This window comes from Ascaphus truei, chromosome 3 (genome assembly GCF_040206685.1).
Source record: "Ascaphus truei isolate aAscTru1 chromosome 3, aAscTru1.hap1, whole genome shotgun sequence".
NCBI classification, from domain to species: Eukaryota; Metazoa; Chordata; class Amphibia; order Anura; family Ascaphidae; genus Ascaphus; species Ascaphus truei.
Genome location: NC_134485.1, coordinates 17386173 through 17457500, shown reverse-complemented (window position 1 = coordinate 17457500; position 71328 = coordinate 17386173). Strand labels below are relative to the sequence as shown.

The 71328-nt window shown below is 42.2% G+C and overlaps 2 protein-coding genes across 2 annotated transcripts in view; both read left to right on the top strand.

The window, feature by feature from the left end:
* The first annotated feature begins 32509 nt into the window (after positions 1-32509).
* On the top strand, positions 32510-45064 carry LOC142490619 (indolethylamine N-methyltransferase-like). Its single transcript, XM_075593036.1, has 4 exons — positions 32510-32651; positions 33593-33800; positions 37188-37329; positions 44648-45064. The coding sequence occupies exons 1-4, from the start codon at positions 32510-32512 to the stop codon at positions 45062-45064; spliced, it is 909 nt and encodes a 302-aa protein (XP_075449151.1).
* Positions 45065-70315: 25251 nt separating this feature from the next.
* LOC142490618 (nicotinamide N-methyltransferase-like) overlaps positions 70316-71328 on the top strand; it is a 27652-nt gene continuing 26639 nt past the window's right edge. Inside the window, exon 1 of the mRNA XM_075593035.1 lies at positions 70316-70475. Within this exon, the coding sequence (XP_075449150.1) occupies positions 70334-70475 (142 nt within the window). The 5' untranslated portion in view covers positions 70316-70333. The remainder of the gene's footprint in view (positions 70476-71328) is intronic.

The window sequence follows — 71328 nt, the reverse complement described above, 5'->3', positions numbered from 1 at the left end:
TATAGATATGTTTCCAGAGCAAGTGCTGATGAAGGTGGGAGGCTAGATGTTGTGTCCAGGGGACTCTGGCACACCATAACTGGGGCCCACCTTCCCCGCCACGGAACTGCAGCCTGGGCTGACCTAATGGGCAAGCTGTGAGGAGACAAAGGTCTCCTTTGGTATTGCTGTTCTTAGTCACCCTGATGCCTGACATTGTAGGGCGTCTGGAGGGGATCTAGTTGCCAGGGGCCAGGATCACCTGAAGGAGACTACAGTAGTGCTTGTCTGGAACCGATGGGGTTGTGTTAAGGTACTGCAAAGGAGTGTCTTAGGAGGGGTGCTTGCCGTATTGAGGTGCCTATACCCCTCTGCTGGAAGAGCTTCTGCAGATACTACTAGTCGTCTACACACAGTGAGCCACAGAGTCCTTGTAATGGACTGGGACCAAGTGCAGCGTATCAGAAGGATCTTCCCTAGCCTGGGGTACATACAACATAAAGAGAAAGAACCCTCGATGAGCACTCATCCTCCAATATTTGAAAAATAATAAATTGTTTAATACATATACATATACTTTGACAAAGTCCACTGTGGGATGAAACGGTCAGAGGTTTCTAGCTTTGTGATGTTTGTCCATTTTTTCAATAAATAGTTGTTTTTGTTAGAGCTGCATTTGGTTTACCTACTTACCTCAGTGCACCACTCCTTGCTCTCGTTAATACATACGTAGTAAACAATTTATTATTTTTCAATTATTGGAGGAAGAGTGCTCGCTCAAGGGTTCTTTATGTTGTATGCTCTACTCAGTCCTCAGCACCCCTCTTATCACACATTGTGTGGTTGAGCATCACAATAGGTAGTGCGGTCTCCAACCTTCCCCTCCCCTCCTTATTTCATTCTAGCCTGGGGAACACCTACGCTTGGTAGACAGTTAAACCATGTGCTGTAAGGGAATACAGAGAACGGATTCTGGTCGGAATTGTGTGGAACACATGGTTCTGTACAACAGTGAACTTAAAATGTTGTTTCTTCTGTTCGAGAACACACCACGTGAAATTGGTCAGTCAAGATGGCGTCTTCCGCCAAGACTGGAGAGTGCGTGTGCTGCCAGCAAAAAGTTTGCTTGCTCAATTATTGCACAATTATTCAAGGGTGTGGTGCGAAAGCCAGAACCGCACCCAAACAATGTGACTGGTTCAGGAAGGAATCCGAGTCTTGCCCTGTCACTGTAGGCCACTACTCTAATCTCCACCAGCGGGAGGGGGCCCTGTGACAGCCAATGCCGAAAGACTATCTCAACTAAGGAAGGAGCCAGATATGGCCGGCTACACCCTCAGTTATTTGGAGCCAGAATAGAGAGAAGAGGTACAATACCTGTTTTCCTACTCCCACACACTTTATCAGAGCACGAGATGGCAACCAGCGAATTCTCCCAATACTGTCTGCCAGGAGGCCTCCTGGTGGTGAAGGTAGATGGGACACAATACCTAAAGTGCCTGTGCCCCAAGTGTGACTTCCCGGGTGGAGACCTTGTCTGGGGAACTACTTGTCAAAGGTGCAGAGCATGCTATCTTAAGCCAACACTGCTAAGGCCTACGGCCTTCTCTTCCAAAGACCCGGCTGACTCCAATACCTGGCCGGACGATGATGAAACTACCTCAGCAATGAAGGTTCTCAAGAGCCCGTGTGCTTCAGAGGGTGCTTCAGGGTGTTCGTGTACCCCGATGATTGAAACAAGTTCCGAGATGGTTCCAGACCCGGTCCCCGAAAAGGTGCCAGAGATTGTCCGTAAGTGGGAACCAACCCAAACGCAATCGGGTAAGGTGACTGCCTGGGGTGAGGAGGAGCCACAGTCGGTCACGCACAGGAGCTGGAATGCTGCCTGTTTATTGCTATAGTCGATGGTGCAATGCTCCGGTGCCTATCCCCCCGGAGGTGTACCTGCACCCATCAAGTTAGAGCAGCGGTCGGGCGTCTGTGGTGCTTTGCCAGCCGGGTATACCCCTACATGTACTGCCAAGGTGAAACCGGTACCTACGACATCTAATTGCGATGCAGTCCAGTCCCGATGACAGCGACGGTGCAGCATGAGCGGCAGAGGAGTGTTCCATTTGTGGCATCTCCTAGCGGCCTAGTCAGCGTACCAGCATCCCGAGCAGCGAGTCCCAGAGTTTCAGCAAGTCAGCAGAGCAGTGAGAGTCCACCTCCTCCTTACTCTCAGCAGGAACCGATAGAGACTTCAGGTGAGAAGGTATACAAAGCAACAGCGATCCCTACGCGGAGGACGACGATGACACACCCATTCAAAGACCTGATGTCAACGTACTTCCGGTGCGGGGCATCGATCTCTATCAGGATCCGGTGAGACACTCCAGTGATGATGTCACTGCCAAGGTGACCACCGGGGCGGATGAGGAACGGCCGATTCCCGCTCCAGTGAGTACGGCTTCAACTACCGTTATGAGTCATTTTATGTCTGTAAGATCGGACACATCTGGGTTTTTCGTCCAAAACCACTTCAGTTTCTGAGCACACTAAGGCGGCTCCAGTTCCTTCACTTCCATGGTGGCACCCTAAGTTTCAGGGATATGTCCCCTACATGCATCGCACACGGTTTCTGCTAGAGGCCAGGATATAGTAGACTACTGGTGGGTTGAGGGAGAGTTCAGCCCTGAGGAATCTGCCGAAGCCTTAAGGTGCAGGGAATATGAGATACTGTACACCTGGGAATAGTACAACCTAAGGGTGTAATCTACAGGTACTGCAATCCCCCAGAGCAGGAACCCTTGTTCTGGGTACTGATATGTCAGGCAGAAGTCCGTAGTTTAACTAAAATCAGTAGGGCAGAGCAACATGTAGTGCAACATTATAGACAGTCACATGGCTTCGAGTACCCGTACGTTCCAGAGCCTATCATGAGGGAGATAGATGAGAACAGGAAACAGTGGCTGGAAGATGTTATCAGGGACTACATCAAAGTACACAGCAAGAGTACCTTCTACCAATTAGAGGAGCAGGTACAATACCTTATAGGGGGTGAGGAAGGTAGGCCGATCCATCTATATGGACCGAGTCGAGTAAGTGTCAGAATGGCACCCAAAGAGAGTGTTTCCAGTTACTGTGCCAGATAGTACTGGAGCAGTAGTTAGGAAGCCAGACCCTGAGGAATACTATTGAGTAACTATGTTCTCCATGTTGGGAGGGACCTGGGTTCTGTCTAAATAGTGATGTAATTGTTAGTTCACATTCATCTGAAATGTACTGTGTTGGAGGATATGTTATCATGTGCATAATACTGTAATAAACACTGTGTGATGTTACTGTGTTTCAGGTTATCAAATGGAAGATGGTGCACCAAATTTGACTCCAAGTGAGGGACCATTGGATTCCACGAGAGGGAGAGAGTAGCCATTGATGGGTGTGGCTACTATTCTACTCTGTACTGACATATCCGTCCTGGTAACAGCAGGCAGTGTTGGGATCAATCATGGGTTTTCCCCAATCAGGCAGTACCCTTGAATGACAGGGGAGGAGGTGGGATTAGGCCTGAGGTTGCCCAATTCTGGGTTCAGACCTGGTACCCTCCCCCTTCTGTACTCAAGGTGGTTGCATCTCCAAATTGTTATTTGGTCTCTACAATTGAGAGAGACATGGTGTCACAACCAGGCTGCTGTGTACTGGCAGGCCCAGGTTCCCTTCCCTTCGGGGGAGTGAGTGACTACCTATACCTCTGGTCTTGCTAGAAGACCATGGAAGATCTAGGACTGCTGCGGGGGCCCTTGACACGTAGTGAAGGTCCAGGGACCATCTGAAGTTTGAGACCAGAGCTGTGACTGCCTGGGACAGAGTTGCCAAGTGACAGCGCTGGGAGCAGAAGAGAATAAAGCAGTTCCTGTTATTATACCTCCAGCCTGGTGTGTAATCTTTCCAGGGGGAGAGGAGCCTGCTTCTACTGTGGGATATTACCTTCATACATCTAGAGCCTACAGCAGATGGAGGTGCTGAGTACCATGGCGTAAATGTCGGGTATGTACCCCAGAAGTCTGTTCTGCAGGCCCCACAATTATCGGCGGACACCTCAGCCTCTTGTGAGCCAACAGGTAACATGCACCAAACACCTGGTAACAGGGGAATCTCCCATAGGGTGGGGGAAACACAGTTACATATGTATATAAAATAAATCCGCAGGATTACTGTATTGCTGGAATGCAAATGCTTTTTAAGCTGTCTGTATTTTATTTAAACTATTAGATTTCCCTTGAATTATTTTCATTAATTCCTGTTGATTTATTTTTACTATCAATATTAAATAGGAAAACAAAGGTGTGTGTGTATATATATATATATATATATATATATATATATATATATATATATATGTATATGTAAAATAAAAAAGGAAAAAGTAGGGTCAAAAAGGTGCACTCAAACACCGTATAATGAAAAATAGAAAAGAGTGGACTTTATTAGCAAAAAGTATAAAAACACATAAAACAGACCCACACAGATCATATAACATATCGCTATGTGACACAGCGTAGAAACACCAAAGAAGTACAATAGGTCTGGTAAGAACCAAAACAAGGTAACAATGTATTATTACAAATATACCATAACAAAACCAGGGGAAAAAATTGTTTTTCCCCCAGTAGTGTGACTAAGATTGGCCAATCCAATGGAATAAATAAAAATTAATATGAATGGTAAATAGGTCCAGACCACAGAAAAAATATATAATAATTATACATAAACCTCTTAATAATGGTGAGAGATGGTAAGACACATAGCTGAAAATGAATAAAAATTAGACCCTATAATGTGCTGCAAGTCAGCTCTGTATACTGATGCCCGGACTAAGCTGCACCTATGGAATAAGCAGCAGGAGAGAAAAGTCCAAATAGTGCACTAATAGCACTCATGTAAAATCCCCAGAGATGCAGAACTCAAAGGTAATGAGCAAAAATTCAATGAGAATAGCCCAGGGACATAGAGCACTTCAGATAGATTGTATACAGGGCACTGAGGAAGTCCTGTGATTAAGACCAGCGTCTCACAGTAAGGCAGCAGGAAAGTCCTGTAATACAGACCAAAGTCTCATGTTATGGCTTCTCCGGAAGAAGCCTTTTAGGCGAAACGGCCGTCGGAGCAGAGCTGTGACAGCACCCCCACCACCCTGTGACCCGTATGCAACACTAGAATGCTTGAGATCCTCCTCTGTGATGTCGCTGATGCCATAACATGAGACTTTTATGTGTTTTTTTTATACTTTTTGCTAATAAAGTCCATTCTTTTCTATTTTTCATTATACAGTGTTTGAGTGCACCTTTTTGACCCTACTTTTTCCTTTTTTATGTTATATATTTCCTTTGGGTCGGTAGCATCACCAGAGGGTATATATATATATATATATATATATATATATATATATATATATATATATATATACAATATGTAGGTTATGGTGGTGAAAAGGTGACTAAAAACCCTCCACCATAAAGAATTTAGCATATAAAAATATTACTTGTGAGCAGAATCACATGTATTAGACAGGTCTGCAACCCTGCTTTTCGCCACTATCGCCTAGCATACAGTGCTTCCACTGCAGCAAGGGATTCTGGAAATGACATGCAAATTAGCACACAATGTGTCACCTTTTGTCTTAAACCCATTCTTACATGGAACCCTAATTCCAATGCTTGCAGTTTTAAACACAGATTTTAAACATTGCCTGGGATGACCATAGCCTGGAAGACCTACCCAAGTCAAAGCAATTATCACCAATCAAACACTGAGGAGACCCACAGGGGTTCCATGTAATAACGGATTTAAGACAAAAGGTGGCACTGTGTGCTCTTTTGCATGTCATTTCCCAGAATCCCTTGCTGCAGTGGGTGATAATGGAAAAAAACAGGGTGGCAGACCTGTTCATGTGAATGTGCTCACAAGTAATACTCTTAAATTAACCCTGGCTGTGCTCAAAGCTGTGACCATGCAGCAAGCGTAAGCTTATAGGGAACCATGTTAAAAATGGTTATTGAGGCAAAAAGTGACACTGTGTGCTCATTTGCATGTCATTTCCCAGAATCCCTTGCTGCAGTGGAAGTGCTGTATGCTGGGTGATAATGGGGAAAGGCGGGGTTGCAGACCTGCCTAAGACATGCAGATGAGCATACAGTTATATTTGCATATATATATATATATATATATATATATATATATATATATATATATATATATATATATATACACACACAAACACACACACACACACACCTGGTTAAGTGCAGCAGGCAATTAACCAGACTCCACCTGGTCAATTAAGACTGTAAAGAAAAGCCTCCTGTTTCCAACAGGAAAGCGATTTTCCTCAGTACACAAGGGTGCTGACAGAAGAAAGAGGTCTTGAGCAGAAAGGCTGTGCTGAGATCAAGACACACAGACACTCAGAGATCTATATTTCCTGAGCACAGTAAGGACAGAACAGAGATTCCCTAGTCCACAACTGGGCTGACCTGGGGAACAACAGATGTCTTGAGCTGCAGAGGGACTTCAGGCTGACAGCAAGACAAAGGGGACAAGACTTCTAAACTGGATCCTGATATTGCCATAGCACACAAGGGTGCGGACCCAGGAGAGCAGAGTGGCATTTCCCTACTACAAGAAACTGATAAGACTTTCTTATGGGACTTTTGCATATCTGTATACTGCACCGACACACTTTATTCGAGCAAATGCCCAGTATGTACCTGGCAGATACCTGGAATGCTCCGCTCCTCACCTCTGACAAGCCCCGTTGCATTTGCCTTCCCAGCCTGGGTTCATGCCTGGCTGACGGGCGGCTGATCTGTTAAATGATAATGATTAGGATTTAATAGGCTGCAATGCTTCGCGTGTCTACCAGATGGCATAAATTCATGAATTGTAATGCAGTATATATATATATATACTGTGCAGTATTGCAGCCAGCGGGAATAAAATGCTTCAATCCCTGCCTGGAAAATACCTCAATGCACTCGGGCAGAAAACAGTCACAAACCTCAATACACCCGGGTATACCCGAATTCGTGGGACTAGCCGAGCTCGAATAAAGTGTGTCGCCAGTGTATGCATATATATATGTCATATAGAAGTACTGCTGCGACACACTTTATTCGAGCAAATACCCAGTATGTACCTGGCAGATACCTGGAATGCGTCGCTCCTCACCTCAGACAAGCCCCGTTGTGTTTGCCTTCCCAGCCATGGTTCATGCCTGGCTGACGGGCGGCTGATCTGTTAAATGATAATGATTAGGATTTAATAGGCTGCAATGCTTCGCGTGTCTACCAGATGGCATAAATTTATGAATTGTAATGCAGTATATATATATATACTGTGCAGTATTGCAGCCAGCGGGAATAAAATGCTTCAATCCCTGCCTGGAAAATAACGCAATGCACTCGGGCAGAAAACAGTCACAAACCTCAATACACCCGAGTATACCCGAATTCGTGGGACTAGCCGAGCTCGAATAAAGTGTGTCGCCAGTGTATATGAAAAAGGGGGTCCGATATGCCCTGCAGCCTAGAAAAAATGGAGAATTCATCCCGCGGATGACAGAATATCCAGAGGGCACAAGGCAGAAGTCATGTACCCCAAAGAAGTGTCTGCCCGGTACTAATAGTGAGAAACTCTCAACTAACCATACCAGGAAAGCGGAGTGAGTGACGATCCCTTGACAAGCCCTGAAGATGAACGAAGAGAAAAAAAGGGGGAGCAAAGGATTAGAGGAGATTGACCTATATTAACAGTACTAAGATGACTTCATAGCATATCTAGCTGTTTAATAAAGGTGTGGTGATGAAATGACAGTAGTTTGTAGTCAAATACTCACACGGCCCTGTGTGAGCACATATGTGTAAAGGTATCTTGCTTCTGGTAGCTACTTCTTAGCCCAAAAGACTGATAATGTTCAGATGGAAATGGAGGGGGGGGGGGGGTTAGAATAATACTCATAAATAACTTACACGGCCATGTGTAAGCTCAATCCTGGGAGAGAATAATATGGGGTTGCCTCTGATGGACCCGTCCGTGGTGCTTCCCGTGGCAACGTGTAATCAGCTGCTGGCGGGCAGAGTATTGGCTGGCGGTTCCCCTTCCCTCACACGCTCCAATCCTCCCCCCCTCCCCGATTCAGGAAACGAGGATGTGTGGGGTGAAAGGACGTCAGTGACAGTCTTCAGTCAAGATGAAAGTTTTATTGAACATATAAACAGAAAAAAACTCACAAAATGAAGTTTAAAACACCCCGTGGCACTCCTATCAGCGTGGCTGCAGGTCGCCTTCCAGCTACGCTGTCTTCCGTGTCCAGATTCAGAAGTGATGGGTACTTCTGACGCGGCTGTGCTTCCACTTGCTACGGAGGCCTCCAATGTCCAAAATGATGTGATGAATTAGAGCAACGCGTTTCGCCGTTCTGGACGGCTTCCTCAGGCTCAAAATGTCCTGAAGATGCACTGCAAGTTGCCAGGCATAACTGTGATCTGCTCGGTGAAGAAGTGAAACTGGAGAGAGAAAATAATGCTGAGCTACAGAAGACTGTGCTCACAATTTACTCGGCGTCCAAGACCGAATTGGAGGATTTCAAACTGAGCAAGATACTGCAAATGCTACTAATGCCACTATGGAGTAAAAACAGAGCAAATCTGACAAAATGATTGCTAACCTGAAACAGAAGTATGAGGAGTCATTAAAAGAAATCAGTCTCTCTCACCCTTCTAAATGTCACCCAGCTACCTACCTGCTCCTTACTAATAGTGCCACCATCTGCACCACTAGTTGAAGCAAGGGCCTGCTCATTGAGCTCTAAACCGCTTTAAAGATTGCCAATGTCCCTCAATATTGCAAGTTGCCTCTTAAGATCAGCAATCTCTGACTCTAAAGAGACCATCCGCTCATACTTCTCATAGCGGTATGCTCCATGGAACAGCTGCTCCAAGTGCACATACATGTGGCATTTTCAATCCTGCTCATTCTAGCAACTATGAAGTTTATAAGTACTAACAGTAAACTGTACTTCAATATACTATACCTTGTTTAACCGCTTCCTTGTTCAAACTGCTTCTGTTTCTAACTGCACACTTTAAACAACCAGCACTTCAAATCAACCACACAGATCAATATGCACAAGCTCAGGATTCGTTAGAAGCCTCTGTTTAAATAGGGACACCCACCAGGTGTGTTAGGTTAGCAATTAACAAACCACACCCACTGCAGGTGTGTTTTGTTTGCAAATTACCCAGCCACACCCACTCTGCCTCAGGCTGGAGAAAGGGGGGGGAAAAGTTCAGGCTTTAATTACCACACACTTTAAAAATAAAATAACCCACTGCACACTCCCTTAAATCAGCCACCCCTGCTTATATACACTAGTATACACAGCACTTCCCTTTCCTTCTGTTTCTAACTGCACACTTTAAACAACCAGCATTTCAAATCAACCACACAGATTCCTTATTAGGGAAGGGGAATATGTAAAACACGAAACAGGTCAGATTTTTGATATACATTAAACCCATGGATTTCAGGGGTTACAAGTCGGGTTTCACATTTATTATGAAGACTACCCCCTACCATCACAGATCCCCAACCTTTTTTTGAACAAATCTATTGTATCTGCCATCACAGTCTCCATGTGTAATGAATTCCACATTTTTACTGCCTGTGACAGGAGGGGTTAGCCAGGCTGCACAATAAAGGTTTAAGCCCATCTGGTTACCCCTGAAACTATGGGGTACCTGGCAGCTACATAGCACCGTAAACCAGGGGCCAGGGATTATATATGTAAAAATAACGTGACCCCTGCTTTTCCTGTTTACATGTTGCCTTTGCACTGGAAACGTGAAACGTCTTGTGAGTACGTTTTATGTGTTATATATTTGGGTCGGGATACTTTTTGGCAGGAGTTCTGGGGCCAAAGTTACCGGTAGTCCCCTAAATCTCCCTGACGTGCAGGCACCATTTGCTGGTACGTGGGTGGAATTACACTGGGGCTGCCCGGTGTCCCCCAGACTCCTGGTTTTCGGGCAAAGATATCCCTGATCCATTTTAAGTGCACAGATATGGGTCTCCCCAAGTTATAATATGTAATAAAGTATGTTTTATTTATTTCATTTGGACTTTTACTATAAATGTCTATTCAATCAGCCCGGGCGTCCATATAGGTGCTCTGAAGTCGGGATAGACATCGGAGTTCAAAAAGGAGATGGGATGTTAAGAGGTGTCGGGTGCTAAGTGGCCAGTGCAGGGCGGAGTACTGGGTCCAGAAAACAGACCCCCCCCCCCTGCGGTGAGGACCATCCGGTTTGCCAGACTCAGTGGAGCCTGCCCAGTAGGTGGCAATGGGTTGACTGGGGAAACAGCAGAATGTTGGCGTGTTACCCATTGGTCAATTCATATGTCCCGCCCACGGGGCATACCGAGCCAGTTTGGCACACCCCCTCCTCTGACACCAGCCAAAGGACGAGCCCCTATTCCTATTGGCTGGTGGGGAGGAATTCCAACGTTCTGATTGGTCGCTCCTCCTACCTCCATGCTGCACATAGTGGAAGGCATATAAGGAGAAGCCCCAGTCAGAGAACCAGATGATCCTGTGTCTTGGACCGGTGATGCAAAGGCAGGCTTTTCAAAGTTGCTCTGTTGCAGAGCAACCGGCTACATTTTTGGACCTAAGGCTGCTCTTATAGTGCCGGCAAAAGTGACGCGACATTGCATCAAAACAAATGTATTGAAGCCGTCGCATGCGCTTATTGTAGGAGCGGCACGACGGGGCACTGGATTGGTCGCGATCACTGGAAATCACTTCAATTTGATTTTTCCAGCGACTGCAGAGTGACATCAGCGTCGCCGTCGCATCACCGGCACTATAAGCGCAGCCTAAGAAAGCCTGCCTAGCTTTGGCTAAGTCAGCCGCGAGGTCCAAGTTCTTGTTTTAGAACATAACGGTCGCGGCTATGTTTTTTTTGCTGAAAAGAGACCAGGAGAGCCAGGTGGATTTCCTGGTCAGGGTAAGCCTTCTGAAGCAGGTGCCCTGCACCTATTTAAACCCAGATTTCACCCCAGCGCCCCAGTATGTGTGTATATTTCTTGTATCTTTGTATTTAGCTGTGTGTATGCAGGTTTACTGAAATAAACCTCATTTTATTCCACAACTGTGTTGTGCTTAGTGAATGATCCCAGTATAAATTTGTTAAAAGTCCTGGTCTCCCGTGACACTGACCTTACTGTAAAGAACCCTTTCCTATGTTGCTGGTGTAATCTCTTTTCCTCTAACCTTAAGGGATTACCCGGAGTCCTTTGTACTGCCCTTGGAATGAATAGTTCCTTTGAAAACTCCTTGTACTGTCCCCGGATATATTTGTATAAAGTTATCATATCCCCTCTTAGACACCTCTTTTATAATGTAAATAAATGTTATTTCGCTAGGCTCTTCTCATAAGTTAGATTGTCTATCCCCTTTATTAATGTGGTGGCTCTTCTCTGCACTTTCTCTAATTCCATTATGTCTTAACACTACGTTATATGTAGCAGCACAACATTGATGTATTACACCATAAAAATAACGCCCTTTTTCCCCGACAATACCTAATTTCTGGCTTACTGGTGGTTGATGTAACCAGGCCTATGTGTGCTATGTGTGATCTTCAGTGTAGTTAACACTGGTTAAATCCAGAAGTATCCTAATAAATGTAGTGGTACAAAATCGAACAAATAATGTACAAGAAAACAAATATATACTTCCCACGCATATTGTTGCAGCAATAGAAATACAAAGGACACCGTATAGAATTGGTAGTGTAGGAAACTGCTGAAAGGGCCTATCTTGACATGGCTGCAGGCTTGACATTTTGGTCAAAAGATTGAACTAAATGACAAAACATATACAAATGAACCAAATAATTTGTTTTATTGGATGTTCATTTGGGCTTCTTTATTTATTCTTTATATTTGTAGTTACTTTCCCAGTAGTACTCCAGTTGACACAGTGAAATATATAATATGGTGGGTCTGGGTTTTCAGCTTGCTTAGATTGCATTTGTCTAACTGCAAATATGATGTCCAGTCACTTAGATGTAGAGAATGTTTTGTAAGTTATGTAACAAAGTATTCAGTGCACGACCTTCCAAAATATTGATCAAAAATTGGTCAGAATGTAAAATAAACAACATAAGACCCATCCTAACCTACATCTCCAGTGCATTGTGTTCTCTCAGAGGGACGCTCATATCTTGGCTCTGCTCAATAGTTCAGAATAATCTACATATTTAGAAATTTAGAATGCAACATTCTGTTAGGAGACCGAGTAGAGAATTTCTCCCCGACTTTGCAAACATGGACGAATATAGAGGAGTATTCATTAAACTATAATAATGCAGTTAGGAAAATATAAGAGCTTAATGAGTAACCCTCCTAGGCCCCTATATACTAAGTAGGGCTATTCTATGGGACGTCTTCCGATGTCAGAAGACACTTTGCTGCCCATTCCTGTGCTGAAAGGTAGCTTATGAAATAGCACTGCTCAGTAAGTATGTATTTTATTATCTCTAATATATGGAAATATCCGTCCTTAATATATTTTAATAATAGCAATACATTCCTGGTGATGTGAGCAAATGCACATTGAGGTTCACCAGCACATGATTTGTTATGGACTATATTTACTAAGCGCGACTATACCATAAAGTACCTTCCAGATCTGAAAGAAATCTTTTAGCGCATTCCCTTATCTGGGAAATAAAGTTTCTCACCGATATCTTATAGTATTGCTGCTTAGTAAATATTTGCCTGTATCTGTTAACAAGTCCTGTAATACGCATACCCCAGAAACAGTAAAAAAAAATGGACGCAGCTTTAGCAACAATTACTCAAACTGTAGTTGAGCTGACAAATGCATGAACATTAGTGTACACACCAGCATGTACTGTAGATATGTTCTGTAGTAATGAGCTTTTTCTTTTCAAGTGCGATGTGGCAGGAAAAAGAAGAACAATTAAGAAGAACAATCAAGCGTATTCTAATATGCGACTTCACCAAAGAAAACCCTCTACACCCAGTCATTCTACCAAAGGTGGATTGTCTCATAACCGTCGCCTACTTGGAGGTTGTGAGCAAAGATCTTGATGCTTATCGCAGCAACCTGAAAAAAGTATCCTCTCTGATAAAAGTTGGAGGGCATCTGGTACTATTTGTGTTTATTTCTATGACTTATTACATGATTGGTGAGCACAAGTTTTATATGCTGAAATATGATGAAGAATTTGTAAGAAAGGCCCTTACTGATACAGGGTTTGTTATTAAAAGTGTTGATCTTCAGGCTCGTAAAAAAACACACATTTGACAGATTATGAGCACATAGGATTTATTTGGGCTCAAAAGGAAAGAGAGGTTTAATAAAATGTTTTTTTGTAATAAGAGGGGGGAAAAATACTAGGATTCCATCATTATGCTTTAGAGTGGATAAATTAACTTAGATATGTTTGTAGCCTGGAGCTCCCGCAGCTCCTTGAGACCCCCCTCCCCTTGGGCAGCTCGATCGCGGGTGCCGAAAGACCCGACGGCTGCTTCAAAGGGTGGGGGCTGGAGCAGGGAGCAGCGCGGCTTCCCCTGCCTGCGGCCGGTTGCCGGGGACGCGATCGGGCCGTTGCTAAGGCCGCGATCGCGTCTCTAAAGTCCCGGCGGCCGCAGAGCAGGGCGCCGCCATTGAGGACCGTCTCGCACATGCGCAGTGGACGCGTAGGCGCAGGGAAAGCCCCAGAGCTAGGGATAGCTCGCGCGAGCATAGGGACAGCTCAGGGAGAAGAGAGAAAGCCCGGGAAAGATTGCACACGCGCAGTGGAGGGTAAGGAAAGCCCGCGAACCCCTAGCCTATCAGGGAAGGCTCTGAGCAGGGACTACGAGTCTCATGAGTCTCTGTATGCCCCATGTGACACCAGGGAGCCAATAGGGCTTAGGAAGGCCAGGCAGGCAAAGTGGATACATTGTTTGGGCTTGAGCACGTTTGTCAGTTGGAGCTGGGGAGCTGTGAGGGAAGGAAGGGTGCAGAGAGCATATGCAGCTCCTGCATCGAGTAAGGTCCCCACATCCCAAGTAAGGCCCCAACTCCCCACCAGGTTAGTGGGTAAGTGTTGAGGGACGGCCCACATAGGGACGCTGCCCTTAGTGCGTGTGTGTGCTGTCTTGTCAGGATCACGGCTGGCAGTGCTGTGAGGCCTGACAAGAAGGCATAGTGCTAGTGTGCAGCAAGTTGCTGTACGCGTTCCAGAAGTTTGCAGTGCGTAGCTGTTAGTGTTAGTGTTAGGGTTCCAGGTTGCTGTGTGGAGTGTTGCATGTGACGCTGCCTGTACTGAGTGCAGTGTGTGTGCAGCGTGTGTTACTGTCTGCCGGCTGACTGAGAGCTGTGTGTCGGCTGCAGGCGCGTTAGGATAAGTGAGTTAGGAGCTAGTTGTTCAGTGTGTGTATATCACCAGTGCCAGTTGCACGTGGTGAGCTGCCAGAGTCTGGGATCCGACAGAAGTTACAGGGAGAGTTATTCTGCATGCAGGGACTAGGGTAGAGGTATACCCCAGGGCCCAGTTAGTCCCCTATGACACCAGAGGAAGCTGTATGATATAGGGTTGGCCTTAGGACAGGGACTCCTTCACCATATTTAGAGCAGCAAGAGGGATGCTGTCTGACGGCCTCTGACTGTCTGACAGCGTGTTCAGAGACTGTGTTAAAGGAGCATTCCGGCTGGAGATTCCTTTCCTGTGGATGCAGCGTGTGCACCCATTCCTGCAGAGAGCAGCGCAGCACGCCGTGGGATCACTGTGCGGTGCTGCTGAGTTCCAAGGATTTTCCTGACCAGGACTGGTCAGGGAGGTAGTATATATTAAGTGCACCACCGGGCCCCAACACAGGGAAGCGCTATCCCTCACACTCACACTGGTCTTTATTGTTGGGGACACTCAAGAGACTGCGGGGAATGTGATGATGGACATGTGGGTGGGGGAATGGTATGCATTCAGAGTGATGCACTGTTATTGATATATTGTTTTGATGTTATGCAAAGAGGTGTTATTGGAGTTACAGGTTATGCTCAGTAAATACTGTTTATTCACACGGTGTGTATTTACTGTATGGTTGTTCTGGTGAGGGCACACTCTCACTCCGTTGAGATCCCTCATCAGTGGAGGCGCTGCACCGAGTGTAAGTACATACCCCAGGTTCCCCGTGGCGGAAGCTCAGCTCTCCTGGTTGCCAAACAGGTATAGCACCACACTGATAAGTAGTCAGACACACCTACCCACCTCAATCTCACATAAGGGGGGGGGGAAAGAGGGCTACATGTTTATGGGGACGGCTGGTACGAGCAAAAAAACCTAAACCCCATCCACAAATCTTCCAAAATACATACATAAAATCAGAGCCACAGCATCATCAAAGGATTCTGGGACTTTTGTCTATGCTGTCATTGTGTGTTTGGTAGTATTCATCAGAGAACCATCACTGCCGGATAAATAGATCAGTGTAGATTATATACACATTTGCCGCTTAGGATACTGTAATGACCGAAACTATTCAATATATCATGAAACACATATTATCTGATTACTATAAAGAAGCAGTTTTGTTCCTCACATTTCATTTGTTGGCACAATTTTGATTTAAAAATTGTGCCCATATTTACTAGGATGTTATAATCCATAAGAGACCTTGGGGCTTGTGTATCCAAGCAAAAGGGGTGCAATTCTAGGGGTGCACAACCGTCACCATCTGTATCAAAGAAAAATATATATTTTCAAAGTGAAAGGATTTTTTTCTTTGATACATCTGGTGCAATCTTTTTGCTCCAAAATTGCACCACCTTTGACTTGATACATAAACCCCATTCTGTTCGGAAAGACACCTTACCTCAGTAATTACTGTATATTAATAGACAGCTTAGTAAATGGATATATTTATTAGGCGTGTTACTCCACACGACTCCACCCATGCCGGAAGACTCCTTACAGGTCATTCACTTGAATGGGCTCTGAGAAATCACATTTACTAAGCTGTGCTGAAGGTGTCCAATGGAGGAGCCCAGTAAATATGGCCTTTGTGCTTTCCGTAACCCCCAATATTACTATTAGGTTTACATTTATTTTAGGGGTATGCTTATCTTTACATGTTGTGCTTTTACCTAGTGATCTTATTACAGTTATTATTATCGATGTTATTATTATTATTATATATTATTCTTCCATTTATTATTCAATATAAACTATTCGAAAAAGTTTCCCTTTGCTGTCTGCTTGCTATTCTGGACAAATGTATCACTTATCTTCATTTTCTCAACTGAGAGCAAGAACCGCATACTGTATACACACTAGGCCAGGGGTGCACAAAATGGGGGGCGTGGCTGTTACAAAAGCTCTGCGCTTCCCCAAAAGCATTTAAAATAAATGCCGGGGATCACGTGAGGCCTCTGTATCTTTTACTTATCTTCCCATCCAGCGACGCGTCTCCATGGACACCCGGCGTGAAATGATGCCACTGGGTCATGTGATGTCATTTGATGCCGGAGCCGTGCAGGGAGGGGGCAAGAGCCAGTGGGGAGAGGAGACAGGGGAGTGCCTGTCAGAAACTTTGCCGCACTAGGCTATGAAGTAGATAGTGCATTGTAGTACTACAATCAGCAATCGGAGGAGTCAGACGGAGAGCATTTCTTGCAGCTTCAGAGATATATGGAGGAATCAGACTGAGATATTTTTTGCTATCACAAAACTGTACATTGGAACCAAGGGAGATACCACATTTAATTTTGAATATTTGGGATGTCAAAATGGATTTGAAGAAGGGCCATTGTGCCTCGAAACATTGTTCCCCTAATAATGTGACCATTACCATGAAATATTCGCCTTTTATTTACCATACAGATTTCACATTTTCCATAGTCTTCGTATTCATAACAAAGCTCTTTCCTGGATCTCCTCTTACCTCTCCCATCATACTTTCAGTGTCTCGTTTGCTAACACCTCCTCTCGATCTCTTTGTGGGGTACCCCAGGACTCTGCCCTTGTCTCTTTACACACTCTCTGTAGGTGACTTTATCACAACTCTTGGATTCAAATATCACCTCTATGCTAATGACACACAAATTAACTTTTCGAAACCCTGACCATGTAAATCTGCTGTACAGACCAAATTTTCGGAATGTCTCTCCGCTACAGTATATCATCCTGGATGGCCCTCCGCCCACTTAAACTTAACATGGCAAACACGGAACTCCTTATATTTCCTCCCACACCTGGCCCTCTTACCTCCTTCCACATTCTGTTTGAAGCACTATAATACACACAGTAGCACAAACACGCTGCCTAGGCATCACACTCGACAGCTCTTTCACATTCTCCTCTCACATTCAAAATGTTGCTAAAATCTGTTGTTGTTTTTTCTTCCACAATATTACAAAGATACGCCCTTTCCGCTCAACAGCTAAAACTCTGACTCAGGCCCTCATTCTCTCCCGTCTACTGTAACCTCCTGCTGTACAGCTTTCCTGCCTCTCACTTGTCTCCCCTACAATCTATCTTTAAGGCTGCTGCCAGAATCATTCTACTCTTTCCTAAATCTGTCTTGGCGTCTACCCTGCTGAAATCCCTCTCCTGGCTTCCTATAAAATCGAGTATCACATACTCAATTCTGCTCTTCACTTTAAACCTTAACACTCTTCTGCTCCTCCTTACATCTCAGACATAATTTCTCGCTAAGCACCATCCCGACTCTTGCATTCTGCAAAAGGATGTCTTCTCTCTACCCCTTTTGTGTCTAAAGCCCCCTCGTGCCTTAAACCTTTCTCACTTAAGACCCATCTTAAAACACACCTCCTTAAGGCTGCGCTTATAGAGCCGGTGACAGGGACGAGACTGATGACATCACCCGTCGCCGTTGCGATAGTTGTATTTGAAGTTTTGGCGACATCGCTGGCTGCAAGGCCAGTGACGTCATAAAAGGGGAGGGCAGAGGCACGGAGAAGCTCCCGAATGACTGCAAGGGGAGACCGGCACAGGAAAAAAATCAAAAATACCAGATTTCTTTTGCACGGTCGCTTTGTCGCCGTCGCGTTACAATGCATTTGTTTTACCAAGACGTGACAGCACTATCGCATCGCCGGCACTGTAAGAGCAGCCTAACAAAGCATATGATTAGCTCCGTGGCTACACCTCATACATAAACCTTGGCCCCTTGCAGATGCACTTACCAGAACGCTCTCCTCTTTGTTTCTTCTGCCAATTGTTTGGGGACAAGAAAAAGTCCCCTTTAGGGTTCGAGCAGTGGGCAGTGGACCTGAGAGACATGCACGAGAATTGTGTCTCACGTAGGGTTTCCTGGTGATGGTAATATTTTTATTATACTACTACAATTATATATAGAGAGAGCGCCCAGGTAATTTTCGTATTCAATGGATTTATGAAAGATAGATCATGCCAAACTAACCTTATTTGTTTCTTTGAGGAGGTAAGTAGGAATTTAGATGATGGGAATGCAGTTGATGTTGTCTACTTAGATTTTGCAAAGGCTTTTGATACGGTTTCACACAAGAGGTTGGTGTACAAAATACAGAAAATTGGACTCGGAAAAATATATGCACCTGGATTGAAAACTGGCTAAAGGACAGACATCAGAGGGTTGTCATAAATGGAGCTTTTTCAGGTTGGGCTAAAGTCGTGAGTGGAGTACCTCAGGGATCAGTACAGGGACATCTGCTTTTTAACTTGTTTATTAATGACCTTGAGGTTGAGATCGAGAGCAAAATCTCCATCTTTGCTGATGATACTAAATTGTGTAAGGTAGTAGAATCAGAGCAGGATGTAATTTCTCTTCAGAAGGACTTGGAGAGAATGGAAACGTAGGCAGGTAAATGGCAGATGAGGTTAAATAGAGATAAATGTAAGGTTATGCATTTGAGACGCAAGAATGAAAAGGCAAATTACAAATTAAATGGGGATAAATTGCAGGAATTCTTGATGGAGAAAGATTTAAAAGTGCTTGTAGACAGCAGACTTAGCATTAGTGCCCAAAGTCATGCAGTAGCTGCAAAGGCAAACAAGATCTTATCGTGCATCAAACGGGCAATGGATGAAAGGGAAGTTAACATAATTATGCCCCTTTATAAAGCACTAGTAAGACCACACCTTGAATATGGAGAACAATTTTGGGCACAAATCCTAAGAAAAGACATTATGGAACTAGAGAGAGTGCAGAGAAGAGCCACCAAATTAATAAAAGGGATGACAATCTAACTTATGAGAAGAGGAAAAAAACTTTAGAAGGAGGAGCCCCCCAAAATGACCCGTGATTCTGAGTATGCAATCCAGAAGCAAATAACAAATGCTGAATTCTTGCAAACAAATTCGGGTAGTTGGGAGGCAAAGCAGTAGTAAGAGCATGTGATGCAAGCCAAGTCACACAAGTGACTTAACCCCTAGTACCGGGAACAGCCTAGCGGTAAAAGAGGGTTGACCGGAGACGGTCTCTCGACTGGCAGCGGAACCCTTAGATATATATACTCCGCATATATGGCTGATACATCTGGGGCGGCTTGGTAAAAATAAATAAATGAAGTTGAACTTACTGCATATTCTTGCTCCGCCCGGTTCGGCGTGCTCCAGGCTGTTGAAATGAGTAGACGAAACCTCTCAATGAAGAGAGAAAATCAGCGGGCACTGCCAGCACAAAAACGTAGAGCTGGACTGGGCTGACAAATAATTGTTCCTTTATTTAACCATAAAAAAAAATGAAAAAATAGGGAATAGACCCCCTGTACACTCTAACGCGTTTCACCCCTACGGGCTTTGTCAAAGAGTAACATTACTACACACACACAACAATACCTTAAGTAATGGGCTGAGCCGGATGTGACATCACACCACCCTCCGAGTGGACCCGCCTCCCTGATGAAATTTGAGCAGCCCCCTCAGCCGGTGGATAGATGCCCGCTAAAGGCAGATCCGTTCAACACCACTACACATGCGCAATGACTGCACGTATAAAGTGGAGCCTAAATTCAAGAAAAACACATAAGTGAAGAAAATATATACAAAGGTATATACATATATACTACTTGGGAGGAAGTGTTACTACTGAAATTGCTGTTCTCTTATTGAAACTCAACCTCTACCATGGAATCATATATGATTAAAACATAGATGTATACAAAGGAAATACATCCAAAAAGCTATAAAAATAAAAGCAAGTAAAGTCACGGGGAATACACAAAAATCAATACTGGGTATCAGAACATAAAGGTCTTGATTAACTTAAATGATCTGAAGTGAAACAACCTAAGCAATAAACATAAGATAATATAATTAATAAATACAATGTATTAGTATATGTGGGTATATACCTCTATATATATTTATACATAAATATATGACAATAATTGTCACGAAAACGAAGATCAATGGTGAATGAACACATTTGAACAACAATCTCAAAATGTAATTAATTATTCATCAACCATAATCTGTCAATCCTTGATCTCGAATGAAATGGACATAATTGGAAATTATTGGACGTAATAACAGATAATAATACATTATGTTATTAAACTATTGCAAAAAAAATTAAATTAATTAATACCATATTAAATCTGTAAAATAGTAATGTGGAAGGAGGTAGTAAGGCCAGGTTTGGGAGGAAGTATTAGGTGCTCTGTTTTTGTCATGTTACGTTTAAGTCGGCAGAGGGCCATCCAGGATGAAATCGCAGAGAGACATTCCAATTTTTTGGTCTGTACGTCAGGTGTATGATTAGGGGTTGAAAAGTAAATTTGTGTGTCGTCAGCATAGAGGTATTTCTTAAACCCAAGGGATGTGATTAGGTCACTATGGAAAGTGTGTAAAGGGAAAAGAGAAGAGGTCCCAGGACAGAGCCCTGGGGTACCCCCACAGAGAGATCGATAGAGGAGGAGGAGGCATTAGCAGAAGAGACACTGAAAGTACGATGGGAGAGGTACTGTAAGAGGTGATCCAGGAGAGAGCTTTGTTACGATTACCAAGAGTATGTCAAATGCTGCAGAGAGGTCGAGTAATATGAGCAGAGTGTAATGACCTCTGTCTTTGGCAGCATGGAGATCATTAGTTATTTTAGTGAGGGCTGTTTCCGTCGAGTGAGCAGTGTCGAAGCCAGATTGTAGAGGGTCTAGGAGAGAATGGGTGTTGAGAAGGTGGAGCAAGCGAGAGAATAAATTATGTTCAAGGAGTTTAGAGGCAAAAGGCAGGAGGGAGACAGGTCGATAGTTGAAAAGGCAGGTAGGGTCAAGCTTGCTGTTTTTGAGTAATGGTATGACAGTTGCATGCTTGAAGGAGGAGGGAAAGGTACCAGAGTAGAGGATGGTGTTAAATATCTGTGTGAGCGTAGGGGTTATAGTTGGAACAAGATGTTTTAGGAGATGGAAGGGAATGGGGTCAAAAGGGAAGTGGTAGAGGGAGAAGAGGAGATCAGCAGTGACAGATCCTCCTCTTTGACAGTGGGAAAAAAGTCAAGGAAGGCAGGAGGAGAGTTAGGAAGCAGTGTTGGATGAAAGGAGAAAACAGAGAAGATGTTCTGACGAATGGATTCCACCTTTTCCTTGAAATAGTCAGCAAAGTCCTGAGGTGAAATGGAGGAAGAAGAAGAGGCAGCTGAGGGTGGTTTGAGTAGAGAGTCAAAGACAGAGAAGAGTCGGCGTGGGTTAGATTTGTGTGTGTTGATTAGGGAATAAAAGTAAAAATTCACTAGCAGGGATCCCTTTAACTGGGTGAGATGGATGAAAGCTACTCGCATGAAGAAGTGAATTGGTGGCATTCTCTTTCCTTGAAATATCTGTATTCAGGCGGCCTTCAGTTCCAATATGGATTCTCAGATCTAGAAAAAAAAAACATTTCTACAAAAAAGAGGCACAGCTATAGGGCAACTTGCACACCCACCTATGCAATGTATTCCTAGGATAGTATTCTGAGAGCAAAACCAGAGCTACACACAGGACATCTCGTTGTGGTTGAGATACATCGACGATATCCTCATCCTCTGGCAGGGTACCCCCCGGAGATTTGCGGAGTTCGTCGATGTTCTCAACCACAAAAAAGCCTTTTTGTATTCAAGTCATCCTCCATTTTGGTAGTGCATCGCAATCTCTTCATTTTTGTTCAAAAACCAGTATTAGCCACATTTGGCTAATAGGGACTATTGGCTAATAACATTAGTCTTGCGGTGGAGGGAGGCCAATGGTAACAGGTATGGGTGATGGGTATTTGCTCTGGGGAGGGTTGTTAACCCTCCTTGGGAAGACGTGGGTCGGGTTAACTCCTTGGTTACCTTTAGCGGTTAGAAAAGCATTGCATATGGATGCTTTACTAGCAATTAGGGGGGCAACAGGATTATGTTGTGTGTTTTTATTATGTATTAACCCCTTTGGTTCCTGTGGTATACATCGGTAACCGCCAGCATGAAACAGATTCATGTTATTTCTATCATAGGCTTCTGTAATAATATTTATTACAGAAGTCTATCATGGAAATATGATCGCGGTGCTGTATTTGTCACGGTTTGCTCGCCACAAACCTGGGTCGGACCACGTGGCTGAGGTGGGGTTGTAAAATCACCGACCTTAGACCGCGCAGGCTGATCCGGATTGCGCAGTTCGTAGTCGTATGTAGCAGGGTCGGGTCTGGAGAAGGTAGCGTCATCAGTGGACAAGCCATGGTGAGGACTGGAGAGATCAGGGTAAACGTTATCCAAGCAGGAGTTCGGCAACAGGTAGTCAGGAGTTCCCCGCTTCAGCTTAGGAGCGTGAGCGCAGGCGTGTGCGTGGGTTCTGCGTGTGCGGTGACCATGGCCAATGGTACTGGTCTAAGGAAGGTATAGGCAGACCGGAGTGGGCACACCGCCAGGCAGCACTGGTAAACCAGTGCTTCAGCGCAAGAGTCCAGAGTGGGCCTGTGCAAGGAAAGAGAGAGAGACAGACAGACCTCAAGACTCATAGACTGGCCTCTGCTAAGGGTAGGGCAGCAGACCACAGGAAACTGGGAGCTGAAGTATATTCTGGAGGTGCTCCGCTTCAGCACAGGAACCTGGACACGGCCTCTGCAATAGAGAGAGCGCAGCATGCCCCAGGAACCGGTAGACAGGCCACTGCTATTGAAGGACAGGAGGCCTCAGGAAACAGGGAGCTGAAGTACACACTGGAGTCCTCTGCTTCAGCACAGGAGTCAGGAACAGGCCTCTGCGTGAGACTAGCAGCAGGTCTCAGGAATAGTGGATATGCCTCTGCTATGGAAGCACAGCCGGCCTCAGGAAACAGGGAGCTGAAGTCAACATGGGAAGTACTCCGCTTCAGCACAGGAGACAGGAACAGACCTCTGCGTGAACTAGGGAATAGAACTTTGAGAGATTAGTACAAAACAGAGCCAAGCCTTAGGGCTTGTGGCAGAACACTTGTGACAACCAGGAAGGGTTATGCTCGGCAGGGAAGCATTGTGGGAAAGGTGTCTATAAAGGTCAGTGAACCAATAGCACAAGGGGCGTCTGACAGCATTACTATAATGAGTGAACCCAGGGTGGAGCTGCAGTAAATATCAGGAGCAGTGTTCCAGGGCTGCACAGGTCTGTAAGGCAAGGCAAACAGTGAAGGTGTAGATGAAGTTCCAGGGGAGCGTCGCCGTATGCACATAAAAAGAAAAAAACAGTGGATAGTGTAATATTGTAAAAAACAATATAAAGTGTAAGTGAATAACGAGTTCCTACTCACAAAAGTAGCAGGAATATAGGCATGTGAGTGAATAATACTCTGTGATGCAGCTCGTTCCGGAGGTTTGGTATATGGGTCAGCACATCTTGGAAAAATAGAAAACAGCCATAGTGTAGATGGAAATAAACTTTATCTAATAAGTAAGACAATTGGAGGCTTACGGCTTTAGAAGGAAATACAGCATTGGGGATATTATCTCAGATGCAGCATAGGTCGTCTCGTCTGCTTCAACCCGCTGGCGGCGTCCGCGAACGTCACTTCCGGATCGTGACGTCACTTCCTGCCGGAGCTAAGGATCTTGAGAGTTCCCTTGCTTCTTTCCCTCCTCTACCAAGATGGCGGCGAAAGCCCGACTCGACGCGTTTCGACGTGATGACGTCTTCTTCAGGAGTGGCTTATGGGTACTGACAGCTCGGTATATATACCTACTACCTTGCTGTGATTGGTGCTTTACTCATTGACGGCGCGATTTTAAATAACGTTATCTAATCCATACAATAAACAGACTAATACATGTGCACGCTATAAGTTAAGACAATAGCAATAAAATAGCTTATGTGTCACAATAAGCGAACTAATGAATATATGCACGCTATAAGTTAATATCAATAAAATAGCTTATAGGTCACATGGTCTAATATTAAATATCTAATTCTAAAATCAACAAACTAATGTATATACACACTGTTGGTTAATACAATACTAATGAAATAACTAATTGTATAACAATTAAAAAAGTATAAAAACGTGTTGATGCTGCCCCCAAACAGCATGAACACTCAAGGATCTAATGTGTATTACAAATCCAATAGGTAAAAATAGCAAATTCGACGATTGATGCACTCTGGTGGTGATAAGATGAGAAAGAAACATATTAAGAGATGAACATAATAGAATACAATCAATATAATAAAATTAATTTAATAAAATCATCTAAAAATATCTATAGTTTTAAAGCAGCTAAAAACCAATTTACAAAAATGCTTTAAAATCAAATTCAGCATTCAAACCATTTGGAACCAATGTTTTTAATGTGTAAATCCAAAAGGATTCCTTTTTAGTTAATTCCAATTCTCTGTCACCCCCTCTCCAGTGGGGGAGGACCTTTTCAATTGAACTGAATTTAAAACTTGTAAGATCACAATTATGTTGTTTAATGAAATGCTCAGATAAAAGATGTGTTAAAACATTACGTCTGATATTACCAATATGTTCAAGAATTCTAATGTTTATTTGTCTTTTTGTTTTCCCAACATATTGTAACCCACATGGGCATTCTATGAGGTAGATGATATGGTTACTCCTACATGTAATGTGTTTCTTTATAGAAAACTTCTTTTTAGTATTATTAGAGACAAATTCATATTTATCTGTAGCTCTATATCTACACGCTTTACACGTAGTACAACCAAAAAAAACATTTATAGTTGGTAACCATCTATTACTAGAAAAATATTTTTTGGGAGAGCACTTGGAGCAAGCTTGTCTTTAAGTGTCCTCGCTCTTTTGAAGATGATTACTGGTTTGTCTGGAACACTGTCACCAATGATACCATCATTTTTTACAATATGCCAGTACTTATTTACAATATTGATGATTTTCCCGGCTTGCCTATTGTAGTTTGTAATAAAAGAAAAATTTAAACCTTTCATGATTTTTTTGTCATTATTTTTATTACTTCCATCATTCAACAGATCTTCCCTTTTAATATTGTTAACCTTTTCTAAAGCTGAATCTATAGTCTGACTATCATAATGTTTATCATAAAATCTGGTTTCTAAAAACTTGCTTTGAATTTTAAAATTGGCTTCATCGGTACAATTTCTTTTTAATCTCCTAAATTGTCCGTAAGGTACATTTTTCAGCCAACTTGGGTGGTGACAACTTGTAGGTAAAATATAATTATTTTTATCCACCTCTTTAAAATAAGTCATAGTCTTAATGGCCCCCTGTTCAATATAAATAGACAAATCTAAAAAATTTATTCTCTCTTTACTATAGTTACAAGTAAACTTAAGATTCAGATTATTATCATTAATATATAAAATGAATTTTAAAAGGCTCTCTTCATCTCCTCTCCAGATAAAAATGACGTCATCTATAAATCTACGCCATAGGACCAAATTTGCACCCAGCTCCGCAACTGACCAAATATAGTCATCCTCCCAAACGGACATAAAGAGGTTTGCGTAGCTGGGGGCAAATTTGGTACCCATGGCGGTTCCACACTTTTGTAAATAAAAATTGTTCTCAAACCAAAAGAAATTATGTCAATATAAAATATATACTGTCTAAGATAAAATTGGCTTGTTCATCAGTCATGGTGGAATCTTTCGAGAGGATTCTATCAATAGCCTCAAATCCTTCTTGATGACCTATGGAGGTATACAAAGATGTGACGTCTCCTGTTACTAAATAAAAATCATCTTCCCATCTGTGATCTTTTAATGTTCGTAAAATGTCAGTGGTATCTTTGATGTAGCTTTTTTGTGTTTTCACGTAATCTTGAAGAAAAAAGTCTACATAGGCTGAAAGATTCGAGGTTAGGGAGTCAATCCCAGCTATGATAGGTCTTCCAGGGGGATTCAATAATGTCTGCTACAGTACATCTATATTTCTGTCTGTTTCATTGGGGGGCAATATACCTGTGTACTGTAAGTGATTAAGGGGGATGTTTGTGCCGCTGTTTGTGTTCTGTTCTCATGCTTGTTTAGTTTCATGTTGACACAGATGATCACGCTATGTGCTGAAGATCTACAGTATCTGGGACAGTCAACATTTGCTGCATGAGCATTTTGTTCTATAACATTTCCCCACATTTCATGGGAACTTACAGCATGCAGCCAGACTTCAGAGTTAGGAATAACTTTGCTAACTACTAGAATAACATATTTGCCTTTTAGGGACATTACGATCATTACATTGCTAGTTCCCTCAAACCATGATAGAAAGCTAATTACACTACATATTCTTTTGAGCAAAGATAGGGTGAAAATGTACAAAATGCATTCGTGAAATTGTTCCCTAAATTCAATTCCCTCCAAAATGTGCTAATAGTTTTGCCGAATTAAAAATATTTCAGCTAATTATCCGACAGTGATGTGCCCCAATTTATAGTCTCAGCATTAGGAAGAGCTATTGGTTTCGTGAATTTTGGGAGTGATACTAGCGATGAAAGGAAATTGCAATGCACACTGACTTAATGCATGGTGAATACTTAATTAATAAATACATTTTCAAATCGATATAAAATTTACCCATCTCTAATTGTGAGACGCCTGTGAATACTGACTTAGTGGCGGCTTTTTGAAGTGAAACTTCTTTGCTAGCAGCTACAGACACAAACCAAAATCTCAGAACAAAAACTGCTTGTTGGAGACAAAAATCCGTTACTGTCAGGCATGTTCACAATCGTGCACACAAGTGGGCGCTCGTGCACTCCCTCTGGCTAAAACTTACAACGCATGTGCAGAGGCGTCTGGAACCAAAGGTTGTGCAGACGCAGCCCTCGGGCCATGCTAAGCAGGTCTTCTGGACACTGACACACTGACATAAACTATATATATATATATATATATATATATATATAATATATATATATATATATATATATATATATATATACATACTGTAAATATGTACTTGCTTTGCTAGTCCCAGGCTGTGCTTAAAAGTTATGTGAAGGCGATGCATCTGCTTAAATGGGCTTCATGTGAATGGATATCCCAGGCAAAAGGTGGCGCATTGTGTGCTCATTTGCATGTCATTTCTCAGACTCCCTTGCTGCAGTGGGAGCACTGTATGCTAGATGATAATGGTTGAAAGGCAGGGTTGCAGATATGTCTAAGACATGTGAATGTGCTCACAAGTGATATTCTTTATTGGCTATATGCTAACGGTGGAGGTTTTTTGTTGCCCTTTTCACCCATCATAACTTAAAATGTGATATGAAATGTGATTTGCTGTATATGTATATATATATGTATGTATACAACAATAGAAAAAGAAACCCCTATAATGAGAGCACTCTGGAAAGGCTAATCCACTGAAAACACCGGAATAAAGTGGTATATTTCATGTAATGATGAATAAATTAAAAATATCTTTATTGGGAGATAACTAAATATTAAAATATTGTAGGTACGTGAACCTATGACTCAACTGAGGCTAACCTAAATCTAACGTGCAAATTTTAATATAGGGTAGGTATGAGCTGGGGTATAGTGTCCAACTGAAACATATATTTATTTATAAAAATATTTTACAAGGAAGTAATACATTGAGAGATACCTCTCGTTTTCAAGTATGTCCTGGGCACAGAGTTATAAAAAATATATAGTTACAATAAAAGAACAGGGTTATACAGTCACTTCACAGACATTCCATGGACAGATAAAGTAGGAAAATTAAGTACAGGGGATAAAGGGCTTGTGAGTTTCAGATAGAAATAGAGCCGCTTTAACATCAGCAAACGGCTCAAGCCCTTTGGCTGCGCGCCTTTGGGGCAACGCAGATGTACGCTGGAGTGAACAAAAATATATTTTCTTTGTGTCCCCATGGCTCATTAACATTCCAGTGGGTGGGGTTGCTGATTCAGCAAAGAACAAGCACATGTTAACCCTTAGCATGCTGGTCCTGTGCAGAGGGGAGCAGGACCAGCGTGCTAAGGGTTAACATGTGCTTGTTCTTTGTTGAACATATAGGTGGAACTGAAGAACCCTTACATATAAATGCAGGAGATCTTCTGTTGGATTGATATATAAACTGTAGTAAATGTATATATACACTTAAATCCTAGTTAGATAAGTGTATGTATTGGAGCATATTGTGGCACTCCTGGAGTTAATATACATTGATCTTAACCACATGTACTGCTACGGCCGAGTTTATTTGAGCATTTGCCCGGTCTCGGCCGCAGCAGTAACCAGGCGCGCGCCGGGATGTGCCTGGCGCGCGCCGAAGCCGCGGAGGAGCGCCCTCCGATCGGGGCTTTCTCCCTCCGCTCGCCGGGTCCGCCGGGTCCCCCGGAACCCCATGCCGCCGTCCCCCACATCGCGGGACACCAGGGCTCCCTCGCGTGCAGGGGGCGCAGGCACCCGATGACGCGTGACCGCGCGTCGATGACGCGCGGCACGCCGAGGGAGTGCGGCTAGCATGCCAGGGCATCCCCAGGCTTGCGGAGCTAGCCGCACTCAAATAAAATGTGCCGCCTCTGTATTGTCGTGACCGCGGGAATAGAGGGATATGGGAACCCCATAACTGGGCCTGCAACTCGGGAAGTAGGGGGTCTCCAAGGCTGAAATAAACTTTGTTTAGCTCGGAAGACCCCATGCTCCCCCACACTAGTATCAACACCCCCCCCCCCCCTCCAAATAAAAAATCATTACCTTAGCGGGTAGCTAACTTGTTTCATACAGGTTCTCTACGGGTCCGCGGTGCCCCACAGATGTGGGGCCACCGGTTCTTCCTCACACACTATGGGTCCGCGGTGCCTCCACAGATATGGGGCCAACGGTTCTTCCCTGCAGGTGTCCCCCATGGACCACGCAGCCTGATACCCGTGAGATACCCGAGGATACCGCAGGTGGTCTCCAGAGGTCTTACGCAGAAACAAAAGGAACAAAATCTGAATGTAAAAGAAATAAACCAGACCTATACATTCAATACATCAATCCCTCCCCACCCCCCAACACATACAGTACAATAATGTGCAAAATAACTATTATCCAGATAGGGATAATAGATTATTTGCCCATTATTAAACACATTAACTAGCATATTAAAATAAATAAAGTACTACTGACCTCATCAATAAGAAGCCCCCGTCGCCAGCAAAATCCTTTTCCTCCGTTGCCCACAAAATACATAGCCAATACATTGCAATTACATTCAGATATCAATTAACCCCTTAATCACCTTATCGGATAATAACCACAAATATAATTAAGGGGTTAAGCCACACTGTCCCGATACCACCCTTCACCCATTCATTTGTACAGTGGCTTCATCATGCAACTATATATACAGTATACATATATCGAGAGAGAGAGAGAGAGAGAGAGAGAGAAGAGAGAGAGAGAGAGAGAGAGAGAGAGAGAGAGAGAGAGAGAGAGAGAGAGAGAGAGAGAGAGAGAGAGAGAGAGAGAGAGAGAGAGAGAGAGAGAGAGAAAGAGAGAGAGAGAGAGAGAGAGAGAGAGAGAGAGAGAGAGAGAGAGAGAGAGAGAGAGAGAGAGATAATGATGAACCAATATACAAATAAATGTAGAATGGTTATCAAAAACATGCTCTCTTACAAATACCACTTCCCCATACAGACACAGTACAATAAAATCATATTTCCTTTAAAAATCCAATCTCATCTTCCAAACAAAATCCTCAAAAGCCTCAAATGCCAATGAAAACATTGGGGGGTAGGAGAAGTCACAGTAGAGAGGCAGAAACCAACTGTGATTTCTCCTAACCCACACCCCTCGCCCCTTTTAGTCTTCTATGTACTGATTTTTTGCATGTTGATTCCATGGATTTTAAATGTCTATGGAGAATTCGTTTTTTAATTATTTCCTTATTTCCAATAATAACTGAACATCTCTTTTTCTCCATATCACCTTGAGTCATTATATTGACTATGTATATGTTTTTTATAAGCCTTACGCTGAATTACTTGCCATGTATTTTTTCCTATGTATTTTTTCCTATGTATTTTTATTCAATTTGCGTCGCATTTGACCACAGAGTTATGTACCTTTTAATTGGGAGAACCTGTGTGAAAACTGATAGATTAATTAATTGGACTAATTACACACACTTTATTGGTGTGCACCCACTAGGGGTCTCATTCACTCCTGAGGAAGCAGTCTTAGCACAGCGAAACACGTAGAGCCGACCAAAGCCGGTACAGCTGCTCCTGAACTGACTTGAACTGAAGGCGCAGAAGTTGCTGTGTTACCCTGCTGCCCACGTCCCTGTTTACCTGAACGGAAGTCGTCATTCTCTCACCGGAAGTGACGTCAGACGCCAACCATCGCGGACCGACGGGAGCCACGGGGAGGTGAAGCTGCAAGTGTTCCAACTGTTCCGGTACTCAACTGCCTCAAGTAAAAACCTATGTGTACATACATGTTCTATGTACTTATTGTGAGTACGATTCTTATTTGCCTTTTTTATATATAAATTTTATATCTTCGATCTATACCATGGTTTCCCCTTGTTTTCCATGAAAACCTGCTTGGGGAATGTATCCTGCACCATCAACTGTTTGAGTCCCTTCTGCTGTTGAGCAAATTCTCACCTGCTGTCCTGATCCACACCTACCTGTGGTGTAGACAAATGCTGTTTGAACACTGACCTGCTGAAAGTAGGCATTTATATAGAGCCAAGACTCGAATACACCAATTTTGTGTTATTCTACTGCACCATCATTTTTTGTTTTTTTTCCTGGGGTGTTCTTGATACCATCGCTCCCTTCCTACCCGGGACTTACATAATCTTGAAGGGAATCTGTACATATTCCCTGGAAGGTTGAGAATTACATTTTGTTCGCCTTACAACTCACTCTATACACTTTGTTTATAGATTTTTTTCACTTGTGTCACTACCATTGGTGTGTAGCGCTGTTTCAAATCACTTTGGTTCTAATGTACACCATACAAGACCAAAAATGACATCTATCTAATTTTAAAATACGTGACACACATTTATGCATAGCAGCATAGCCAAAAACATTTTAAACACAGCAAAACAAGCTTTTCAAACAACATCATTTCTTACCCTGTATGTATATATCGATCTAGACATACATAAATACATACATACAGTACAGTGGCAAGAAATTATATACAGTACCAAAAACAAAAAAAAAACACATGTAAAAAAACAAAAAAAACGTCAGAGCGTCAAACTGCCAGAGGCCCCCATTGGGGGAGGCGACGGAGACTGCCTGTCCTCTACCCTTAGCCCAGCTGTAAACTTCGGCAAATTTTCCAACTTTGTATCACTTTAGCTCTGCATTTGAGTATAGACGGTCTACGAAGTACTACTACGTCGACTTTTTTAAAGTTTAAACGGGGTATAAATGAGACTGGGGTATACACATTTTAATATTGAGTTATCTCCCAATAAATATATTTTTAATTTATTGATCATTACATTACATATACCACTTTATTCCGGTGTTTTCAGTGGATTAGCCTTTCCAGAGTGCTCTCATTATAGGTTTTTTTTTCTATTGTTTTATATTCTATTTTGCCCCTGATTGCAGCACCTTGTGCAAGGCTAGAGCGAGGGTTTACCTTTCCTCTCCCCCTTCCCCCCCCCTTCCCTTAAGTCATTATTTATGTATGTATATTGTATATATGTGTATGTATAAAATATATATATATATATATATATATATATATATATATATATATATATACACACACACACACACACACACACACACAAACACACACACATGTAAAATGCTCTCATATTCTCATTTCATCTTGATTTAACCCTTAATATGCAGAGTGACATGCAGCACTGTGAATAGTTAACAGGCATTTTATTACTCGTGACCAAAATGATTACTGGAGGCATCTCTTTAACAAACAGCAGTCCTCATACCCTTACTTAAATAACTATTTGAAAAAGCAAATAGACACTCTGCAGACTTAATTACCTCATATCTCTGTATATACCAGCTCAGCTGATAACTAAACTATTACAGAAGAGCTACCGCTCTACTCAGAAAACAACATGGATTTGCATCTCCATAAACACTACCATGATGAAGAATATGATCCAAGACTGTGTGCGGAAACATATTTTTCAGAAACAAGTGTTCTAGCAGAGGACCGGCAAAACATTGTAAGAACATTATATAAAATATTCAGTTCAGGTATGTATATACCATTTGTATTAAGGGTATACAAAATACAAAGTGCCATTCATATGTGTTTTTATAGAAATAAAAGTATTATTTTTAAATTAAATGTAATATAGTTTGGAGTAACTGCACCTTTAACTCTTTTATTTAATTTAAAAGACATGCATAGATGACGTAGTCAAATTCATTGAATTGGACCCTATCTCTGAATATGGCTGGAAATAGGGAATAAGAAAAATTTACTGTCCAAAGTGGTGGAAGAGAAACAGCCAAGAAATACAAGGCAGTCTGACCTCTTACCCCCTTATTCACTAACCTCTGTTACAGGATAATGCAGCGGATCTGACATTATCTACCATTGACTTGAATGGGAGCTAATGCTGGATCTGCTCATATAACTCATAACAGAGGTTAGTGGTTCATCCCAGTGGGGGTCTCTGGGGTCTATTTATTAAGCTCCCAACTGCATAAATGGGGCAAAAAACCCACCATATTTATCACAGGAAAGCTCTCCTGTAAGCGATTGGGATATTCCCTTTGTTAAATATGGTGTAAGTCTTTTGCACTTTTTGCTGTCTGGAGAGATTAGGAAATAGCCCCAAAGTATCAAAGCAGTTTCAGAACAAAACTGGGGCATCTTTATCCTGTATCAATGTACCGTGTAGTTTGCTGCACATTTTGTGTCCCCCGCCCATCAGCATGCGGCCAGAGAATTGGTCCCAGTTTGGTCCGTCAACATTTCGTCAAGATGTTCGCCAGTTTGTGAAAGTTTTTGTACACATTAATACTCCTGTGCAGTTCTCTTTATTATCAAAATCTATATATTTTGCAAAAATAATGACATTGTCAAAAAAAATTGTCTCGCAACATTTTACATGAGTTCTTGTGAATGTTACCTGTTGCGAAATGTTTTGTTGCACTTTAGTGTGCTTATAATATTATGTTTTGTGCAGGTAAAGTGACAGGAAAAACCTTACTTGATGTCAGCAACGGTTCTTCTATATATCAATTTTTACCAGCCTGTGAGAGCTTTCAGGAGATCATTGTGGCCGAATCCAATGAACGTGTCAAACGGGATTTGGAAAAGTGGCTGAATAAGGAGCCAGACGCCTTCGATTACTCTCACACTTCCAAATTACTTTGTGAGCTGGAGGGTAAAAGGTAAGTGAACAATATGCTTAAATTGATCTGTTTTATGGTACTCTATCCTAGAATGCATGTGTAGCCATTGCTGGGTGTGGCTACAATTTTGTTGGCAGTCCATGCCAGTAGAAATTTGGGAACTGAAAGGTTACCTTTTATCTATATTTTGTATATATTTATCAAATGTTTTTAAGATTCATTTGCTAGATTCTAGTTCTACTCTTTACTGACATATCCTTCCTGGTAACAGCAGGCAGTGTTGGGATCAATCATGGGTTTTCCCCACTCAGGCAGTAGCCTTGAATGACAGGGGAGGAGGTGGGATTAGGCCCGAGGTTGTCCAATCCTGGGTTAAGACCTTGTACTCTCCCCCTACTGTACTCAAGGGGGTTGCATCTCCAAATTGTTAGTTGGCCTCTACCATTGAGAGAGACAGGGTGTCACAACCAGGCTGCTGTGTATTGGCAGGCTCAGGGTTCCTTCCCTTAGGGGTAATGAGTCACTACCTATACCCCTGGTCTGGCTAGAAGACCAGGGAAGAGCTAGGACTGCTGCGGGAGCCCTTGACCCGTAGTGAAGGTCCAGGGACCATCTGAAGTTTTAGACCAGAATTGTGACTGCATTGGGCAGAGTTGCCAAGTGACTGCACTGGGAATAGAAGAGAATTATCCAGTTCCTGTTATTATACCTCATGCCAGGTATGTAATCTTTCCGCGGGGAGAGGAATCTGTTCTACTGTGGGAGATTACCTTCATACATCTGGAGCCTACAGCAGACGGAGGGGACTGTGTACCATGAAGTAATGTCAGGTATTTACCCCAGAAGTCTGTTCTGCAGTTCCCATAAACATCGGCGGACACCTCAGCCAACAGGTAGCATGCACCATTCACCTGGTAACAGGGGAATCTCAGCTAGGGTGAAGGAAAACCGTTACATTTGAAGCACTGCTGAGATCTGCAGCAACAGATCAGGCTTTTAGTGACGCAAAGTTGGAAGTATATAGATATGTTTCCAGAGCAAGTGCTGATGAAGGTGGGAGGCTAGATGTTGTGTCCAGGGGACTCCGGCACACCATAACTGGGGCCCACCTTCCCCGCCACGGAACTGCAGCCTGGGCTGACCTAATGGGCAAGCTGTGAGGAGACAAAGGTCTCCTTTCGTATTGCTGTTCTTAGTCACCCTGATGCCTGACATTGTAGGGCGTCTGGAGGGGATCTAGTTGCCAGGGGCCAGGATCACCTGAAGGAGACTACAGTAGTGCTTGTCTGGAACCGATGGGGTTGTGTTAAGGTACTGCGAAGGAGTGTCTTAGGAGGGGTGCTTGCTGTATTCAGGTGCCTGTACCCCTCTGCTGGAAGAGCTTCTGCAGATACTACTAGTCGTCTACACACCGTGAGCCACAGAGTCCTTGTAATGGACTGGGACCGAGTGCAGCGTATCAGAAGGATCTTCCCTAGCATGGGGTACATACAACATAAAGAGAAAGAACCCTCGATGAGCACTCTTCCTCCAATATTTGAAAAATAATAAATTGTTTAATACATATACATATACTTTGACAAAGTCCACTGTGGGATGAAACGGGTCAGAGGTTTCTAGCTTTGTGATGTTTGTCAATTTTTTCAATAGTCGTTTTTGTTAGAGCTGCATTTGGTTTACCTACTTACCTCAGTGCACCACTCCTTCCTCTCGTTAATACATACGTAGTAAACAATTTATTATTTTTCAATTATTGGAGGAAGAGTGCTCGCTCGTGGGTTCTTTATGTTGTATGCTCTACTCAGTCCTCAGCACCCCTCTTATCACACATTGTGTGGTTGAGCATCACAATAGGTAGTGCGGTCTCCAACCTTCCCCTCCCCTCCTTATTTCATTCTAGCCTGGGGAACACCTACGCTTGGTAGACAGTTAGACCATGTGCTGTAAGGGAATACAGAGAACGGATTCTGGTCGGAATTGTGTGGAACACATGGTTCTGTACAACAGTGAACTTAAAATGTTGTTTCTTCTGTTCGAGAACACACCACGTGAAATTGGTCAGTCAAGATGGCGTCTTCCGCCAAGACTGGAGAGTGCGTGTGCTGCCAGCAAAAAGTTTGCTTGCTCAATTATTGCACAATTATTCAAGGGTGTGGTGCGAAATCCAGAACCGCACCCAAACAATGTGACTGGTTCAGGAAGGAATCCGAGTCTTGCCCTGTCACTGTAGGCCACTACTCTAATCTCCACCAGATGCTGGAATGCAGAATCGCACAACTTTTCGAGCCCTACTCGGTCGTGTGAGTGCAGGTGAACAAATAATAATAAAATAATAAAAAAAAAAAAAAAAGGGGAAGGATTGGGGGGGTAGAAGGGGAAGGGGAGGAGGTAAGGGTGGTTGGTAGGGAAGGATATATCGAAGCTAACTTTTCTTGAACATAAATGGCATATGGGTTGTAAAGCTATAACTAGGGCTCTATTCAGCTTTAAGTAATTGATCCCATTGTGTGTGTGGGGGTAATTATTTTACTTTCCCGAAGGAGAACGCATCTCTTACTATCAAAGCCAAATTGTGTCACGCTCTACCCCGGGGATGTCTGTCTGTGCTAACCAAGGGGTCCAGACTTTTAGAAAGTTATCGCCAGTATCATTAACTAAACTTGTTAATTTTTCCATCTGGCAGATAAACCAAATACGATTCCGAATCTTTGGGATAATTGGGATATCGGGGCGTTTCCATAGTGCTGCAATCTCACACCGTGTGGCTATTGCAAAATGAGCAATTAATTTGTTATGTGACTTTGATAAATCCTTTAAAGGTCTGTTTAAGAGAAACAGCCAAGGATCAGGGGGAATAGAGAGGTCAAAAATCCTCTGGATCCAATTTCTGATTTTTTCCCAAATTTGGGTTATCAACGGGCAAGACCACAGCATATGTAACAGATCAGCTGTTCCTCCACATTGTTTGGGGCACAATGGGGAGGACCCTGGTACGAATTTTGATAATTTTAGTGGGGTGAGGTACCATCTCATAAGAACTTTATATGCGTTCTCCTTCAGTGTGGTGCATATGGAACTTTTGGCAGTGGCTAAAAATATGGAGTCCCAATCCTCATCCTCTAGGGATTCCCCTAAATCTATCTCCCATTGGTTCTGGAATGAAGATGTTTGCTGTTTAGATGTAGCAGATTCGACTACCTCTCCATAGATCGTAGATATAAGTCCCTTAGTGTCGGTTTCTGCCCGGCAGAGCTTTTCGAATTTCGTCAGGGGAGGGTACGGGGCAAATTTGTTATAGAATGCTCTAATCTGGAGGTATTTATAGAATTCTGAGTGGGGCAAGTCTTTTTCTAATCTGATATGGTCGAATGTTTTAATTTTCAGATTATATCCTTCCATATCCTTGATTCTATTGTATCCTTTTAGTTTCCAGATTGAACTATTTGTACCAATTAGGCCAGGTGCAAAACTTGGGTTGTTCCAAATGGGGGACATCAGAGAACAGCCTGATGTGAGTGAGTTTTTTATGTTTGTTACTTCCCAAACCGATATGGAGTTGGTCATTGAGGTGAGCGGTAGGGCAGCGGTTTTCCTCGCTTTTTTAGGTAGCCAAATCAGGTTGCTAAGCTCTAATGGAGAGCAAGCAGAACTTTCCAATTCCACCCATCTTTTCAATTTAGGGTCAGAATGCCATTGTATAATTTGACTTAATTGAGCCGCTTTGTAATATGATAACAGGCAGGGTACCGCTAAGCCACCTGCTAAGGTAGGTCTTTTCATATTTAGTTTATTAACTCTCGGTTTTTTTCCTCCCCAGATAAAGTTAGATATTGCAGACTGAAGTGAGAGTATATCCTTCAGTTTGAGTGGCACAGGCAATGTCTGGAAGAGGTATAGGATACGGGGAAGTAGATTCATTTTAACGCTATGTATCCTACCTATCCAAGAAATCTTCTTGGAAGACCATCTGATAAGGTCTTGTTTTAATGTCCAAATCAGGTTGGGATAGTTTGCATTATAGATGCTTTTTGCATCTTTGGTGATGTGGATCCCTAGGTATTTTATAGATTTCTTTTGCCAATTAAATTTAAAATTTAGTTTCAGTAGTTTCTCCGTATGTCTAGGGAGATTGATATTCAAAGCTTCGGATTTGGATTGGTTTATTTTGAACCCAGAGACCTTAGAAAATTTGTCTAGTAGGTCAAATAGGTTAGGTAGTGAAGTGAGGGGTTTTGAAATGATTAGTAGGATATCGTCTGCGTACAGGGCCGCTTTATGTGATTGGGAATAAGCGTTTAACCCTGAGATTTCCGAAATGCTTTTTAAGCGGTCTGTATTTTATTTAAACTATTAGATTTCCCTTGAATTATTTTCATTAATTCCTGTTAATTTATTTTTACTATCAATATTAAATAGGAAAACAAAGGTGTGTGTGTGTGTGTGTATATATATATATATATATATATATATATATATATATATATATATATATATATATATATATATATATGTAACATAAAAAAGGAAAAAGTAGGGTCAAAAAGGTGCACTCAAACACCGTATAATGAAAAATAGAAAAGAGTGGACTTTATTAGCAAAAAGTATAAAAACACATAAAACAGACCCACACAGATCATATAACATATCGCTATGTGACACAGCGTAGAAACACCAAAGAAGTACAATAGGTCTGGTAAGAATCAAAACAAGGTAACAATGTATTATTGCAAATATACCATAACAAAACCAGGGGAAAAAATTGTTTTTCCCCCAGTAGTGTGACTAAGATCGGCCGATCCAATGCAATAAATAATAATTAATATGAATGGTAAATAGGTCCAGACCACAGAAAAAATATATAATAATTATACATAAACCTCTTAATAATGGTGAGAGATGGTAAGACACATAGCTGAAAATGAATAAAAATTAGACCCTATAATGTGCTGCAAGTCAGCTCTGTATACTGATGCCCAGACTAAGCTGCACCTATGGAATAAGCAGCAGGAGAGAAAAGTCCAAATAGTGCACTAATAGCACTCATGTAAAATCCCCAGAGATGCAGAGCTCAAAGGTAATGAGCAAAAATTCAATGAGAATAGCCCAGGGACATAGAGCACTTCAGATAGATTGTGTACAGGGCACTGAGGAAGTCCTGTGATTAAGACCAGCGTCTCACAGTAAGGCAGCAGGAAAGTCCTGTAATACAGACCAAAGTCTCATGTTATGGCTTCTCCGGAAGAAGCCTTTTTGGCGAAACGGCCGTCGGAGCAGAGCTGTGACAGCACCCCCACCACCCTGTGACCCGTATGCAACACCAGACTGCTTGAGATCCTCCTCTGTGATGTCGCTGATGCCATAACATGAGACTTTGGTCTGTATTACAGGACTTTCCTGCTGCCTTACTGTTAGATGCTGGTCTTAGTCACAGGACTTCCTCAGTGCCATGTACACTATCTATCTGATGTGCTCTATGTCCCTGGGCTATTCTCATTGAATTTTTGCTCATTACCTTTGGATCGGCCGATCTTAGTCACACTACTGGGGGAAAAACAATTTTTTCCCCTGGTTTTGTTATGGTATATTTGCAATAATACATTGTTACCTTGTTTTGGTTATTACCAGACCTATTGTACTTCTTTGGTGTTTCTACGCTGTGTCACATAGCGATTTGTTATATGATCTGTATGGGTCTGTTTTATGTGTTTTTTTATACTTTTTGCTAATAAAGTCCATTCTTTTCTATTTTTCATTATACAGTGTTTGAGTGCACCTTTTTGACCCTACTTTTTCCTTTTTTATGTTATATATTTCCTTTGGGTCGGTAGCACCACCAGAGGGTCACTTTTTACCCTGACCTTTGGTTAACTGAGTACTTAGTCAAATAGGGGTGATTTGACTGCGGCATCTTTTGTGTGTCTTATATATATATATGTGTATATACTGCTGCGGCCAAGTTTATTCGAGCATTTGCCCGTTCTTGGTCGCAGCAGTAGCCTGGCGCGCGCCCGAGAGTGACGGGCGCGCGCCGAAGCAGCGGAAGAGCGCCCTCCGATCGGGGCGCTCTCCCTACCGCTGCCGGGTCCGCCGGGTCCCCCGGAACCCCCTGCCGCCGTCCCGCGATCACGTGACACCAGGGCTCCCTCGGGGAGCCCTGGACGCGCGTGCAGGGGGCGCACGCTCCCGAAGAAGCGTGACCGCGCGAGGGGCGGCCACTAGCAAGCCGGGAAATCTCCCGGCTTGCGGATCTGGCCGCAGTGCGACAAACTGTGTCGCCACTGTATATATATATATATATATATATATATATATATATATATATATATATACAATATGTAGGTTATGGTGGTGAAAAGGTGACTAAAAACCCTCCACCATAACGAATTTAGCATATAAAAATATTACTTGTGAGCAGAATCACATGTATTAGACAGGTCTGCAACCCTGCTTTTCGCCACTATCACCTAGCATACAGTGCTTTCACTGCAGCAAGGGATTCTGGGAATGACATGCAAATGAGCACACAATGTGTCACCTTTTGTCTTAAACCCATTATTACATGGAACCCTAATTCCAATGCTTGCAGTTTTAAACACAGCTTTTAAACATTGCCTGGGATGACCATAGCCTGGAAGACCTACCCAAGTCAAAGCAATTACCACCAATCAAACACTGAGGAGACCCACAGGGGTTCCATGTAATAACGGATTTAAGACAAAAGGTGGCACTGTGTGCTCTTTTGCATGTCATTTCCCAGAATCCCTTGCTGCAGTGAGTGATAATGGAAAAAAACAGGGTGGCAGACCTGTTCATGTGAATGTGCTCACAAGTAATATTTTTAAATTAACCCTGGCTGTGCTCAAAGCTGTGACCATGCAGCAAGCTTAAGCCTATAGGGAACCATGTTAAAAATGGTTATTGAGGCACAAAGTGTCACTGTGTGCTCATTTGCATGTCATTTCCCAGAATCCCTTGCTGCAGTGGAAGTGCTGTATGCTGGGTGATAATGGGGAAAGGCGGGGTTGCAGACCTGCCTAAGACATGCAGATGAGCATACAGTTATATTTTGCATATATATACATATACATATACACACACACACACATCTGGTTAAGTGCAGCAGGCAATTAACCAGACTCCACCTGGTCAATTAAGACTGTAAAGAAAAGCCTCCTGTTTCCAACAGGAAAGCGATTTTCCTCAGTACACAAGGGTGCTGACAGAAGAAAGAGGTCTTGAGCAGAAAGGCTGTGCTGAGATCAAGACACACAGACACTCAGAGATCTATATTTCCTGAGCACAGTAAGGACAGAACAGAGATTCCCTAGTCCACAACTGGGCTGACCTGGGGAACAACAGATGTCTTGAGCTGCAGAGGGACTGCAGGCTGACAGCAAGACAAAGGGGACAAGACTTCTAAACTGGATCCTGATATTGCCATAGCACACAAGGGTGCGGACCCAGGAGAGCAGAGAGGCATTTCCCTACTACAAGAAACTGATAAGACTTTCTTATGGGACTTTTGCATATCTGTATATGCATATATATATGTCATATAGAAGTATATGAAAAAGGGGGTCCGATATGCCCTGCAGCCTAGAGAAAATGGAGAATTCATCCCGCGGATGACAGAATATCCAGAGGGCACAAGGCAGAAGTCATGTACCCCAAAGAAGTGTCTGCCCGGTACTAATAGTGAGAAACTCTCAACTAACCATACCAGGAAAGCGGAGTGAGTGACGATCCCTTGACAAGCCCTGAAGATGCACTGCAAGTTGCCAGGCATAACTGTGATCTGCTCGGTGAAGAAGTGAAACTGGAAAGAGAAAATAATGCTGAGCTACAGAAGACTGTGCTCACAATTTACTCGGCGTCCAAGACCGAATTGGAGGATTTCAAACTGAGCTAGATACTGCAAATGCTACTAATGCCACTATGGAGGAAAAACAGATCAAATCTGACAAAATGATTGCTAACCTGAAACAGAAGTATGAGGAGTCATTAAAAGAAATCAGTCTCTCTCACCCTTCTAAACGTCACCCAGCTACCTACCTGCTCCTTACTAACAGTGCCACCATCTGCACCACTAGTTGAAGCAAGGGCCTGCTCATTGAGCTCTAAACCCCTTTAAAGATTGCCAATGTCCCTCAATATTGCAAGTTGCCTCTTAAGATCAGCAATCTCTGACTCTAAAGAGACCATCCGCTCATACTTCTCATAGCGGTATGCTCCATGGAACAGCTGCTCCAAGTGCACATACATGTGGCATTTTCAATCCTGCTCATTCTAGCAACTATGAAGTTTATAAGTACTAACAGTAAACTGTACTTCAATATACTATACCTTGTTTAACCGCTTCCTTGTTCAAACTGCTTCTGTTTCTAACTGCACACTTTAAACAACCAGCACTTCAAATCAACCACACAGATCAATATGCACAAGCTCAGGATTCGTGAGAAGCCTCTGTTTAAATAGGGACACCCACCAGGTGTGTTAGGTTAGCAATTAACAAACCACACCCACTGCAGGTGTGTTTTGTTTGCAAATTACCCAGCGACACCCACTCTGCCTCAGGCTGGAGAAAGGGGGGAAAAAAGTTCAGGCTTCAATTACCACACACTTTAAAAATAAAATAACCCACTGCACACTCCCTTAAATCAGCCACACCTGCTTATATACACTAGTATACACAGCACTTCCCTTTCCTTCTGTTTCTAACTGTACACTTTAAACAACCAGCATTTCAAATCAACCACACAGATTCCTTATTAGGGAAGGGGAATATGTAAAACACGAAACAGGTCAGATTTTTGATATACATTAAACCCATGGATTTCAGGGGTTACAAGTCGGGTTTCACCTTTATTATGAAGACTACCCCCTACCATCACAGATCCCCAACCTTTTTTTGAACAAATCTATTGTATCTGCCATCACAGTCTCCATGTGTAATGAATTCCACATTTTTACTGCCTGTGACAGGAGGGGTTAGCCAGGCTGCACAATAAAGGTTTAAGCCCATCTGGTTATCCCTGAAACTATGGGGTACCTGGCAGCTACATAGCACCGTAAACCAGGGGCCAGGTATTATATATGTAAAAATAACGTGACCCCTGCTTTTCCTGTTTACATGTTGCCTTTACACTGGAAACGTGAAACGTCTTGTGAGTACGTTTTATGTGGGATATTTGGGTCGGGATACTTTTTGGCAGGAGTTCTGGGGCCAAAGTTACCTGTAGTCCCCTAATTCTCCCTGACGTGCAGGCACCATTTGCTGGTACGTGGGTGGAATTACACTGGGGCTGCCCGGTGTCCCCCAGACTCCTGGTTTTCGGGCCCAGATATCCCTGATCCATTTCCCGCACAGATATGGGTCTCCCCAAGTTATAATGTGCACTTTCTCTAATTCCATTATGTCTTAACACTACGTTATATGTAGCAGCACAACATTGATGTATTACACCATAAAAATAAGCCCTTTTTCCCTGACAATACCTAATTTCTGGCTTACTGGTGGTTGATGTAACCAGGCCTATGTGTGCTATGTGTGATCTTCAGTGTAGTTAACACTGGTTAAATCCAGAAGTGTCCTAATAAATGTAGTGGTACAAAATCGAACAAATAATGTACAAGAAAACAAATATATACTTCCCACGCATATTGTTGCAGCAATAGAAATACAAAGGACACCGTATAGAATTGGTAGTGTAGGAAACTGCTGAAAGGGCCTATCTTGACATGGCTGCAAGCTTGACATTTTGGTCAAAAGATTGAACTAAATGACAAAACATATACAAATGAACCAAATAATTTGTTTTATTGGATGTTCATTTGGGCTTCTTTATTTATTGTTTATATTTGTAGTTACTTTCCCAGTAGTACTCCAGTTGACACAGTGAAATATATAATATGGTGGGTCTGGGTTTTCAGCTTGCTTAGATTGCATTTGTCTAACTGCAAATATGATGTCCAGTCACTTAGATGTAGAGAATGTTTTGTAAGTTACGTAACAAAGTATTCAGTGCACGACCTTCCAAAATATTGATCAAAATGTGGTCAGAATGTCAAATAAGCAACAAAAGACCCATCCTAACCTACATCTCCAGTGCATTGTGTTCTCTCAGAGGGGAAGCTCATATTTTGGCTCTGCTCAATAGTTCAGAATAATCTATATATTTAGAAATTTAGAATGCAACATTCTGTTAGGAGACCGAGTAGAGAATTTCTCCCCGACTGTGCAAACATGGGCGAATATAGAGGAGTATTCATTAAACTATAATAATGCAGTTAGGAAAATATAAGAGCTTAATGAGTAACCCTCCTAGGCCACTATATACTAAGTAGGGCTATTCTATGGGACGTCTTCCGATGTCAGAAGACACTTTGTTGCCCATTCCTGTGCTGGAAGGTAGCTTATGAAATAGCACTGCTCAGTAAGTATGTATTTTATTATCTCTAATATATGGAAATATCCGTCCTTAATATATTTTTATAATAGCAATACATTCCTGGTGATGTGAGCAAATGCACATTGAGGTTCACCAGCACATGATTTGTTATGGACTATATTTACTAAGCGCGACTATACCATAAAGTACCTTCCAGATCTGAAAGAAATCTTTTAGCGCATTCCCTTATCTGGGAAATAAAGTTTCTCACCGGTATCTTATAGTATTGCTGCTTAGTAAATATTTGCCTGTATCTGTTAACAAGTCCTGTAATACGCATACCCCAGAAACAGTAAAAAAAAATGGACGCAGCTTTAGCAACAATTACTCAAACTGTAGTTGAGCTGACAAATGCATGAACATTAGTGTACACACCAGCATGTACTGTAGATATGTTCTGTAGTAATGAGCTTTTTCTTTTCAAGTGCGATGTGGCAGGAAAAAGAAGAACAATTAAGAAGAACAATCAAGCGTATTCTAATATGCGACTTCACCAAAGAAAACCCTCTACACCCAGTCATTCTACCAAAGGTGGATTGTCTCATAACCGTCGCCTACTTGGAGGTTGTGAGCAAAGATCTTGATGCTTATCGCAGCAACCTGAAAAAAGTATCCTCCCTGATAAAAGTTGGAGGGCATCTGGTACTATTTGTGTTTATTTCTATGACTTATTACATGATTGGTGAGCACAAGTTTTATATGCTGAAATATGATGAAGAATTTGTAAGAAAGGCCCTTACTGATACAGGGTTTGTTATTAAAAGTGTTGATCTTCAGGCTCGTAAAAAAAACACACATTTGACAGATTATGAGCACATAGGATTTATTTTGGCTCAAAAGGAAAGAGAGGTTTAATGAAATGTTTTTTTGTAATAAGAGGGGAGAAAAATACTAGGATTCCATCATTATGCTTTAGAGTGGATAAATTAACTTAAATATGTTTATGGGGACGGCTGGTACGAGCAAAAAACCTAAACCCCATCCACAAATCTTCCAAAATACATACATAAAATCAGAGCCACAGCATCATCAAAGGATTCTGGGACTTTTGTCTATGCTGTCATTGTGTGTTTGGTAGTATTCATCAGAGAACCATCACTGCCGGATAAATAGATCAGTGTAGATTATATACACATTTGCCGCTTAGGATACTGTAATGACCGAAACTATTCAATATATCATGAAACACATATTATCTGATTACTATAAAGAAGCAGTTTTGTTCCTCGCATTTTTTTTGTTGGCACAATTTTGATTTAAAACTTGTGCCCATATTTACTAGGATGTTATAATCCATAAGAGACCTTGGGGCTTGTGTATCCAAGCAAAAGGGGTGCAATTCTAGGGGTGCACAACCGTCACCATCTGTATCAAAGAAAAATATATATTTTCAAAGTGAAAGGATTTTTTTCTTTGATACATCTGGTGCAATCTTTTTGCTCCAAAATTGCACCACCTTTGACTTGATACATAAACCCCATTCTGTTCGGAAAGACACCTTACCGCAGTAATTACTGTATATTAATAGACAGCTTAGTAAATGGATATATTTATTAGGCGTGTTACTCCACACGACTCCACTCATGCCGGAAGACACCTTACAGGTCATTCACTTGAATGGGCTCTGAGAGATCACATATACTAAGCTGTGCTGAAGGTGTCCAATGGAGGAGCCCAGTAAATATGGCCTTTGTGCTTTCCGTAACCCCCAATATTACTATTAGGTTTACATTTATTTTAGGGGTATGCTTATCTTTACATGTTGTGCTTTTACCTAGTGATCTTATTACAGTTATTATTATCGATGTTATTATTATTATTATTATATATTATTCTTCCATTTATTATTCAATATAAACTATTCGAAAAAGTTTCCCTTTGCTGTCTGCTAGCTATTCTGGACAAACGTATCACTTATCTTCATTTTCTCAACTGAGAGCAAGAACCGTATACTGTATACACACTAGGCCAGGGGTGCACAAAATGGGGGGCGTGGCTGTTACAAAAGCTCTGCGCTTCCCCAAAAGCATTTAAAATAAATGCCGGGGATCACGTGAGGCCTCTGTATCTTTTACTTATCTTCCCATCCAGCGACGCGTCTCCATGGACACCCGGCATCAAATGATGCCACTGGGTCATGTGATGTCATTTGATGCCGGAGCCGTGCAGAGAGGGGGCAAGAGCCGGTGGGGAGAGGAGACAGGGGGGTGCCTGTCTGAAACTTTGCCGCACTAGGCTATGAAGTAGATAGTACATTGTAGTACTACAATCAGCAATCGGAGGAGTCAGACGGAGAGCATTTCTTGCAGCTTCAGAGATATACTCGGATATATGGAGGAATCAGACTGAGATATTTTTTGCTATCACAAAACTGTACATTGGAACCAAGGGAGATACCACATTTAATTTTGAATATTTGGGATGTCAAAATGGATTTGAAGAAGGGCCATTGTGCCTCGAAACATTGTTCCCCTAATAATGTGACCATTACCATGAAATATTCGCCTTTTATTTACCATACATATTTCACATTTTCCATAGTCTTTGAATTCATAACAAAGCTCTTTCCTGGATCTCCTCTTACCTCTCAAATCATACTTTCAGTGTCTCGTTTGCTAACACTTCTTCTCGATCTCTTTATGGGGGTACCCCAGGACTCTGCCCATGTCTCTTTACACACTCTCTCTAGGTGACTTTATCACAACTCTTGGATTCAAATATCACCTCTATGCTAATGACACACAAACTCTCTACCCCTTTTGTGTCTAAAGCCCCCTCGTGCCTTAAACCTTTCTCACTTAAGACCCATCTTAAAACACACCTCCTTAAGGCTGCGCTTATAGAGCCGGTGACAGGGACGAGACTGATGACATCACCCGTCGCCGTTGCGATAGTTGTATTTGAAGTTTTGGCGACATCGCTGGCTGCAAGGCCAGTGACGTCATAAAAGGGGAGGGCAGAGGCACGGAGAAGCTCCCGAATGACTGCAAGGGGAGACCGGCACAGGATAAAAATCAAATATCAGTGACTACCAGATTTCTTGTGCACGGTCGCTTTGTCGCCGTCGCGTGACAATCCATTTGTTTTACCAAGACGTGACAGCACCATCGCATCGCCGGCACTGTAAGAGCAGCCTAACAAAGCATATGATTAGCTCCGTGGCTACACCTCATACATAAACGTTGGCCCCTTGCAGATACACTTACCAGAACGCTCTCCTCTTTGTTTCTTCTGCCAATTGTTTGGGGACAAGAAAAAGTCCCCTTTAGGGTTCGAGCAGTGGGCAGTGGACCTGAGAGTCATGCACGAGAATTGTGTCTCACGTAGGGTTTCCTGGTGATGGTAATATTTTTATTACACTACTACAATTATATATAGAGAGAGCGCCCAGGTAATTTTCGTATTCAATGGATTTATGAAAGATAGATCATGCCAAACTAACCTTATTTGTTTCTTTGAGGAGGTAAGTAGGAATTTAGATGAGGGGAATGCAGTTGATGTTGTCTACTTAGATTTTGCAAAGGCTTTTGATACGGTTTCACACAAGAGGTTGGTGTACAAAATACAGAAAATTGGACTCTGAAAAATATATGCACCTGGATTGAAAACTGGCTAAAGGACAGACATCAGAGGGTTGTCATAAATGGAGCTTTTTCAGGTTGGGCTAAAGTCGTGAGTGGAGTACCTCAGGGATCAGTACAGGGACATCTGCTTTTTAACTTGTTTATTAATGACCTTGAGGTTGAGATCGAGAGCAAAATCTCCATCTTTGCTGATGATACTAAATTGTGTAAGGTAGTAGAATCAGAGCAGGGTGTAATTTCTCTTCAGAAGGACTTGGAGAGAATGGAAACGTAGGCAGGTAAATGGCAGATGAGGTTAAATAGAGATAAATGTAAGGTTATGCATTTGAGACGCAAGAATGAAAAGGCAAATTACAAATTAAATGGGGATAAATTGCAGGAATTCTTGATGGAGAAAGATTTAAAAGTGCTTGTAGACAGCAGACTTAGCATTAGTGCCCAAAGTCATGCAGTAGCTGCAAAGGCAAACAAGATCTTATCGTGCATCAAACGGGCAATGGATGAAAATGAAGTTAACATAATTATGCCCCTTTATAAAGCACTAGTAAGACCACACCTTGAATATGGAGAACAATTTTGGGCACAAATCCTAAGAAAAGACATTATGGAACTAGAGAGAGTGCAGAGAAGAGCCACCAAATTAATAAAAGGGATGACAATCTAACTTATGAGAAGAGGAAAAAAACTTTGGAAGGAGGAGCCCCCCAAAATGACCCGTGCTTCTGAGTATGCAATCCAGAAGCAAATAACAAATGCTGAATTCTTGCAAACAAATTCGGGTAGTTGGGAGGCAAAGCAGTAGTAAGAGCATGTGATGCAAGCCAAGTCACACAAGTGACTTAACCCCTAGTACCGGAAACAGCCTAGCGGTAAAAGAGGGTTGACCGGAGACGGTCTCTCGACTGGCAGCGGACCCCTTAGATATATATACTCCGCATATATGGCTGATACACCTGGGGCGGCTTGGTAAAAATAAATAAATGAAGTTGAACTTACTGCATATTCTTGCTCCGCCGGGTTCGGCATGTTCCAGGCTGTTGAAATGAGTAGACGAAACCTCTCAATGAAGAGAGAAAATCAGCGGGCACTGCCAGCAAAAAAACGTAGAGCTGGACTGGGCTGACAAATAATTGTTCCTTTATTTAACCATAAAAAAAAATGAAAAAATAGGGAATAGACCCCCTGTACACTCTAACACGTTTCACCCCTACGGGCTTTTTCAAAGAGTAACATTACTACACACACACAATACCTTAAGTAATGGGCTGAGCCGGATGTGACATCACACCACCCTCCGATTGGACCCGCCTCCCTGATGAAATTTGAGCAGCCCCCTCAGCCGGTGGATAGATGCCCGCTAAAGGCGGATCCGTTCAACACCACTACACATGCGCAATGACTGCACGTATAAAGTGGAGCCTAAATTCAAGAAAAACACATAAGTGAAGAAAATATATACAAAGGTATATACATATATACTACTTGGGAGGAAGTGTTACTACTGAAATTGCTGTTCTCTTATTGAAACTCAACCTCTACCATGGAATCATATATGATTAAAACATAGATGTATACAAAGGAAAAACATCTAAAAAGCTATAAAAATAAAAGCAAGTAAAGTCAGGGGGAATACACAAAATTCAATACTGGGTATCAGAACATAAAGGTCTTGATTAACTTAAATGATCTGAAGTGAAACAACCTAAGCAATAAACATAAGATAATATAATTAATAAATACAATGTATTAGTATATGTGGGTATATACCTCTATATATATTTATACATAAATATATGACAATAATTGTCACGAAAACGAAGATCAATGGTGAATGAACACATTTGAACAACAATCTCAGAATGTAATTAATTATTCATCAACCATAATCTGTCAATCATTGATCTCGAATGAAATGGACATAATTGTAAATTATTGGACGTAATAACAGATAATAATACATTATGTTATTAAACTATTGCAAAAAATTTTAAATTAATTAAGACCATATTAAATCTGTAAAACAGTAATGTGGAAGGAGGTAGTAAGGCCAGGTTTGCGAGGAAGTATTAGGTGCTCTGTTTTTGTCATGTTACGTTTAAGTCGGAGGAGGGCCATCCAGGATGAAATCGCAGAGAGACATTCAAATTTTTTGGTCTGTACAGCAGGTGTATGATTAGGGGTTGAAAAGTAAATTTGTGTGTCGTCAGCATAGAGGTATTTCTTAAACCCAAGGGATGTGATTAGGTCACTATGGAAAGTGTGTAAAGGGAAAAGAGAAGAGGTCCCAGGACAGAGCCCTGGGGTACCCCCACAGAGAGATCGATAGAGGAGGAGGAGGCATTAGCAGAAGAGACACTGAAAGTACGATGGGAGAGGTACTGTAAGAGGTGATCCAGGAGAGAGCTTTGTTACGATTACCAAGAGTATGTCAAATGCTGCAGAGAGGTCGAGTAAAATGAGCAGAGTGTAATGACCTCTATCATTGGCAGCATGGAGATCATTAGTTATTTTAGTGAGGGCTGTTTCCGTCGAGTGAGCAGTGTCGAAGCCAGATTGTAGAGGGTCTAGGAGAGAATGGGTGTTGAGAAGGTGGAGCAAGCGAGAGAATAAATTATGTTCAAGGAGTTTAGAGGCAAAAGGCAGGAGGGAGACAGGTCGATAGTTGAAAAGGCAGGTAGGGTCAAGCTTGCTGTTTTTGAGTAATGGTATGACAGTTGCATGCTTGAAGGAGGAGGGAAAGGTACCAGAGTAGAGGAAGGTGTTAAATATCTGTGTGAGCGTAGGGGTTATAGTTGGAACAAGATGTTTTAGGAGATGGAAGGGAATGGGGTCAAAAGGGAAGTGGTAGAGGGAGAAGAGGAGATCAGCAGTGACAGATCCTCCTCTTTGACAGTGGGAAAAAAGTCAAGGAAGGCAGGAGGAGAGTTAGGAAGCAGTGTTGGATGAAAGGAGAAAACAGAGAAGATGTTCTGACGAATGGATTCCACCTTTTCCTTGAAATAGTCAGCAAAGTCCTGAGATGAAATGGAGGAAGAAGAAGAGGCAGCTGAGGGTGGTTTGAGTAGAGAGTCAAAGACAGAGAAGAGTCGGCGTGGGTTAGATTTGTGTGTGTTGATTAGGGAATAAAAGTAAAAATTCACTAGCAGGGATCCCTTTAACTGGGTGAGATGGATGAAAGCTACTCGCATGAAGAAGTGAATTGGTGGCATTCTCTTTCCTTGAAATATCTGTATTCAGGCGGCCTTCAGTTCCAATATGGATTCTCAGATCTAGAAAAAAAAAACATTTCTACAAAAAAGAGGCACAGCTATAGGGCAACTTGCGCACCCACCTATGCAATGTATTCCTAGGATAGTATTCTGAGAGCAAAACCAGAGCAACACACAGGACATCTCGTTGTGGTTGAGATACATCGACAATATCCTCATCCTCTGGCAGGGTACCCCCAGGAGATTTGCGGAGTTCGTCGATGTTCTCAACCACAATAAAGCCTTTTTGTATTCAAGTCATCCTCCATTTTGGTAGTGCATCGCAATCTCTTCATTTTTGTTCAAAAACCAGTATTAGCCACATTTGGCTAATAGGGACTATTGGCTAATAACATTAGTCTTGCGGTGGAGGGATGCCAATGGTAACAGGTACGGGTGATGGGTATTTGCTCTGGAGAGGGTTGTTAACCCTCCTTGGGAAGACGTGGGTCGGGTTAACTCCTTGGTTACCTTTAGCGGTTAGAAAAGCATTGCATATGGATGCTTTACTAGCAATTAGGTGGGCAACAGGGTTATGTTGTGCGTTTTTATTATGTATTAACCCCTTTGGTTCCTGTGGTATACATCGGTAACCGCCAGCATGAAACGGATTCATGTTATTTCTATCATAGGCTTCTGTAATAATATTTATTACAGAAGTCTATCATGGAAATATGATCGCGGTGCTGTATTTTTCACGGTTTGCTCGCCACAAACCTGGGTCGGACCGCGTGGCTGAGGTGGGGTTGTAAAAGCACCGACCTTAGACCGCGCAGGCTGATCCGGATTGCGCAGTTCGTAGTCGTATGTAGCAGGGTCGGGACTGGAGAAGGTAGCATCATCAGTGGACAAGCCATGGTGAGGACTGGAGAGATCAGGGTAAACGTTATCCAAGCAGGAGTTCGGCAGCAGGTAGTCAGGAGTTCCCCGCTTCAGCTTAGGAGCGTGTGCGCAGGCGTGGGCGTGGGTTCTGCGCATGCGGTGACCATGGCCCATGGTACTGGTCTAAAGAAGGTAAAGGCAGACCGGAGTGGGCACATCGCCAGGCAGCACTGGTAAACCAGTGCTTCAGCGCAAGAGTCCAGAGCGGGCCTGTGCAAGGAGAGAGAGAGAGACAGACCTCAAGACTCATAGACTGGCCTCTGCTAAGGGTAGGGCAGCAGACCACAGGAAACAGGGAGCTGAAGTATATTCTGGAGGTGCTCCGCTTCAGCACAGGAACCTGGACACGGCCTCTGCAATAGAGAGAGAGCAGCATGCCCCAGGAACCGGTAGACAGGCCACTGCTATTGAAGGACAGGAGGCCTCAGGAAACAGGGAGCTGAAGTACACACTGGAGTCCTCTGCTTCAGCACAGGAGTCAGGAACAGGCCTCTGCATTAGACTAGCAGCAGGTCTCAGGAATAGTGGATATGCCTCTGCTATGGAAGCACAGCCGGCCTCAGGAAACAGGGAGCTGAAGTCAACATGGAGAGTACTCCACTTCAGCACAGGAGTCAGGAACAGGCCTCTGGTGAGAGTAGCAGCCGGCCTCAGGAAACAGGGAGCTGAAGTCAACATGGGAAGTACTCCGCTTCAGCACAGAAGACAGGAACAGACCTCTGCGTGAACTAGGGAATAGAACTTTGAGAGATTAGTACAAAACAGAGCCAAGACTTAGGGCTTGTGGCAGAACACTTGTGACAACCAGGAAGGGTTATGCTCGGCAGGGAAGCATTGTGGGAAAGGTGTCTATATATGTCAGTGAACCAATATCAGAAGGGGCGTCTGACAGCACTGCTATAATGAGTGAACCCAGGGTGGAGCTGCAGTAAATATCAGGAGCAGTGTTCCAGGGCTGCACAGGTCTGTAAGGCAAGGCAAACAGTAAACTAAGGTGCGGATCTGTTACATTATTAACCCATTTATTAATAGCCAAGTTTATTCCTGCTTTGTCATTTAGCCTGAATATTGCACCTAGTAAATTATTACCACAATGTTGATGTTTCCCTACTTAATATTGCAGTAAGAATGCTCATAATTTTTTTTTTACTGAGTGCAATATTAACTTCAGTTTACCAAATTTGGATGTATCCGAGCTATTGTATTTTTCAACCTAACGCACAAATTAAGGGATTCAATAATGTCTGCTACATCTATATTTCTGTCTGTTTCATTGGGGGGCAATATACCTGTGTACTGTAAGTGATTAAGGGGGATGTTTGTGCCGCTGTTTGTGTTCTGTTCTCATGCTTGTTTACTGCACCGACACACTTTATTCGAGCAAATACCCAGTATGTACCTGGCAGATACCTGGAATGCGCCGCTCCTCACCTCTGACAAGCCCCGTTGCGTTTGCCTTCCCAGCCTGGGTTCATGCCTGGCTGACGGGCGGCTGATCTGTTAAATGATAATGATTAGGATTGAATAGGCTGCAATGCTTCGCGTGTCTACCAGATGGCATAAATTCATGAATTGTAATGCAGTATATATATATATATACTGTGCATTATTGCAGCCAGCGGGAATAAAATGCTTCAATCCCTGCCTGGAAAATACCTCAATGCACTCGGGCAGAAAACAGTCACAAACCTCAATACACCCGGGTATACCCGAATTCGTGGGACTAGCCGAACTCGAATAAAGTGTGTCGCCAGTGTAGTTTCATGTTGACACAGATGATCACGCTATGTGCTGAAGATCTACAGTATCTAGGACAGTCAACATTTGCTGCATGATATCTGCATGAGCATTTTGTTCTATAACATTTTGCCACATTCCATGGGGACTTACAGCATGCAGCCAGACTTCAGAGTTAGAGATAACTTTGCTAAATACTAGAATAACATATTTGCATTTTAGGGACATTCCGATCATTACATTGCTAGTTCCCTCAAACCATGATAGAAAGCTAATTACACTACATATTCTTTTGAGCAGAGATGGGTGAAAATGTACAAAATGCATTCGTGAAATTGTTCCCTAAATTCAATTCCCTCCAAAATGTGCTAATAGTTTTGACAGACGAAAAATATTTCAGCTAATTATCCGACAGTGATGTGCCCTATTTATAGTCTCAGCATTAGGAAGATCTATTGGTTTCGTGAATTTTGGGAGTGATACTAGCGATGAAATGAAATTGCAATGCACACTGACTTAATGCATGGTGAATACTTAATTGATAAATAAATTTTCAAATCCGATCTAAAATGTACCCATCTCTAATTGTGAGTCGCCTGTGAATACTGACTTAGTGGCGGCTTTTTGAAGTGAAACTTCTTTGCTGGCAGCTACCCCAAACCAAAATCTCATAGGACAAAAACTGCTTGTTGCAGACAAAAATCCGTTACTGTCAGGCATGTTCACAATCGTGCACACAAGTGGGCGCTCGTGCACTCCCTCTGGCTAAAACTTACAACACATGAGCAGATGCGTCTGGAACCACACGTTGTGCAGACGCAGCCTGACCTCCCCCAATTGGGGCCTTTGACGCTATTTGACGCGCTGACGTCATTGGGGGTGGTCACAGAGACTGCCTGTCCTCTACCCTTAGCCCAGCTGTAAACTTCAGCAAATTTTTACGTGCTGACGTCATCGGGGGTGGCCAGAGAGAATGCCTGTCCTCCACCCATAGCATAGCTGCAACTTTGTATCACTTTAGCTCTGCATTTGCGTATAGACGGTCTGTGAAGAACTACTACGTCTATTTTTTAAAGTTTAAACGGGGTATAAATGAGACAAGTTGGTATACTGATTCGTTGATCTACCACAGTATTCACTGTAACATTGGAAACACCGCGCCAGACATCACTAGTCTGTCACTCTGTCCAGTCACTTATTTCATTGTAAACTATTTGTGCAGCAATACAGAACTTATACTCAATCTATCAGCTTTATGGGGTAACTATGATACACTCTGTTATACATACCAAGCCTGGTATGGTTTAACTGCATGTTATCTTTGGCGTAAGACGTTGTCAGCAGTGACATTCTGCCATGCAACAACTTTATGACAATTTGTCCAGACTCGCAGCCTAACTCCATCCACTCACTATGTTTTGGAAGTGAGTGTGTACCACTGTTACACGGCCAAATACAGGCACAGTGTTCCTTCTATGTACTTAGCCGTGGGCAGCAGCAGTATCCATATCATGTTCACTGCACAGGAGCCACAATGTCTAACTATCTGTTTGACTATACATGTGGTTAAGATCAATGTATATTAACTCCAGGAGTGCCACAATACGCTCCAATACATACACTTATCTAACTAGGATTTAAGTGAATATATACATTTACTAGAAAAGAAAGAGAAAAAGCACCCGATCCTTGTATAAAATCAGATATATAAGGTTTAATGTACCATGGACAGACAAATGTACACTCACACTTTGTCAATAAAATAAAGGCATGTTATGGGACCAGCCCATGCACCAGGTGGACGTAAGACTCCACAGCTGTCCTCCGTTCGATTGCGGTTGAAATGCCTGCAAATGGATGTTGCTGCTGCTGTAATCTCCAAAAAAGGTTTTTTCCCTTTCAAACCGGAACACTGTTCAGTGCGGCCGCCATTGCTCTCTCGCGAATCAGGGACCAGGGAAACCTTCACTGATGTCCTCACTCTGGCGTCTGGACTGCTCGACCACCGTAGTTCCCATGCCACGTGACCCTACGCGTTTCATCCGTCTCAACGGATTTTATCAGGGGATAAACTCCAATTGAATTGTCTTGTGTTATATAGTCCCATAGTCCAATAGAAAATGCAAAAATGGGTTCAATTCAATTAGAGTCCTAAAGGTCATCTGTGCTAGATGTAGCTGATATATTTAGTGATTGAATGGTTAATAAGAAACAAAAATAAATAATTAGAAATAAATAGAAATAAAAGAACAGTATTGAGATTTAGCAGTAATTGTAAAATGAACACTTAAAATAGGTATAAAGGATGTAATAGACAGAAAATAATATTAAATGCCCAATTAGTACTTTAAATATATAATAAATCAATAAATGAAATCTCATTGCATTTGTGAATACTTCAACACATATAGGTAATTACAAAGCTGTACCACCTGTGATTAATAAAATAATATAGATTTTCATCTAGTTGACACAATAACTCTATTAATTATCATTGTTTTATATTACAAAAAAGATCAATGTTAACAATTACCTATATCATTGTATGTATATTAACACATGCAATGGATCTAACAAGTAATACAATTACACTAAGCAATCAAATATGTAACATATAAATAAAAAAGAAAACAAAACAATATTAAATATAAATATAAATAAAAATAACAATAACAAGCTTGAAATAAATCACACAGAGTCCAAATTAATATTGCGCTCTGTGAGATTTGGAAGGAAGAGATGAGACTATAAACCATCATAAATGTGTTTGTGGAATCAAAATCTGCTGGCTGTGCCACATAGGGATGATAAATTGTGATACACCAATAAACTTATATAAACCCCATCTTGATTAAATTACACAGGTCTGTACTACCTATTCTACAAGATGGAGATGATGTAGAGACAGATGGAAAACATCACATTACTAATCTTAATATGATGATATACATTCAATGTAACATATATACTTAAATAATGAAAATAATAAGGAATATAAGAATGATCAACATAAAATAATATAAAGAAACATTTCACCAATAAAAATATGGAGGAAAAATATATTAAAAAAAAAATGAAAAATAAATAGTGACTAGAGGGAATAAAAATTCCATGTGGGGATGGAAAATACCATGTGGGGATGAAAACTCCACATTGAAGGGAGAGAAGTGCAGCGAGTAACCCTATAGAGAAAGGGTTTATATTATGAGACGTAATGTCAAAAAGCCAGCAATCCTTGAAATGAATAGTGTGCTAGTGTTTATATCATAAAATGTGAATAGTAATAAAGTGATTAATTCGTTATGCAAAATGTGTTTATCAAAATGTGCAATAATAACGGAATAGATATAAATATGTGAAATGACTAGTGTATATATATTTTGACAAAATGTGTCAATCAAACAATTATGTTGTGCCAATAAATGAGTGATATAAAATTCAAAATGAATTTTGTGTGAATGCATGTGAAATGCTTGAAAATAGTGTGTGTTGTAATAATTGTAGAATTCAAATACTTAAATAAAATGCAATCACGACCAGGGGTCCCTCACTAGATCCACCACCTGGGAAAACAGAGGGAACATGTTAAACATGATCAACCCAGACCTCTGAGATCCCACCGGTGTGCTAGATAGAAAGTATTACACAATAGTACTAGTATCAATACAGTCATTGAAACCTCCTGGGCTTAACGTTTCCAACATGTAAATCCAGTAGGTCTCCCTTAGATTCAGTCTCTTGACTCTATCACCAGTGAGCAATGTTAAAGGTACTTGTTCTAAACCCATCACCACCAGGGAGGATTGATCCTTGTTATGCTTTTCCGAAAAGTGTCTAGACAGATTGTGAGTAGTAATACCATGAATGATGTTTCGTCTGTGCTCCAGAAACCTTGTGCTTAAAGTCGTGTAGTTCTCCCCACATACTGATAACCACATGAGCATGTGATGACATAAATGACAAATGAAGATAAACAGTTGATATGACCTTTTATTGTATGAATGGATTTGTTATAGTATGAGATAACTTGGTCACTCTTACATATATGTCTGCATGTTAGGCATCTGTTACATCCACAGATGGAATTGCCCTTTTCTGTTATCCTAGTTGTGGGGAAATCAATGAACTGTTTTAAGCGACTAGGAGCCAACATGGTTTTTAGATTTCTGGCTTTCTTGTAGATGATAGGAATTTTTGGTGGTAACTTCTGACCAATTATAGGGTCCCTCAACATAATGCTCCAATGTTTATTTAAGATTGATGTAATACCCCTCGCTGCGTTGTTATATGTAGTAATGAATAAAGGTGATTTAACAGATCTATCCATTGTGTCAACATTAGCCGGTCTATTTTTCAAATGGTTTTTATTAGATTTGTTGAGCAAAATGCTTACGATCCAAAATGCTCACTTGTCTAAATGTCTCCAAAATGGTATCAACATTATAACCTTTTGCTAGAAACCTTTGGACCAATAGTTCCCCCTGGGCCAAAAAGTCAGAATCAAGAGAACAATTTCTCCTGATTCTGAGAAATTGGCCCCTGGGGATATTGTCCAACCATCTTTTATAATGGTTACTTTTATTGTGCAAATAACTGTTTGTGGCAACCGTTTTAAAATGAGTTTTGGTGATGATTTCACCATTGTCACTAGCCTCCAATTCTAAATCCAGAAACACTATACTTTTTTTATTGAGATTAAATGTAAATTTAAGATCCATATCATTATTGTTGAAAGAATTTAATTTACTCTCCAAATGTTCCAAGTGACCATCCCATATTAAAATAATATCGTCTATGTAATGGCCATAGAACACATCCATTTGCAGGCATTTCAACCGCAATCGAACGGAGGACAGATGTGGAATCTTACGTCCATCTGGTGCATGGGCTGGTCCCATAACATGCCTTTATTTTATTGACAAAGTGTGAGTGTACATTTGTCTGTCCATGGTACATTAAACCTTTATATCTGATTTTATACAAGGACGGGCACTTTTTCTCTTTCTTTTCTATTAGGTATCATTGGGAGTTGGTGAGCCCAAGAAGAAGCTGCCCAGACCTTTTATTTGTCACTTACAAGGACGCATATGGACTCAAGTATTGATTGATTTATTCATACATGGTGTACATTTTTTATTTTTATGACAATTTTTTCAATTTTCATTTTTTCATTTATAATTTTTTTTTTTTTTTGGTCCATATGTCATCACATTGATTTTTGTGATCATATTATATTTTTCCATTTTTCATTATTTTTTTCTCACACACTTTTTTCAATTTTTTACATTATTTTTGGCATTTTTACATAATACTTAAGATATTTTACAATCACCTGTTTCTAACCACCAGTCAATTTATATGTTTTATCATTGTTATTAGGCATCTGTGCTGGGTGCATTATCTTGCATTACTGGATCAGGGTTGCAGCAATTTGGGTGTTATCTGAGAAAGGCGCTGTCTTTTACATTGTTTCAATATACATTTACTAGAGTTTATATATCAACCTAACAGAAGATCTCCTGCATTTAAATGTAAGGGTTCTTCAGTTCCACCTATATGTTTCAGTGGGACACTATACTGTACCCCAGCTCATACCTACCCTTTTTTTAAATTTGCACGTTAGATTTAGGTTAGCCTCAGTTGAGGCATAGGTTCACTTACCTACAATATTTTAATATTGAGTTATCTCCCAATAAAGATATTTTTAATTTATTCATCATTACATTACATATACCACGTTATTCCGGTGTTTTAGTGGATTGGCCTTTCCAGAATGCTCTCATTATAGGGGTTTCTTTTTCTATTGTTGTATATTCTATTTTGCCCCTGATTGCAGTACCTTGTGCCAGGCTAGAGCGAGGGTTAACCCCCCCCCCCCCTTCCCTTAAGTCATTATATATGTATGTATGTATGTATATATGTGTATGTATATATATATATGTGTGTGTAAAAAGCAGAAAATAGCTGTGTTAGCCCAGTTGCGATAGTGCAGAATAAATGAGTTCTTTATTCCTGCATACTTACCAGGTTTACTGCCAGCATGAGAAAGAGATATGTACACCAATTTTACACATGGCTACATTCTCCCCCTGGTGGAACCCAACGATCCGGCTGGGATCTAAATTTGCGGAACCTTCCTTCAGGTAGCACTGCAAAACACAACAATACACATTACAGTACATATCTTTTCATCACAATAACAGATACATCCTAACGTCGATGTGTAACAACTAGGATTACTCCCTGCTGGAGTATCCATTACTGGTACCCCTCGCTGCGTTGTTATATGTAGTAATGAATAAAGGTGATTTAACAGATCTATCCATTGTGTCAACATTAGCCGGTCTATTTTTCAAATGGTTTTTATTAGATTTGTTGAGCAGAGACTTACGATCCAAAATGCTCACTTGTCTAAATGTCTCCAAAATGGTATGAACATTATAACCTTTTGCTAGAAACCTTTGGACCAATAGTTCCCCCTGGGCCAAAAAGTCAGAATCAAGAGAACAATTTCTCCTGATTCTGAGAAATTGGCCCCTGGGGATATTGTCCAACCATCTTTTATAATGGTTACTTTTATTGTGCAAATAACTGTTTGTGGCAACCGTTTTAAAATGAGTTTTGGTGATGATTTCACCATTGTCACTAGCCTCCAATTCTAAATCCAGAAACACTATACTTTTTTATTGAGATTAAATGTAAATTTAAGATCCATATCATTATTGTTGAAAGAATTTAATTTACTCTCCAAATGTTCCAAGTGACCATCCCATATTAAAATAATATCGTCTATGTAATGGCCATAGAACACAAGGCCAGCCCCCAGATCCGCATCACCCCAAACATGGAGTTCCTCCCACAAACCCATGTAGAGGTTCGCATAGCTGGGGGCGAACCTTGAGCCCATGGCCGACCCACAGACCTGTAAATAATATGAGTTCTCAAACAAAAAATAATTGTGCTCTAAAATAAAAGAAATAGCCTGTAAAATAAACGTGGATTGTAAATTGCATATGTTGGCTTCCATGTCTAAAAAGTGTTTGATAGCCTGTAAACCCTTACTATGCTTGATACACGTGTATAAAGATGTTATGTCACATGTTGCCCAAATGTATGTGGGTTTCCATTTGATTCCAGAGATGGAGTCAAGGACATGCAGCGTGTCCCTCAGATAAGATTTTAATTTGCTCACTAAAGGTTGTAAAAAGTAGTCCACATATTGCGACACGCTGGATGTCATCGACTCCACCCCTGAAACGATGGGTCTACCTGGAGGAGTGGAAATATGTTTATGTAGTTTTGGGATATGATAAAAAAATTGGTGTTCTGGGAGAACGTATAAAAAGAAAATCAAACTCTGCCTTATTAATGATATTCATAACTAGGGCCTTAGTGAGAAAGTCCCTATATTGAACCTGGAATATTCCATAGGATCTTTACCCAGAACAAGATAGGAGGTGTTATCGCCTAGTAATCGATAGGCTTCAGTGAGATAATCAGTTCTATCTTGCAGGACTATGCCCCCTCCCTTATCTGCTTGTCTGATGACAAGATTATTCATACTGCTTAGTTCTTTAAGTGCAATATTCTCCTCTTTTGATAGATTCCTATTTTGTATAGTAGTTGTATTTTGACACATGGATTCAAAATCTTTAAGTACCATAACATAAAATGTTTCTATAAATGATCCTTTTTATTGGTAAGAAAAATATGTGGACTTGGCTGTAAATGGGGAATGTACTATTCTTTCATCACCAATTAGGTCAAAATCAATTGGACTATGGAAAGTTTGTTCAGTAACTTGATTTGAAGCTGTCACCGATTGTGATGCAATATTGTCATAATTCCCATTGGATGGCACTAGGCTGTCCGACTCATATGTTGATAATTGACTTAGATTTTGTAAGTGTGTTGAATTGTCCGCTTGTGTGCCATCCATAAGTAATGCGGTCATTGCATCAATACAAGCAATTTCTCTTGTATTGAATACATTTTGTTGTTCTTTATTCTGCATTGAAAAATGTCTCATTATTATATTGCTGGCTTTTTGACATTACGTCTCATAATATAAACCCTTTCTCTATAGGGTTACTCGCTGCATTTCTCTCCCTTCAATGTGGAGTTTTCAACCCCACATGGTATTTTCCATCCCCACATGGAATTTTTATTCCCTCTAGTCACTATTTATTTTTCATTTTTTTTTTTTTTAATATATATTTTTCCTCCATATTTTTATTGGTGAAATTTTTCTTTATATTATTTTATGTTGATCATTCTTATATTCCTCATTATTTTCATTATTTAAGTATATATGTTACATTGAATGTATATCATCATATTAAGATTAGTAATGTGATGTTTTCCATCTGTCTCTACATCATCTCCATCTTGTAGAATAGGTAGTACAGACCTGTGTAATTTAATCAAGATGGGGTTTATATAAGTTTATTGGTGTATCACAATTTATCATCCCTATGTGGCACAGCCAGCAGATTTTGATTCCACAAACACATTTATGATGGTTTATAGTCTCATCTCTTCCTTCCAAATCTCACAGAGCGCAATATTAATTTGGACTCTGTGTGATTTATTTCAAGCTTGTTATTGTTATTTTTATTTATATTTATATTTAATATTGTTTTGTTTTCTTTTTTATTTATATGTTACATATTTGATTGCTTAGTGTAATTGTATTACTTGTTAGATCCATTGCATGTGTTAATATACATACAATGATATAGGTAATAGTTAACATTGATCTTTTTTGTAATATAAAACAATGATAATTAATAGAGTTATTGTGTCAACTAGATGAAAATCTATATTATTTTATTAATCACAGGTGGTACAGCTTTGTAATTATCTATATGTGTTGAAGTATTCACAAATGCAATGAGATTTCATTTATTGATTTATTATATATTTAAAGTACTAATTGGGCATTTAATATTATTTTCTGTCTATTACATCCTTTATACCTATTTTAAGTGTTCATTTTACAATTACTGCTAAATCTCAATACTGTTCTTTTATTTCTATTTATTTCTAATTATTTATTTTTGTTTCTTATTAACCATTCAATCACTAAATATATCAGCTACATCTAGCACAGATGACCTTTAGGACTCTAATTGAATTGAACCCATTTTTGCATTTTCTATTGGACTATGGGACTATATAACACAAGACAATTCAATTGGAGTTTATCCCCTGATGAAATCCGCTGAGACGGATGAAACGCGTAGGGTCACGTGGCATGGGAACTACGGTGGTCGAGCAGTCCAGACGCCAGAGTGAGGACATCAGTGAAGGTTTCCCTGGTCCCTGATTCGCGAGAGAGCAATGGCGGCCGCACTGAACAGTGTTCCGGTTTGAAAGGGAAAAAACTTTTTCGGAGATTACAGCAGCAGCAATTTGCAGGCATTTCAACCGCAATCGAACGGAGGACAGCTGTGGAGTCTTACGTCCATCTGGTGCATGGGCTAGTCCCATAACATGCCTTTATTTTATTGACAAAGTGTGAGTGTACATTTGTCTGTCCATGGAACATTAAACCTTTATATCTGATTTTATACAAGGATGGGCGCTTTTTCTCTTTCTTTTCTATTAGGTATCATTGGGAGTTGGTGAGCCCAAAAAGAAGCTGCCCAGACCTTTTATTTGTCACTTACAAGGACGCATATGGACTCAAGTATTGATTGATTTATTCATACATGGTGTACATTTTTTATTTTTTATTTTTATGACAATTTTTTCAATTTTCATTTTTTCATTTATAATTTTTTTTTTTTTTTGGTCCATATGTCATCACATTGATTTTTGTGATCATATTATATTTTTCAATTTTTCATTATTTTTTTCACACACACTTTTTTCAATTTTTTACATTATTTTTGGCATTTTTACATAATACTTAAGATATTTTACAATCACCTGTTTCTAACCACCAGTCAATTTATATGTTTTATCATTGTTATTAGGCATCTGTGCTGGGTGCATTATCTTGCATTACTGGATCAGGGTTGCAGCAATTTGGGTGTTATCTGAGAAAGGCGCTGTCTTTTACATTGTTTCAATATACATTTACTAGAGTTTATATATCAACCTAACAGAAGATCTCCTGCATTTAAATGTAAGGGTTCTTCAGTTCCACCTATATGTTTCAGTGGGACACTATACTGTACCCCAGCTCATACCTACCCTATTTTAAAATTTGCACGTTAGATTTAGGTTAGCCTCAGTTGAGGCATAGGTTCACTTACCTACAATATTTTAATATTGAGTTATCTCCCAATAAAGATTTTTTTAATTTATTCATCATTACATTACATATACCACGTTATTCCGGTGTTTTAGTGGATTGGCCTTTCCAGAATGCTCTCATTATAGGGGTTTCTTTTTCTATTGTTGTATATTCTATTTTGCCCCTGATTGCAGCACCTTGTGCCAGGCTAGAGCGAGGGTTAACCTCCCCCCCTTCCCTTAAGTCATTATATATGTATGTATGTATATATATGTGTATGTATATATATATATATATAGGAAAACACAGGGGGTGCCCAGTGCTACATCAAAATGACAAAACATACATGGTAATAATTACAAGAAATGATGCTTCAATACTAAGAAATTTTGGCCAAAACATCATAAGCTTGCACACCAAACGTCAAGGTAAACCATAATAAGTGCAAGTCCTACACTACACTGCATTTGTTCCCAATACCTCTGTATGAGGGGGAAGAACCATAATAGATTCATTACCTGCAGCAAGATGAGACAATCCACCATTAAAAAGGGGGAGTTGACGTGAGCTCTGGGGGAGGTGCCACAACCTCCATACAACTGATACCAGTCAGAAATTAATTAAACACACAAACCCAGCAAGCTCAAACGCCCACACCCTCCTAATATTGACTATATGTAATGCCACATAGAGTGCAACTGGGCTGTGGCACATGAATATAGGAAAACACAGGGGGTGCCCAGTGCTACATCCAAATGACAAAACATACATGGTAATAATTACAAGAAATGATGCTTCAATACTAATAACATTGCTAATGCTAATAATAAAATATGGTTTTTTAGTTAGAAATTTTGGCCAAAACATCATAAGCTTGCACACCAAACGTCAAGGTAAACCATAATAAGTGCAAGTCCTACACTACACTGCATTTGTTCCCAATACCTCTGTATGAGGGGGAAGAACCATAATAGATTCATTACCTGCAGCAAGATGAGACAATCCACCATTAAAAAGGGGGAGTTGACGTGAGCTCTGGGGGAGGTGCCACAACCTCCATACAACTGATACCAGTCAGAAATTAATTAAACACACAAACACAGCAAGCTCAAACGCCCACACCCTCCTAATATTAACTATATGTAATGCCACATAGAGTGCAACTGGGCTGTGGCACATGAATATAGGAAAACACAGGGGGTGCCCAGTGCTACATCCAAATGACAAAACATACATGGTAATAATTACAAGAAATGATGCTTCAATACTAATAACAATGCTAATGCTAATAATAAAATATGTTTTTTTAGTTAGAAATTTTGGCCAAAACATCATAAGCTTGCACACCAAACGTCAAGGTAAACCATAATAAGTGCAAGTCCTACACTACACTGCATTTGTTCCCAATACCTCTGTATGAGGGGGAAGAACCATAATAGATTCATTACCTGCAGCAAGATGAGACAATCCACCATTAAAAAGAGGGAGTTGACGTGAGCTCTGGGGGAGGTGCCACAACCTCCATACAACTGATACCAGTCAGAAATTAATTAAACACACAAACCCAGCAAGCTCAAACGCCCAGGTTTACTGCCAGCATGAGAAAGAGATATGTACACCAATTTTACACATGGCTGCATTCTCCCCCTGGTGGAACCCAACGACCCGGCTTGGATCTAAATTTGCGGAACCTTCCTTCAGGTAGCACTGCAAAACACAACAATACACATTACAGTACATATCTTTTCATCACAATAACAGATACATCCTAACGTCGATGTGTAACAACTAGGATTACTCCCTGCTGGAGTATCCATTACTGGTACTACCATACCCTCTTAAGGTGGCCTACGCACAGCATGGTCCACTGGGTTTAGAGCAGCAATGCTGTAACACTCTGGGTGACATACCGGACACCCACAAACAGCCCATAACTCTGGCCTGGATGCTAGTGGACTGAGAGGATCATGCCCATACACTTCCTTAAGGCATTTCCTGGAAATGTAAGACCTCTTTTCTTGATTACACCACTTCTCATCTAACCCACCAGGATCCCAATCCTCTAGAGAGCTATCAGTATCCCAATCTTCCATGGAACTATCAGAATCCCAATTTTCTTCCCCCTCATCGGTACTATATCCCCTATCCTCATCAGTAGAACCCATTTCAAACTCAATTTCTCCCTCCATGAGGGGCTCAGGGACATATGGGTATTCCAGGCCATGCGAGTGTTTGTACTTGGCTATAATAGCCCTCTCGGCCCGGCTGCTCCTAGTCAGCTCTGCGTTCCCTGCTCTCCCTGGCAACACCCATGACAGGAGCTCGTCTGTGTCCACGGGGTCAGATAATATCTCAGGCCCCATAGGCTTTATATTATGCTGACATATCTGAAACCATTGTTCCTGCATCTCCCTCTTCCTCTGGGCCGGTGTAAATTCCCCCACCACCCACCAATAGTCCACTACGTCCTCTTTCTGTAGTAAGAACCGTGTGCGGTCCATCCACCCCACGTATCCCTCAAATAAGGGAGCCCACCCTCGGGTCTCCTTACGTTCCTCAGACCCCCACTCTAGTGAGTCCCCCTCCTCTGTATCCCCCCAAGAAGATACCCTAGAGGTCCTTGATGAAAGAGGCCTAGACCACCTCTCTTGTTTGGAGCTATCCTGAGACTTAACTACGGCCACACTATGTACCCATCGGGACTCGGATACTTTTCCCAACTGCCCTCCACCCCTCGACCCACCATCAGAGGCATAGCTGTTCAGTCTCTCCCCAGTCCGTTCCTCACCGATTCCCTGGGACCCTCCCGACACTCCCAAACTGGATGTGGACCCACAGGAAAAGGTGACAGGGACAGGGGCTTTAGCTAGGGCATGGGGTTGGGCATAGGGACAGGAAATGGGCATCCACGGGGTTCCGACCCGCTCTCTGCCTTCGGATAGTCCCGTATCATTGTGCGGACGTGCCGCTGGTTGGGCCTCACCCGTCTCAGCTCTCCTCGCAGCCTGCCAGCTCTTTGTTGACACAGGTGATCGGGAAGCACTGCCCGATCGCCAAACGCGTTGTGGTTGTCTCTCTGGTCGCTCCGCTACCTCCGCCGGAAGTGGCGTCATCACCGGAACCGGATACTCCGCCATCTTGCGATGGATCCCCATGCGGGATCTCTTCCTCCACAACGACATCCGCCGCCGGAAGTGATGGTTCTGCTCTCCGCTCCGTTCGGGCCTGGGCTAGGCCTTCCTCCGCCGCTGCCACCACCGGCGCCTGGGGAAGGCAAGGATGCATCTCACCGCTCCGTCGGCTCGGGATGGAATCTTCTCCTCCTTCCGCGCTGTAAGTCACCACGGCCGTGGGACTCCGCCGCTCCGGTTGTCTCCGCACAGGCGATCTCGGCACCTCTAGACTCCGCTCCGCTGCGACACAGGTAAGTGCTGGTTCTTTTGCAGCACCGCTGTAGTGGTCTGCCGGTAGGCGCATCACCACTGTCGTTAGGGTCGCTTGTTCCTCTTTCGAGGAGCCGAACTCCGACTCGGGGAGTGGCACTCCCACAGGGGACCGACGGTGAGGTTCCGGGTTCTCACCGCGGTTGTAGACCCCTCTCTCTTCAGGTTCCGTTCTGATCATTAGGAGCGATCCCCATTCTCCGGGATCAACTGGTTCGGTGCAGGCCGCACGCGGGGCTTCAGCCATCAGCATGGCTGTGTCCGCTCCCGCCTTGACTACCAGGGAGCCTCCTGGCAATAAATAGGGATATATGTCCATCTCGCTCTTAGTAGTGCTGGTTACGGGAGACACTTTGCACAGTGATCTCTCCTGTTCACCAGCTCCTCGCAACTGTGGGACAGGAAGCTCACATCCAGCTCCTCCCTCAGACAACTCGGGTCTTGCCTGGCAGAGATAGAGACCCCTCCCCCTGGTGAATATTTGGGGAGGGTCCCACAACGGAATAGGATGCCCCGGCACAGGGGCTGAACTTTTCACAGTCCTGGGGGGCGTGGTTTCCGATTTTGCGCCATTACCCCCAACAGGGTGGGGTTCCTCTTTCGCCGCCAATTCCAGCCGTTTTCTTTCAGCTGCCTTGCGTGCAAAATACCCTTCCTTTTTGCACACAACTCCAGCTGCCGGAACTACTTCTGGTAATTGCGCCGTCGGCTCACCAGCTCCTGGATCCACTGGACCCATGCCCACGGGGCATAACCGGAAGCCACTCCCCCTGGTTGAGATTAGGGGAGGGTCCCATAGATTTATCGGGTGACCCAGCTCTGGGGCTGAATTAGTCACTGTCCATGAGGGCGTGGCTGCAGCTTTCGCGCCATACCCCCCATCAGGGCGGAGTTTCCCTGTTGGCGCCACTCCTGGCCAACTCTCTGCAAGTCCCGAATTTGCAGAATTTTCTGCAACTGGCCCGCGCGGTCTCCCAGTGAGGCGGGAGGCGGGAGGCGGGAGGCGGGAGGCGCCATTTTGTAAGTCCTGTTCTCCAGATACAATCTCAATGTCCTCGCTACTATCATTCAGGGTAGCACCCCGCGGTCCTAGGCAGGGCCAAAACGGTGCGGCTACAACTTTCGCTCTACTCCATAGCAGGCTTGTAAAAGACATTTCAGCAACAGCTTGCTCTTCAGTGGGACACATGCCACGTGTGCTTTCCCCGTCAGCCTCCGGTCGCCATCTTGGACTATCCGCACCACGCGGACCCTCCATTCTTTTGGTCGCCATTCTCTCGTAGCAGTTATCGTACATGGGGCTCCGCTCTGCGGGGCAGCCACCACACCGGTACAATAAAGATTGCCCTGATGCACCACCTTGTGTACCTAATGTAGGCTGGACTCATGTTGCACTACCTCAGGCTAGGCTCACTCTCTCAGTGTCTGCTGTATCTCCTTCCTCCCAGTCTGTGCTCCCTACAGTAAGAGGTCTGGAATGGGCTAGAGTACTCTGGGGCTCCCATGCAGTACTTGGGGCGTCTACCTGTCTTGGTTAGCCTAGCGCAGACCCTCTCCAGGATTCCTGACCACGTTAACAGGCTATCCCTTCTGGCATCCTACCAACTAGCACTACCTCAAGGTGACTAGGACAGCTATAGCCCGGCTCCAAACCCCCCACTCCTTTCAGGCCCCTAGGTCGTCCCTGCGAACTGACACACGCCATCAGCCCCCTTGACCGCACCTAGGTCCGTCCCAACGCAGCACAAAGTGGCAGCAGACACTTTTCCCTGTTTCCAAGTGACCTAGCAAAAGCCTGTCCTGTTGACAGGTCTATATCTTAGCAGCGCCTCCAAATGTAATGGGTTTTCTGAACTGGCCTGACCCACCCAATCTCATATTGGCCCCTGTGGTCTAACCAGTCCCCATTACAGTGTGATGTCTGGTGGTGCACCTGTTGGCAACAGGACTCCTGAGTCTCCCGCATGATGGTGTATAGGGATTTGCCAACCCAGACAGGCAGCTGAGGTAGTGTGCTGAGTCCTACCTATATCCAGTGCAGCGCCTCCACCTCATCAGGATCCCGGCGTCCGCTTGGGGATGAATCTGATGAGGAACTCCTCTGTGGTGCTTCTCTCTGTGCAATGACTCCACACTTGCACACGAGAGTGTCTTTAGTCAGGATCATCTTTATTAGTACGGTGGGCCAGCTGCCCTCCACAATGGGTGTAATCAGCCCTCCATTGTTCAGCTGCTTCCCTCTGAAAGGTTCCTCCGTTTCTAATGGAGTTGCTTCCACCTCTCCCCTAAGGGAGATTCACCAGCTTCTCTGTCTGCCTTGTGCTGCCAGACTCACAGCTCTGCATCAGACTACAGTAACAATGTTGCAGACCTGCATGTGCCTCTTACTGAACAGAGGCAGCACAACAACAGGAACTGAACAGACAGACTAACTTTTGGCAGTGCTGTCTCTTATATCACCTAGGAACAGGCACATCTCTGATGTCACTAACCGTGGACACACAGCATGTTGTCACTTCCTATGGGACATATGACACCTCACCAGGGTGTGAGGGCAAACCTCCATGATGACTACTGGCATTCCTGCATACTTACCAGGTTTACTGCCAGCATGAGAAAGAGATATGTACACCAATTTTACACATGGCTACACATACATACATACATACATACACACATATAATATGCTCTCATATATGAACATTAAAAAAAGGTACATTTCATCTTGATTTAACCCTTTGTATTAAGAATGGCATTGTAGCACTGTGAATAGTTAACATTCATTTTATTACTCGTGACCAAAATGTTTACTGGAGGCATCTCTTTAACAAACAGGAGTCCTCATACCCTTACTTAAATAACTATTTGAAAAGGTGAAAAAACAAATAGACGCTCTGCAGACTTAATTACCTAATATCTCTGTATATACGAGCTCAGCTGATAACTAAACTATTTCAGAAGAGCTACTGCTCTACTCAGAAAACAACATGGATTTGCGTCTCCATAAACACTACCATGATGAAGAATATGATCCAAGACTGTTCGCAGAAACATATTTTTCAGAAACAAGTGTTATAACAGAGGACCGGCAAAACCTTGTAAGAACATTATATAAAATATTCAGTTCAGGTATGTGTATTTCATTTTTATTAAGGGTATACAAAATACAAAGTGCCATTCATATGTGTTTGTATAGAAATAAAAGTATTATTTTAAATTAAATGTTATATAGTTTTGTGTAACTGCACCTTTAACTCTTTTATTTCATTTAAAAGACCAGCGTAGATGACATAGTCAACTCATTGAATTGGACCCCATCTCTGAATATGGCTGGAAATAGGGAATAAGAAAAATTTACTGTCCAAAGTGGTGGAAGAGAAACAGCCAAGAAATACAAGGCAGTCTGACCTCTTACCCCCTTATTCACTAACCTGTGTTACAGGATAATGCAGCGGATCTGACATTATCTACCATTGACTTGAATGGGAGATAATGCTGGATCTGATCATAAAACTCATTACTGAGGTTAGTGGTTCACCCCAGTGGGGGTCTCTGGGGTCTATTTACTAAGCTCCCAACTGCATAAATGGGGCAAAAAACCCACTATATTTAATATAGGAAAGCTCTCCTGTAAGTGATTGAGATATTTTCTTTGTTAAATATGGTGTAAGTCTTTTGCACTTTTTGCTGCCTGGAGAGTTTAGGAAATAGCCCCTAAGTATCAAAGCAGTTTCAGAACAACACTGGGGCATATTTATCCTTTATCAATGTATCGTGTAGTTTGCTACAAATTTTTTCCACCGTCCATCAGCATGTGGCCAGAGAATGGGTCCCAGTTTTGTCCGTCAACATTTCGGCAAGATGTTCGCCTGTTTGTGAAAGTTTTTGTACATATTAATACTCCTGTGCAGTTCTCTTTATTATCAAAATCTATATATTTTGCAAAAATCATGACATTGTCAAAAAACATTGTCTCGCAACA

Excerpts from the sequence above, each read along its gene's own strand:
- LOC142490619 (XM_075593036.1), top strand. The coding sequence starts at position 32,510 with ATGGATTTGCATCTCCATAAACACTACCATGATGAAGAATATGATCCA. Across the intron at positions 32,652-33,592 it reads ATATAAAATATTCAGTTCAG|GTAAAGTGACAGGAAAAACC; the intron begins GTATGTATATAC and ends TGTTTTGTGCAG. Across the intron at positions 37,330-44,647 it reads ATATGGAGTTGGTCATTGAG|GAAAAAGAAGAACAATTAAG; the intron begins GTGAGCGGTAGG and ends GCGATGTGGCAG.